The 72,089-nt window shown below is 43.6% G+C and overlaps 1 protein-coding gene across 3 annotated transcripts; it reads right to left on the reverse strand.

Moving 5' to 3' along the window:
* Positions 1-7,792: 7,792 nt before the first annotated feature.
* LOC147439506 (WUSCHEL-related homeobox 8-like) lies at positions 7,793-41,847 on the reverse strand. Of its 3 annotated transcripts, XM_086485334.1 has the most exons (5): positions 41,324-41,847; positions 13,521-14,015; positions 13,371-13,388; positions 13,245-13,261; positions 7,793-8,224 (listed from the first exon to the last, which is right to left on the reverse strand). In XM_086485334.1, exons 1-5 carry the CDS (start codon positions 41,586-41,588, stop codon positions 8,165-8,167), a joined length of 855 nt encoding a protein of 284 aa, XP_086341460.1. In that variant the 5' UTR covers positions 41,589-41,847; the 3' UTR covers positions 7,793-8,164. The 3 variants fall into 3 exon arrangements, with proteins under 3 accessions (XP_086341460.1, XP_086341459.1, XP_086341458.1); XM_086485333.1 differs by having other exon boundaries at positions 13,245-13,382; positions 41,324-41,844; XM_086485332.1 differs by having other exon boundaries at positions 13,245-13,388; positions 41,324-41,844.
* Between the last annotated feature and the right edge of the window lie 30,242 nt (positions 41,848-72,089).

Here is a 72,089-nt window from a genome sequence, read left to right on the forward strand (position 1 = left end):
TCTGTTATCAATCATCAAAAAGCAGGTGTAAAATCTTCTAATGGCAGCCTTCCCATATCAGTGATTAATGCAGGATGCAAGGAGATACCAGATGGTCAGGTTTTCAGATTATTGGGCATACCAATGGGGTTTAAAGTGTCCATGACTCAGAGATGCGATTGGGTAGTAGATAAGTTCAGAAAGAAAGTCTACATGTGGTTATCATATCAATCCAATCTGGCTTCTAGAACTTTTGTTCTTAATCACTATTTGCTGCCTTCTTTAATTTATTTTCTATCCTGTTGGAAACCTTCAAAATCTCAATTGATGCAGGTCATTTCTATTGCCAAAAGATTCCTTTGGGGTGGAAATTCAGAGAATGGGAAAAAGATCCCAAAGGTTGCTTGGAATGTATGTTGTATGCCTAAAGCAAGAGGGGGGCTAGGCATTCTAGATTTGTGTAAACTGTCAGTCAAAATGGCTGGTAAATGGATTGCAAGATCCATAGACTGTGAAGACTATTGGGCTTGTCTGCTCAAAAGGTTTATCCCAAGCTTCAAGGTTCAAAGCTACAAAGCTTGGAGCAATCTGTCAGAGTGGGATATTGTTACCTCTACCTGAAAAATTCAGCCAACAGGCTCAACTGTCACTGTCAGAATGTGGCAGGCCTGGAATACCATAAAGGAACACTACTATGAGCTTCCAGCCAAGCTAATGAATTTTGATTTTATGATGCAGGAATCTATGTGGATTGGAAGCATAGCCAAGAAACAAAAGTGGATTCTAGGCATCAAAGCACACAAATGTCATAAAGCTGAAATCAGAAAATGGGAAGATCTGCATCAAGGAGGAGTTTGGCTAAATGCTGAACAAATTACTAACTTCTATGATATTACTATTGGTTCAGTGGTTGAAGTTATGAGCAGGGTGGAGAAACTGAAGGAACTTCGGCTAAACTACAAAGTAAAGGCCAGAAGGACTATCTCATTGTCAGATATAGCTTGGGACATGTATAAAAAATACTCAAGCACTCCAAGTTTTGATGAAACCCTGAGGAAAAAGCTGAATCTCAAGTGGGGTCTGAAGTGGAGCGCAAAGCAGTGGATCTATAGGTTCGAGTGTGTTTGGGGGTTTGCCTTCTCAATCAAGCACAGTTTTCTAGCCTGGCTAATACTCCATCAAGGAGTCTGGACAGCAAAAAGGGCTCTCAGGGCTGCTATTGGAGATGGTAAATGCAGAAGATGTTCAGCCCAAGAAGATATCAAACATTTGTTTGTTGAGTGTCCAGCAAATTCCAAACTTCTACAAATTCTTGGGAATTGTTGCAAAGAAGTGCATCCTCAGCAATTCAATGCCCAAGAGCTGATCATAGGAGACTGCATAAGAATGGACATTCCACTTTGGAATTTTTGGAGATTAGAGTATCTGTGGACCTGCTGGATAAAGAGAAATGAGGCAATCTTTCAAGAGAAAATCACAGATTTCAGCATGGTCTTTGTTCTACAGCTGAAGAAGCTCACCATGAGAGCTCTAAAGACAATGAAGGAAGTATCTGACGACCCCCTGTACAACATTCAAAGAACTTCCAAGTGGCAAAGGTGGAGTGAAGATATGCTGAAATTCTACTCCAAGGAAAGGCTCCTTATGGCTAACACCCTATTTGTATCATATGAGTGACTCTTTCTTTTTCCTGCATAGGGATACCACACCCCCTTCTTGTGTGGTGACTTTGTACTTTCTTCTTTTTTAATCAATTCCTGTTTTCTCCAAAAAAAACATCACAAGCTTCTGCGAGGGAGGCACCGCATACCTAGCTAGGTACGATTGGGGGCCCGGCGGTCCCCTGCCCCCAATCGTACCTAGCTAGGTATGCGGTGCCTCTTGAGTAGAAGCTCATGATATTATTCACTGTATGAAAAACACTCGGAAAGACTCCGTTTTTCTACATGAGAAAATTTCTAAATCTTCTTGTGTGTACACAAGGCAAGGCAGACCTTCAACTCAGCTCTATTGTGCTCACACTAAGGCTGCGGATAGGGCTGCAAAGGGAAAGACGAGCAGCGATGAGGACAGCGATGGTGAACGAGCAGAATGAACTCTGTTTTGGGTTTGCATGCTACTTTTCTCTAGTCCTCGGTGCTGAGCTTTCGCTGCAATTAATGGCTGAGCTATTATTATCTTAATTTATGACAAGAACTATACCTAATGAAAATGGATTGTCAGATTGAGTCTCATGGAGATGCAATTAGGATAGTTACCAAGACATTTTAATGAGACCTCGAGGCTTTTTTATTTTTACAAGCTTAACAACAAAATTCCAAATCGTGGATGTGTAGCTCTTTTAACTACGATAGTGTTGAGCTTCAACAATAACAAGGCGTCCATGGGACGACGGCACTGCCGAGGGAGAGCAGTCGAATAGGATCAACAGCAATCTTTCTATAGCTGGCCCGACACATAAGGCCACACTTTCAAAAATCGAATCGTTGCATTAGCAACTGCCTCCGGCAGTGCCAACAAAGAAACATTTTCACCAGGATGACTTTTGTGCCACAAAAAATTTCCATGCACTGACATGGTCTTCCATGATTGGAGGCTGGGCCCTGGGGCGGCTTATTCCGATTGTTGACATGGAGGACTACGATCGGTCTACTGACACGGTGTCCAGACTAAAATTATTTCCTTGCTCTTCCATAGCAGTGCTCCAAAAAAACATTTTTCCAAAAACTTGGCAAACCTACATATGTGAAACTACAAAAGTAAAATGACAAAATTTGAAGGGTTTTACACCGAATGACACTAATTTTTTAAAAATTTTGTAGGTTTTCTCACCTTCAAATTTAAAATTTAGAGGTAAATTTCAAAATTTGTAGGTGGGATTATACTAAACCTAGGTGTTTTTCGAGCATTGTTCCATAGCAAGCGGGATGATATTTTGTCCCCTCCCATGGACTCTTGACAGTCGAGAAATGACCTCTAGTGTCCTTTCCTAGTGTCCTTTCCCCGTAATAACTGCTCCATCATGGGCCTCTAGTGTCATGTCCTTACACCATGAGAGCGAGGGTTGGCCACCGAGTAGAGTGGACCCGGTGCCGCAGGGCTAGAAAAATACGTATTTCCTAACCAAAGAAATAAGTGCAAACTTGAAATTCCTCCGGTTTTCAGGTCAAAATTTGAAGCTTCTGCCGGTATTCACACTAAAACTTGTGAAAATTTCCCGGTTTTCTTCAAGGCAAGGTCAAAATCTAACCAGGCTTTTAGGATTTTAGCTGGTTAAAATACACTAGACCCCGGTTTTCTTCTACCACTTCCGACCGCCCTTCAACCTGTGAATAGACCAATAACAAAAGCAAGTCGGAACTTGAAGTTTTGTACCTCCACAGACACTTCCTTCATAATGCATAAGTGCCTTTATAATGCATGAGGGTAAAATCTGTGCATTGGAATTGAGTTTGTATAAAAGAATATATGTAACGTCTTGCCTAATTCTCACCTTGCTTCAAAGCTAGCTTATGTTTGGCACTTGTACAAAATGCTCTATCTAGACATCAAGAAATTCTTTGCACATGATGGATAGTGACGAGTGTTAGAAAAAAACCGGGGTCTAGTGTATTTTAACCCGTTGAAATTGTAAAATCCCGGTTAGATGTTAAGCTTGCCTTTAAGAAAACCGGCAAATTTACACAAGTTTTAGTGTAATTACCAACAAAAGCTTCAAATTTTGACCTAAAAACTGGGAGAAATTCAAGTTTCCCCTTATTTTGACCAGTTTGGGAAAATGTATTTTTCTAGCCCTGATAGTGACATATAATATGTGACCAAATCATTGCCACGTCGAACATTTTGTTTTTAACAGCCCCTAGCTAGAGTGATTTATTAGTCGTATTTGTGTTGAATTGAAATGAATTAGTGAAGAGTACGCCTAAATTTTCCTCTATCGTATGCATTCGTCATTCGTATTAGAATGTGCTTAGTAATTTGTGTTGTGCCATTTCAACCTTCAACATAAATATATGTCCCTAAATAAGAAGCTTGTGGGGAGAGAGAGAGAGAGAGAGAGAGAGAGAGAGAGAGAGAGAGAGAGCTCTTGTGCTTTGTTTTCATCAAAGTTGCTGGTAATGTCAGGAGGGAGGGGGATCCCCTCCAAAGATAGATAGAGAGACCGCAAAGAGAGCATCTTTATTTTGGTGATATTCTCAACATTAATGAGGGGAAGAGAGAGGGAGTGCGTGGGAAAGAGAGTGCAATGGCTTAAGAGCAACAAAGGGTTGTTTCACCGTATTGTTAGTACTGAGTAAAGAAATCAAATCAAACAAGTATGTGTTTCCCTAATTATGATATCAATGAGGGAATATTGTGGCAATCAATGGCTTGTTTCTTAGAATGTTGACAAAGCAAAACCTTCTTTGAATCATGGGAATATTTTGTGGACCTACTGCAAATTTTGGGAATACCCTTGTAGGGACAACTCAAGTTCAAGTTATGGTAGCTTCAAGTAGATTTGCCGCCTTTGGGGATGCTCAGTAGCTTCAACAACAAAATCATTGAGGCTTTCACTTGGGAAAATCAGGTAGCTATGTGCTCTCTGCCTTTCAAGCACCATGCTTGATTCTCATGCTGTCAATATTTTGTGCCACCTCCTGCATGCCAGCAACAGCTACATAACCATTAACACATATGTTGTAGCCTTACATTTCTCTAATTCTATCCCACATTAAAAAAGGCCAATCAACTAAGCTCCCCATTTTACCACCTAGAAGAACCACCCAAACTAGGGGATAATCAAAATGATAGCATTGATTATTTCTTTAGCTTTGTAAAAATGCCTTGCCCACTCAAAGAGGTCAATCGTGAAAGTGTACTGCTGTTTGTTTGGTATAATGCCATGATTTTCCCTCATGCTATCAAAAAGCGTTTGGCCTTCATCCAACACATCTGACTTGTGTTGCATTCAACAAAAGCAGTTCGGAGCTTCAACGACCAACCCTGGCTAGGCATATCCTCCTATAAGAGTACTCCAAGTGACTTCATCTAGCAAGAGCAAGAAACCCTCACTTTGAATATGGTTAAAACAACCAAGAGCTTCCTTGCCACAACTATGTTGGGCATATCTTGCAATCAACGTGCTCCAAGAGAGAGCATCTCAAAGAAGATGCCCATCCCAAAAAAATTCTTGCTTCCTTGAGGGCACCATATTTGGCATAGATATTGATCAAAGCAATGCCAAGCACACCATCTTTTTCCAACAACCCTTGACTAGTGACCTCATTAAGAATTCCCTCACCTTCTCAAGGTCTTGTGTAAGGCCACACGCCTACAAGGTACAAACATTTAGAGAAAGGCCTTCCCTTCATATCCGTTTAGAAAAGCCCCGAGCATCCTTGCCACAAGAGATGACATTCCGAAGAGGATGCCCATCAAGAACTTTTCTCGCACACCTGCATTTGGTGTGCATTTGGAGAAAGGCCCTCCCTTCCCTTCGAGAAAAACAGCCCATAGCTTCCTTACCACAACCAATATATCCTGCAATGGACGCGTTCCAAGAGATGACATTACAGAGAGGATGTTCATCAAGACCTTCTCATGCTTTTGTGATGGCCCCACATTTGGCATACATACTGATTAAAGCATCGGCAAGCACAACACATTTTTCCAACTACCCCTGACTAGTAATCTCATCGCGAATTTTCTACCCATGTCATCGTCTTTTGTAAGACGAGAGGCCTTCAAGGTGCAAGCATAGGTGATTGCATCTTGAGAGGAGCCTTCCCTTCAAGTCCTTTTAAAACAACTCAAAGCTTCCTTCCATCAACCATGTTGGCCATATCCTACAATCAATGCGTTCCAAGTAAGAACATCTCGGGCTGGATGCTCATCAAGACCTTCTCATTCAACATGAGGGTACAACATTAGGCATACACACTCACCAATGTGCTCCCTAGCTAAATATGCACATCCCTGAAATAGCCCACTATTCTAAGGCTCATTGTGTATCCTAATGACTTGGTACATATCCTTCATCTAAGCATAGGCTTTCAGTCCGGTCAGAAACTTAAACTCGTTGCTTTTTACTCACTATCATGTTGATGAGCATATCCTACTATCAGCCCACTCTAAGAGACATCGAGGTAGTCTTCCTTGCCACAGCCATATTGGGCACGTCTTGCAATCAACGCACTCCAAGGGACGGTGTTCCAAAGAGGATACATACTTATCAAAGCATTGTGAAGCATGACATCTTTGCTTCATTGGCGCTTGACAAGCAACCTCCTCATGAAAATTCACACCCATGTGAAAGTCTTAAGGCCACTAGCCTTCCAGGTGCAAGAATAGTTGAATGCATTTGAGGCCACTAGCCTTCCCTTTGCATTTGGTGAAAACAGCCCAACCTTCCTTGCCACAACTATGTTAGGCATATTGTGCAATCAACATGCGCCAAGAGAAGACATTCCGAAGAGCATGGCCATCAAGAACTTTGTGCTTTCGTAAGGGCACCACATTTGACATACACGACAACCGAAGCATTGCACATCTGGGGAAAACAACCCAGCTTTCATAGCCATAGGCATGTTGGCCATGTCTCGCTCCAAGAGGCAACATTCCGGAGAGGATTCTAATCAAGAACCATCTGTGTTTTCATGAGGACACCACCTTTCGCATACAAATCGATTAAAGCATGGCAAAGCACATCTTTCTCCAATTACCTCTGAGTAGCAAACTCATCGTGAATTCTCTAGTCCACGTGAAGGTATTGCGTTAGGCCACAAGCCTTCAAGGTGCAAGCACATGTGATGGTATTAAAAAAATGCAAATGCCATCCCTTCACACCAAGTTAAAACAACCAAACCGTCCTTGCCGTAGCCATGTTGGGCATGTCTTGCAATCAAGTCGACATTCCAGAGATACCAACATTCCAGCTGTGACCAATGGCTGTAACACTTAAAGAAAGAGAGAACTTGAGCTATTCAGTGATGTGACTGACACTGGATTGCTGTGATGATTTATACACTTAAGTTTTCCATGAAAAAAGCAAAGTAAAAATTCCCCTCCTATCAGCAAGACATATTAATATATGCATTCAAATTGTCAGATACATTGTTGCCTAGTCACATAAGAATGAGATGCACATCAGAGATTTTTGGACCTTCAGGTTACAAGAGTTGGGTGAACGATGTACTAGGCACCTTCTCACATCGTGTCCTTCAGTGTCAAACCCAATATTGTGATAAAAAATGTGGTGGTGAATTCCCATATTCTCATGCACAACAAACCGCATCTCTATCAAAACACTCACGATGTAGTGTGACTGAGCTTGTCAAAAAAGATCCTTACTTGTTTGCACGCACACACATACACACACAGCAAAGGATTCAAGGCATACTCTCTCGAAAACCAGAGTGCAGATGAGAGAGAGAGAGAGAGAGAGAGAGAGAGAGAGAGGTTTTTAATGTCATAGGAAGAATCCCAAAGACCTCAAAGTTATATCCAACGGGTCTTGAATTCAAGACCTGTAATTCTATAGGGAAATGGAATAACTAATCTACCACACTTGAGAGAGAGAGAGAGAGAGAGAGAGAGAGAGAGAGGATTTTAGGACCAAAGTAGAAGACTTTCACGTGCACACGTGGTTTCCTTAACACTAGAAAGCAAAGCTGTAAAGGCCCCTGGAAATGGCATGGAGAGTCATAATGCTAGACTGGAATTTGCCAGAAAACAGAAGCCCACTGGTGCATTTAGGCTTTGTTTGATTTCTTACTTCATCACAATCTGGTAAGAGTAAAATATGGCACATAACAATTTTGATCCAGCAATATAAGAAGGCAGCAAGCCATTTGTTGCTGCAAGATATACTATTGTGTGCGACATGATATGTATCTCGCTACACCGTCTTGAAACTTCCCAGTAAATGTATAGTCTACCCTAAAACTTGAGACTAGCAGAAAACTCTGTAGGTTAGGCATATACATGACATACACACCCAGAACATAAACCATCAAACTGCAGCAGAATTTGCACATACTTAAATATAATTGTACCTAACAAGAGAGTCATCACTTTAAAACCCCCTCAGTTTCTCTTCCTCTAAAAAAGCTACAAAACTTTTCTGTGCATAACCATATCTGCACAAAAGCTACTATGCTTGGCCTCATATCCTATTGCGAAGGAAGATACGTGTGCACTGGCTCTAGCCTAATCTCACCTTTCTGCAATTAAGACCAGGTTTTGCAATTCGCTTGACTCGTACCTGTATCCACAAACACGGACTGGTCAATGCAAGCATGTAGTAAATTCAAAACAATAGTGAACTTGAATCACATTCATACATTGAAGGTATCCTTCTAGAGAAACTATGGCAGTAAGAACTGGTAGGGAGTCAAGAATGACCCCCCCTGTCTTCATTTCATTTCATATCTCTCTCTCTCTCTCTCTCTCTCTCTCTCGGCAAGGAGGCTGATTCTATTACTTGAAAATCTCCCAGAACACCCAAATGATGCCTATTCTGAGAGCAAGTACATCTCTGTTTACATAGCAGGCCCGTAGGCTTCAATCTGAAAACTGTAAAACTAGATACAATTACGCACATGGCCAAACGGAGAAAATGGAAGGCCAGGGTAAAAAACCTCTCCTAAAGAGAGTAAAAAGTTCCCTAGCATGGCAAGCTAAGTGGAGAGAGGATGTCAGGAGCCTCTGAAAGATAGGCACTTCGACCAAAAGCCCAGTTAGCATTTGTAAATCAAGAACCAGAGACACCACCAGAAGTCACCAGCGGTGAAGATGACTATGACCAGCTACTAGAAGCTCGGTGTTGTGAGCAGATGCCCACCAAGTGGTAAAATCTGACAGCAAGAGGTACTGGAGGAATAGAAGGGAGAGAGCAGTTGGTGACGAAGATGAGGGTGAAGAGGCAACTGACATCACCAAGATACTTCAGGAGGATGGCACAAGGTGAGTAACAAAGCACTGCACCAGAGCTTTCATCCACAGGGGTGAGTAGTCCACTCTCTGAAGGTGGCTCAACAAAATAGGCAACAAAAAGAGAAAGAAGCAACAAAAGAGAACAAAAACCAAACCCGATACATGAAGAGCACTGACCAACCAGCAGGCTCAACATAGGGAGAAACGCTTGAACAGTTTCCATGAAGTCTGCAGCACAAAGAGGGGGGAGCTGGTGTGGGAGGCAAGGTCGCGGAGGCAGCCTTCTCTATGCAGAGACAGCTGTCTTCACAGGCTCCGTGTTGAAGAAGGTAGGGCGGCAATGTGAGAGTCGGGCAAGGAGGCGGAGAAGCTAAGGAGGTACCACGAACTGAATTGCTGCAGCGGCAGCAACGGCACGACCAGGACCCGCAGGGACAGGCTGCAAGTTGAGGATGGCACATGGCTGAAAACTGCAAAGAAATCTGGCTGGGTATAGGGGAGTGGGACCATTGGCAGAAGCTATGGTCGGCAAGGGCAGTAGGCCGCGGCAGGGGTGGGGATAGCAAGTCACGGCAGGGCCACATTGCGAGGGCAGGGCACATGGCAAGGAGGGAGGGATCCTCTCGCCTTTACCTTCTCTCTCTGCAACACCTTTACAGCATAGTCACATGGAGACCGGGGACGGGGACGTGGCAAAACAGGGGATGGGGGACAGGCCAGGGGACGCGCATTAAAAAAAACTTGTTCATTCCACCATGCCCATGTGAAAGGTGGGGGAGGAAGGGGGTTGAGAAGCCATGGTGGGGCAGAAGGGAGGAGACGGAGAAGGGCTTAGAGAAGCTCCGGATCCATCTTGAGATGCCATAGATATTAGAGAAAAATTAAAATGGAAGCTCAAAGATTCGGAGAGAAGGAGAGAGGGGTAGGCTTCAAGGCGCCAAAGTCTCGACTTCAAGAGGAAGAGAGATGGGAAAGAGGGGGGAAGGAGAGACTCCAGAGGGGAGGGCAAGGCTCAAGGCTCAAGAGTCAAGCTTGAAGCCCTTGGTATGTAGTATGTAGTACGAGGTCTTAGCAAGTTAGCTTGAAAATGTGTCCTCCTTGGGCCTATTATATAGAAAGACCCCCCTAGTGAAACGGCTGCAAAACGACTCTGTTTTTTACTTTGAAATTTGAAAAAGCGCCCCCTGCCCGCGTCCCATCCGCACCCATCACCGTCCCGCCTGCACACCCATGTGAGGGACGTCTGAGCATCTCATTCCCACGTCTCATCCCCCATTCCCGGGTCCCACGTCGCGTCCCCGCTGTAAAGGCCCCCGTCCCCGGGTCCCCTGTTTCTATGCTTTACAGCCACATCCTTCTTTACACCCTTGATTCTAGCCCGATGGACCTGAGCCGCAGATGCTGATCCAATCGGGTTAGACTGGAACTCCTCGAACAAGTCCTCCATGGTGGAACCAAGCTCGTGCTCATGATTATTTACAGAGGCGGACATTGATGAAGCTCTTCAGCGACCGATGCAATACTTTCTCGGACAACGCCCGATGGCGGACATCCTCGGGCATGGATGATGATGATGATGATGATGATTTTCAGGCTGACAATTTGAGTCTTTTAGTTTTAGTCTTTCACTTTACTTCATTTTATTTTTGTACCCAGACATTGGATTAGATCCACAAGGATTGTATCAGTTTGGTCTCATAGGTCATTTTGGCCTTTTGAAGACGTTTAATATAACATTTCATTTCTCTTCTTCTTCTTCTTCTTCTTCTCCATGTGTGTGGCAAGAAACAGGGCTGTATTCTGTGTACATAAGAGACCTTTGGAGATGCTCAATGGCCTGTCACCCAGAGGAAGTACAGAAGGGGGGTAACAATGTGTAGGCTATGTAAACATCAAGGTGGTCTGAACGATGAGTGTAAAATGAACCACTGTGGGGTGATGTGGGCCTGATCTCGATTAAAAAGAATTGACGATCTCGCCCATGTGTGAAGAAAGACACATCGACGTTGCTCCGCTGCCCTAGAGGAGCCGGTTAAAGAATCCCACTGACTACAAAGAGTATGCAACAGCTCACTCCAAATGGTTGTCAAAATGGTGGATGTAGGGGAGGATTGTGATCCCAGAATGTTGGTCCAAAGCGTGATGCTGTATACTGGGGTGAAAACTGTATCCCGTAGACAGAAATCCAAGTTGTGACTTGCAAATGGGATCATCTGAAGAGTGCTTGGTCTATATCCTAAGGGAGCAAGTATGACTAGATATGTCCGCAGGCCCTGAAAAATGGTGTGACCTCGGAAACTGCAAAAGCCATGCAACTTTCCCCCACAACACGAACCCATCATGAATGCCGCGACTCTAATCAACAAACAACAAACTACCATCCACACTGGCTGCGCATATGGACAAACCCAAAAAAAAGTGCCTCAAGGACTCAGACTCTAAAGAACATCTCTAACAAGTCAAATCATGACCAGTGATTGCAACCCAAGTGCTAACAAGCAACCCTGCCTGTGCTACCATATCCTATGGCTGATCCGGAGGGCCCAAGGGATATGGTACTCAAAAAGGATAGAGGGGCTCCACCATCGCTCAACGAAGGCCACTACCACTCACTAGGATCCCTGTCCCTAACCGAACAAGGGGCTTTCCTTGCCAAACCACAATCTCCAATGTGGGGCCTCCTCTCAATAGTGAAAACAGGGTCAACACATGATCTAAGAAAAGAGCCTCCACTCTAACAAGCTGCCAATGGGCAACTTCTGATCAGGCAAAACCTCACCCTGAAACTCCAATCTAATGTGATGCCAATAATGGCTAGTCTCAGCAATGCTAAAGACTAGAGTCACCTGCTGAGCAACAATCGGAACTCCTGCGGAAGGATCGAAGTACACCCACCAACCTTGATAAAAACGTAAAAGAGTTTGTCCCCCGATGAAGTCATGCTAGTCAGATGGAATAGCCTCATCAATCTCTCTCATACGGGCACCAACCCCTCTGCGGAGCCCATAGGTAGCTTCAATAACCAACACAACAACCAAGGAACCATTTGATCAATGGTACAAAGAGCCTCCTGTCCATCATCCCATCTAGCCTAGACAATGTGAGTCCTCTCGCCTAGCTGAACCCCTTCTATATCTATCACACATGCATTCCATACAAGTGGCTGCCTCGATACCTCCTCGACACAAGGTGTCAAATCAAAGCAAGACGTAATTTCTTCCAAATCCACAACAAGAAGCGCATAAATGGTGACAAATGGGATATATCTAAGGGTGCATCTGTGGAGATGAATTTGATGGTCAGGCGCCAAACACCGGCAGTATCCATAGATCCAAAACGAGGAGAGTATGTGACAAAGCATGATGCAAAAACAATTTCCAAGGCTCGGTCCTTAGAAACAATCCGCTGTCGAGAAGTTTGCAATCTTGCCAAGAAAGCACCGGGCTTTCGGCTGTGAGAGTCTGTGAGAGAACTCCAAAAACTATATGAAGGAGTTATACCATAGATGCCATGAAGTCTAGGGTTTGGAAGGAAGTGCAATCAAAGAAGCCCCACTCTTTCTCTCTTTCACTCACACACACACGAAGAAAGAACACAAAAGAGCATATCAAAACAACACAAAGATGAAAACATCAAGGCTATGGTCGTATCGTATCATGGGTAATATGAAAGGGTTAATAGATGAGTTAATGGCATTCAATCTTTGCCGACCAAACAGGCTACGAATTGTTCTTTGGAATTGTAATTTTGTGCTTACCATAATATATATGTTTTGTTTAGTGATTGGGATTAATTGTGTGTACAAATCTACATTTATGTCAAAAGAAAAGTTTACGGTTAGACTTCTAGCTCTAGGGATCGTTATCCGAGGCTACTTAAGCACTTGTGTGGCATGAAACATTGATGTGGAGTGATGAGAGTAAAGAGAACTGGATAGGCAAAATGAAAAGAGAGTGCACTTAAACATTATGAACAATTGGTCACTATGACATTGACCACTTTAATAAAAGAAAGATTTTTACTCAATTGAGAAAGCAGCAGATATCACACATGCAAGCTTTGTCTGACTTGACTTGAACAGTAAAGATAAGGAGTTTCGCTAATTGTGACAATAGAAACATTAAAAAGTGTGATTCTAAATCACACATTTGACGTACTTTTCAAGAGTAGCATAGTTATTTTCTGCAAACAATAAGCAGCACCCTTTCCCTGATGAGAGCCAGCAAAAATCAATAGCTTACCTCAAATGTCCCACTTGGCACGTGAATAGATGCACAACTACAAACAAAACAAGCCTACCCTAGCATACTAACTTTTCTGATTTAAAGTCGACACTTTGAAAAACTTACCCTGTAGAGCTGTGATCCTTTAAACTGGAAGTCTCATAACCTCAATATTTCCAACGGAGCCTTCTACATTTGCCTGTCCTTGTGAGACAGACGTGCCCATTGGATCAGACTTTATGTCAAACATACTCGTTGATGCACCTGTGCCTTACCAATCATGTGTTTATGTAAGCCATCAGAAAAAAACAGAAAAATACACAGCAGCAAAGACTTCAAATTGCAATTCAAATGGAGAAGCGATTAGCTCAAACACGTGTGTGACAGAGAAATAGGTACTACCATCAGCTTTGCTATAAGAAGCTGCAAGATTCTCAACTGTTGCTTGCCTCTGAAAGCATTGCGGTCCACTTTCAGCAATATTAGGTTGGTGCAGTTCCACTTGCTCCCATTTTTGAAGACTTGATTTGTGCTGATTGTTATCAATAGGCAACTCCCTTTCAGTACGGGCCTTCTTTTCCTCATGAGAATCAATATCCATTTCTAACTCCAAGTCCGCATTGTTTGAAGCTCCCAGTTGTTGTTTTCGTTTTGTTCTGGCTCTGCGGTTCTGAAACCAGTTGTACACATTTGTTTCTGAGATAGGGCCATATTGACTCAATTCCACGCTGATCTCTTTGATCCTCTGTTTGGATGGAGTCCCGTTCCCTTGCTGGAAAAGGTTTTCCAGTATCTGAAGCTGTGTCTGGCTTGGTGTCCACCTCTGCCTGGAACCAAACCTCTGCCCGAGTGAGTGCAAGCCAGAATCGCATGAGCTTGATTGACCAAATCTGGATCCTGAATAAAAAAAGCATAATTACCATCATACTGGACTAATCATATATATATTCAGAATGTAAAACATTTGATGGAAAAACTAGAGAATTCATCATGAGCTCAGGACAAGCCCCATACACTAAACACAATAAAATATCAGAGCCCCCGCACTTATAAAAACTTGCCATTGTAGGGCGGAATCCTTCTGACCTGAAAAGATAAAATGCCTGAGCCCTCACACTTCTGAAAACTTGCCATTGCAGGACAGCATCCTTCTGACGTGAAAAGATTCTGCTATTAGCTACTGTCAAGACTTAAAGTCGCTGTGGAAGATGCATTCGGATGGCACAAAACAGTGGCAGCATGAGAATGACTCTCTCGCTCTCCAAGCCCCCCCGTATATATAGGAGATTGGGGGCTACCCAGACCCTCTCAAGAAGGCTGCCCCACAACATCAAAAGCGTAAATACGAACCAAAAAGGGCATGAGAACAAATAGCCCATCACGTGCCCATGGGCTCGATGTGCCACATGGACATGCTACTACAACCTTAAGCCAACCCATGGACCATAGACTAGGTACACCTAGTGTCACAAACTGTTGACGTGTCGAGCCAATTGAAGACCCGGCGGGTTGGGTTTCCCAGACCCAACCCTAGATAACTTGCAGATCCCGGCCAAGGGGCCTAAACCCTAAGAAGCAACAGCAGAAGAGGAAGAAGCAGCAAAAGAGGAAGAAATTTTACCAACTTGCAAAGTCTTCCCAAGTGGCCTATTTTTATAGAAGAGTTCCCACCAACTTAAGGAACCTTGTTCGATGGGACCCAAGTGACTAGGGCTAAAATAAAGCAGGACCCACACACACAAAAACATTGGGTGGAAAAACACGACGTGGCAGTAGTACGGAAATTACGTTGGCTGATGACGTAGCACACTGTACGGACGCCCATAATTTGCACTATTGGTTGCTGACGTGGCAGCCTGTACGGAATTTCCGTATTTTGCACTAGCTGTTCTAGCGCTAGCTTTTGAACCAGATACCTTTAGGATTTGTAGCCTAGGGCCTTTAAATATGTGGAAAGGGCTCACTATCAAGCACTCTTCCGGGTCAAGGTGCAGATACGTGACGCCGCCACTCACTGAGCTCAAGAAAAATAAAGAAATTGTCACAAAGTGATGACGTGGCTGCCAGAGAAACCCTAATTTCTGTCAGAAACCCTAATCTGCAGAAACCCTAATTCCAAAAACCCTAACTGCTGAAAAACCCTAAATGCTGCCAAAAACCCTAACCCTAATTTTGGGCATGACACGTGGCAGCAATACGGACGCCCGCAAATTGCGGCGGAAACTACGGAGGCTGATTTCTACGGCAGATTTGCTTTTTTGACAGTTTTTGGATACTGCTTTTTCCTACGCAAAGGATGGGAGAGAGAGAGAGAGAGAGAGAGAGAGAGAGAGAGAGAGAGAGAGAGAGAGAGAGAGAGAGAAGCTTTTGCTTTATTTTTTATTGGCTCAAGAGAGCTTGTGAGAGAAAGAGCCTTTGCTTTATTTTTAGGCTTTTGATTTTCAGCTTTTGGGGCTCTGCTTTTGGCATCCCTTGTAAACAAATAAATAAGTGGTTTGGGCTCCCACTTTGCAGAGCATCTGGACGCAGAGTCTGAGAGTGAGACCCAACCACTCTTGTACTTTGAACTCAGATTAATACAAAAAGAAATACCGAAAGGGGCACCAGTCTTTGGGGCCAATATCTCTAGGCACGGAACTCCGTCGGGCCAGTGTAAATCAGTTGTGAACTGTGAACTGTTTTGAAGTGGTTATTTGGTGCTCTCGCGGTCGATTCTTGACTTGGAGTGTCCAAGTTCGTTACAGTGGTATCAGAGCACTGCCGATTTCTCTTCTACGGGAAATCCGATCCCAATTATTTTTTTCCGTGGCACCTATGGCTTCGCGCAAGGATCAGTCGACTCCCTTTGCATCCGGAGATGCGGGAAGGGATCACAACGAAGATTCCGGCAAGGAGTATGGCCCGCCTCGGCCTACTCAGGCGGAGCGACGAGAGATGGAGCGTCGTCAATTGATCAACGATGCAATAAAGATGATGCTCAATTTTGCGAAGAACCCAAAATTTGCAAAATATATGAGCGAGATTTCTTTTCGAAAAGTGCACGAGCAGTGGCAGAAAACCACAACACGACCCCCGAAACCCGCTCTCAAGAAACCTTCTGCTCACAAGAAATACTCAGAGAGTCAGCTTTTTGACGCGTAGAACAAAACTAAAAAGAACGGCAAAAAACAGAAGAAAGGCATTGACTTCCTGGGTTATTTGGGTCGGCAGTCGACATTTGATAAGGCAAAGAAACAGAAGAAGCGTGTTCGATTTGAAGAAGTACCCAGTTCTTCTTCTTCTTCTTCTTCTGACAGTTCTACTAGCTCATCTGACTCGAGCGAAGAAGACCACAAAGGCAAAAAGTGAAGCAAGAAACAACGCTTCGGGAAGGGCAAGAAAAAGGCAAAGTGGTCTAAATCTCACCCAGTGAGTGACACTTCTGTTGGAATTAGGGTTGCAAAGAAACACACACAGCTTGGAGAAGACGAAGGAAGCTCAAGGCACACAATAGAGAGTGTGTTACTTAGTGTGCAATGGAAAGATAGATAGCCCTAGAGTGATGGGTGTATATACAATGCACGGGGGGCAAAACCTCCTAAAGAGGGAAAAAAATGCCCCGGCGGTCCTAGTGTGTTCACACACATCACTACCACATGTATATGGTAGCAAATCCCCCCTGGAGTGATGCGGTGAACGAGAGCTGGCACATGAGTAAAGGGAAGTGCCATGCCCTGAGGACATGATCAGTCCACAAAGGGGAGTAAGCCCAAAGCTTTGCGGAAAGCTTCGAGCTTCTCACGAGACGATGCCTTTGTGAAAAGATCTACAAGGTTGTCCTGTGTTGGCACGTAAGCCAAGCTAATCTCTCCTGTTGAGACCCTCTCCTTGACATAGTGGTAATGCACCTCAATGTGCTTTGTGCGAGCATGAAAAACTGGGTTCCTCGCAACTGCCAATGCGTTCTCACTGTCAGTGTAGATAGTGTTGGCAGTGTCATGTCCAACACCCAAATCAGCCATAAGGCGTCTGAGCCATACACACTCAACCGTAATTGTGAAGACTACCTTGTACTCAGCCTCACAACTCGAAGTGGCCACAGTAAGTTGCTTCTTGCTCAACCATGATATACATGAACTGCCAAGCATGAAACAAAAACCACTTGTGGACACTCGCGTGTCAAAGCAACCAGCCCAATGTGAGTCCGAAAAACCATGTAAATCTGGCGGCAATGATCCCCCCTTGGGATAAAACGAGCCAAGATGTAAAGTGCCACTAAGGTAGCGGAAAATCCTCTTGACAGCCTACCAATGCTTAGACCCTGGGCTATGCATAAATCTGCTGACCTGTGAGACTGCAAACTGAATATCCGGCCTCGTGTTGCATACATAAATGAGGCAACCAACAGCAGTTTGGTAAAGAGTGACATCAGCAGGATCACCAGCATCATGTAGACTCAACTTCGAACTTGTTTCCATGGGAGTGGCAATAGGTTTGCAATCCTCAAGTCCAAACTTACATAGCAATGTCTCTATGTAACTTTTCTGACACAAGGTAATTCCACCATCACACTTCTTAAACTGTATGCCCAAATAATGATGCAACAACCCCAAATCTTTCATCTTGAAAGTAGCATTCAAATCAGCCTTAAATTCAGCAATATGTCTCTCATTTGGTCCAGTGATCAACAAGTCATCTACATAAAGAACCACAATGAGAAGTACATCACCCTCACGCTTTACATACAATGTGCTTTCTGTTGGACTGTTACGAAAGCCTTGTTTGACCAAATGAGTGTCAGCTTTCTCATACCAAGCACGAGGAGATTGCTTCAACCCATACAAAGCCTTCTTACATCTGAACACTTTGTCCTCTTGTCCTTTTATGACAAAACCGCAAGGCTGCGTTACATAGACTTCCTCAAATATGTCACCATTTAAGAAAGCGGTAACAATGTCTGATTGATGAACATCCCAACCAAATGAGCTGCCAATGCACATAGAAACGCATAGTAGTCATACGACAAGTGGGAGCAAAGGTCTCTTCATAATCTATGCCTTTCTGCTATGCATAACCCTTTGCAACAAGTCAAGCCTTATGGCGATCGATCTCACCATCAGGCTTGCATTTCAACTTGTAAACCCACTTCGTACCAATGGCCTTTTTGCCAGGAGGCAAATCACATAAAGTCCATGTGTCATTTTCTATAAGTGCATCATATTTTGATTGCATGGCAGCCATCCAATTTTCTGAATTTTGTGCTTCATCAAAAGATGGAGGCTCCTCAACATCATGTAAGCTAGACTCAGCCAAAGCATAACAATCTGATGCATAAGATGCATGGCGAGAGCCTGAACGAGTACGACTAGACAAAGGTGCATCCAATTTACTGTCACGCTAAGTGTGCACCAGCCATTTTGGCATACCTCTAGCTTGCTCATTTTCAGCCCTTTCCTCATCAAGTACATCATGTACATCTGCATCAGTAATAGGCTGATCTATAACATTTTCAGAAACCCCAACACGCTGTACATTTGCCTCATTGGAACTTACATTCGTACTTCCACCACTAAAAGAGGCAACAAAGTGTCATAAATGTCCTGTGAGCTTACATTACTGTCTCTAGTACATGACAGCAAGGGCTGAACAGAATCTTCCACAAACACTACATCCCATGAAACCAGAATACGTTTTGTTTGCGGATGATACAACCTGTAACCTTTGCTTTCAGCACTATAACCAACAAAAATACATTTGACAGCCTTATCATCCAATTTTCTGTGCTATGTTTGTGGCACCAAAGCATATGCCAAACAGCCAAGAACACGCATGTGCTCAATAGAAGGTTTTCTATCATGCCATGCTTCATATGGAGTAATAGACTGCAAAGCTTTCGTAGGACACATGTTTAGTATGTAAGTGGCACACATGATGGCCTCAAGCCAAAAAGAATGCGGCAAAGCTTTAATTTTGACCATACATCGTGCCATTTCCATAAGTGACCTGTTTTTCCTCTCAGCAACACCATTTTGTTGAGGTGTATAAGGCACTGTACATTGGTGTTTTATCCCACGACTAGCCAAAAATGCATTGAATTCATGAGACATATACTCCCCCCCTCGATCAGAACGGAGGGTGCCCATAGTACATTTCGAGACATTTTCAGCCATAGCCAAAAATTGTTTGAAGCACATAAAAACTTCGGACTTCGCTTTAAGCGGAAATACCCATGCATGCCTTGAGTAATCATCAATGAAAGTCATGAAGTAAAGGTAATTGCCCAAGGATGGAGTTTGCATGGGCCCACAAACATCACTATGCACAAGCTGCAACTTGCATGTGGCCCGAACTGAACCATCCTTTGGAAACTTAGAACGCTGCATCTTACCCAAAATATAGCCTTCACAAACATGTTTGACAGGTGCTTCAAGAGGCGACAAAGAAGCAACCATATCAGATTTCTGCAAACGCAACAAACTGGCAAAATTCAAATGACCAAAACATGCATGCCAAAGTTTTGCATCTGAAATAGCCCTTGAATCTGCAACAGCATTTGCAAACTTTTGTCCATACTTGTCATATAAAGTGAGCTTATACAGCCCACAGCACAAAAGACCAGATGCAACAATTTCATCACCAAAACTGAGATCATGAACTGTACATCTGTCATCCACAAATTTGACTACAAGTCCAAGTCTAGCAAGTGCGGATATAAACAAGAGATTCTTCTTGATCCCAGGTACATAAAGTGCATCAACAAGTGTGAAGGAACTGCCATTTGCAGCAGTAAAGCACAATCTTTCCAAATCCCTGAACTGGATAAGAGGCATTGTTGGCACAAGTGACTGAATTTTCATGAGGGACAGACTCGAGAGAGGTGAACAATTCACGATGTGAGGTAATGTGCTTTGTAGCACCACTGTTGAAATACCACACATGTGAATCTGCAGCAACTGACAAGCATGCATCATGGACAACAGGATTGTAAGTGCACTCTGCACTAAAAGCCCGTTCTGCATCAACATCAGCATTACAGTCTCCTTTTACAGACGACTCAACAATGGTTGCATTTGTAGTGAAACCAGTATTTGCAGTGGAACCACCCTCTTTCTTCTTAGCCTCTTTGGCCTTTAACTTAAGACACTGCTTGATCAAGTGATCCTTAGCTTTACAATAATGGCAACGCATCTTCTTTTTGCCCTTATCACTAGAATTGTCAGACGATGTGCTGCCAGCAAAAGCATTGGGAACAGAAGTTTTGCCACTCGCAGTAGAACCATAAGAAGTGGCTGCATTGCTATTACCACCCTTTCTTTGAGAAGCAATAAAAGCTTGTTCAACTGCACGCTGTCTAGTCCTGTTTTTTCTGGAAAGTGACTCTTGCAACAGCAATGTGCATAATGCATCAAACTTGACAACTTCTAGATTTCCTTGGGTCACAAGTCTCCAAGTACTAGCAAAAATCTGGTAGGAATCTAGTAAGGCATCAAGAACAGTCTGCACAAGGGAACTGTCTGAAATGACTTCACCTGCAAAAATAAGTTGCTCATTGATATCCTTGACACTAGCAAAGAAAGTGTCCATATCATCTTCCTCATGTATAATCTTCAACTCCAGCTCTTTACGCAGCAAAGCAATTTTAGCCTCATTGCGGCTTGCATAAAGACTTGCTAGAATATCCCAAGCCTGTTTTGCAAATTTTGCTGAACGGATGTGAGGAACAATGGTGCGCTTCACAGACAACGCAATCAATGCATGAGCCTGCGCATCCTTTACATCCCAACGAGCTTGTTCTGCCGTAGGCAAGACAACTCTAATAGCAGCAATCTTTGCAACAAGACCTGCAACATCCTCAACATCGCCTACATCCTCAGAACCAGGACGTACATCAATGCCCTGCACAATATTCCAAACGCCCTTTGACACAAGAACGTGTTGCATCATATAAGCCCACATAGGGTAATTGTCCCCATCCAACCTGTCCTCAGCAGCAAACATCTTGAAGACATCTGTGTTGTTGTCAACCATGGTAAATGTTGCACCTAATGTGAAAACTGCCCGAAAATAGGAGAAACGGAGCGGGAACAACACGTGCTATATAGCACAAACTGTAGAAGACTGTAAGGCACCTATTATGCAAAAAATGGCACTAACAAAAATTCTGCACAAAATGACGAAATTGCATGTGCAGACCTGCCTGTAGTGGAAACGGAGGCCGAAATGAGCCCAAATCAGAAATCTGAGCAGACCTGATTGTCGACCTGTCAAACCTCATTGTAATCGGAGAAAGTGAGCAGACGTGTGCTGGAGCAGCTGGCGACTAAGCCCGGGAGGACGTAACCTGCTCTGATACCAATTGTTGGAATTAGGGTTGCAAAGAAACACACACAGCTTGGAGAAGACGAAGGAAGCTCAAGGCACACAATAGAGTATGTTACTTAGTGTGCAATGGAAAGATAGATAGCCCTAGAGTGATGGGCGTATATACAATGCATGGGGAAAAAAACGTCCTAGAGAGGGAAAAAATGCCCCGGCGGTCCTAGTGTGTTCACACACATCACTACCACATGTATATGGTAAAAGTTCTACAGAGGACTCGTCGTTCAGACTCTGACGACGGCAACTTTTATGCAAATGAGAAGAATTTTTATAAAGCCAATCAATATGACTTTCTGGAAGATAATATGCAAGAAGGTCCGAGACTTTAAGGAAGGTGGACAAATTTGACACGTTTTCGGGATATAGAGATGCTTCGAAGGCTTTGTCTTTTGTACAGCAGTTTGACATCGCTTTCGCGGGAGGACGCTACTCAGAGCACTCTAAGATTCGGAGAGCTGCCTCTTACTTTAAGGGGAATGCTCGATCTTGGTGGTCCACGCTTCTTTTAAACAAGACTACGCCAGTTAAATGGCTGAAATTTAGGAAGCTTTTTATTTCTTCTTGGCTGACTCAAGAGTATGAACGCGACATACGAGCTACTTGGAACCATCTTCAGATGACCAAGAAAGATATAGTGGACGCTTATTGTGAGAGATTCTGGAGCTCTTTTCTACTCGCCTCTTCATTCAAGAAGATTTCGTTCAGAGAACAGATTGAGCAGTTTACCTTGGGTCTACCTACAGAGATTCGAGATCACTGCTTGGAACAGAAGTCAGCTTCTATTCAGGAGTTGATGAGTTATGCGAAACGGGGTTTTGCCATTCACTCTGGCAGTCTGACCTACCCCACCGATGAGGTCATGACACAACGAGCCGAATAGACTTCAACGAATGAAAGTAGAAAGAGAAAGAGCAACCCAGAAAAGAAAGATGCACGATCCAAGCTTACTCCTCAGGAGAGAGCTCGCTTCATCAGGGAGGGGAAGAGCTTTGGATGCGGGGAGCATGGACATATCTCCGCGAAGTGCCCTAAAAAGGCACAGAATGACAAGGATGACGAAAGGCCTGAGAGTTCGAGAGCAGCTGAGGAACATGGAAGAAAAGGCAAGATGAAAACAGGACTGGTTCCAGATTGTGTGGGTATCAATCCCAACACCATGGACGAGAGTACAGAACTTTGCCGAGCTTGGGGCAAAGTGAAAGACCGAGAGGCCTTGATCTTCTTTGATGGAGGAGCCAAGGCCAACTTCATTTCATCGGGATTGGCGGCGTGGCTCGAGATCACTTCCGATCGGATGGGACCACTTGCGGAGACAGTTCTAGTGGGGCACCCGACAAGGCAAAGCCATTACACCTGTCATTGGCAAACTTCGGTTGCATTGTCAGGGGTATTTGGGGCATGAGGACTTTTACATAATGCCTTTGGAAGGTTGTGATGTTTTCTTGGGAATTCCCTGGTACCACAAGAACAACGCCGTGGTCGATTATCGGGCGAGGAAAGCGACATTGACTACAGAGAAGGGCAGAACCATTGTACTTGACATTAAACTGAGAAGGGCGAGTCTGTCCCTATTGTATCGGCTTCGGCCATTTCTAAATTAATGAAATCCAGTCTATTTGTTTACTCGATCTTTATGAAAGAGTTGAGTGATGAGGATAGGACAAATATGTCTAAACTTGATAAAGAACGCCAAGATTTTCTCCACTCTCACACCGATTGCTTCTCAGAGGGCCTACAAGGCGAGTTACCACCTGCTCGTCCTGAAGATCATACCATTGATCTGATACCAGGAAGCACACCACCGAACCGGCCACCTTACCGTGCGAGCCGAGCATAGAATGAAGAGATTATGAACCAAGTGAAAGACCTCTTGGAAAAGGGTCTTGTCCAGCCTAGTATTTCACCGTATTGCTCTCCAATGTTATTGGTGTTGAAGAAAGACGGATCTTGAAGAATGTGCATCGATTATAGAGCTCTCAATAAAATCACCATCAAGAACAGATTTTCGATTCCTAGGATCGATGATATACTCGACAGGTTACAGAGATCCTCGTGCTTTAGCAGGATTGATTTGAAGAATGGATGACGACTTTTGGGTTATTTGAGTTTTTGGTGATGCCTTTTGGCTTAACCAATGCTCCTGCGACATTTAACCGGATGATGGACAGGATTTTTCGAGAGTACAGGCTATTTGTTGGCACTTTCTTTAACGATATCATTGTTTTCTCCAAAAATGAGGCAGAACATAGAGATCATCTGCTTCAGGTCTTTCAGGCATTACGAGATCACAAGTTAGTGATTAATGCAAAGAAAAGTGAATTTTTCCTACCAGAGATACACGTTTTTGGGACACGTGTCAGCAGTAGGAGTGCAAATGGATCCGGCCAAGATAGAGACTATCCGTGATTGGCACGATTTGAAGAATGTCCATGAAGTTAGAAGCTTCTTGGGACTGTGTTCGTACTACAGGCAGTTCATTCAAAAGTTTGTAGAGGTTGCTTCCCCTTTGCATATCTTGACACAGAAAGGAGTCCTTTTCTCGTGGGGACCCACAGAGGTGACTGCCTTTCAAACATTGAAAGAGAAATTGACTACGGGACCAGTTTTGACTTTGCCGGACTTGCAGAAGTCATTTGAAGTATATTGTGATGCTTGTGGTCGTAGTCTAGGTGCGGTCTTAATGCAAGAAGGGCCGGCCATGTCATTGCTTACGAGAGCCAATTGTTCTTAAGGCCGGAAATGACAGCACAGATTTATGAGAAAAGAGCTTTTGGCGGTTATCCATGCTCTTACTCAGTGGCGGCACTACCTACTCGGAGCGGATTTTACTATCTTTACAGACCATCAAAGTTAGCGCTACTTCTTGTCACAGAAGCAGCTATCAGAAAAGCAGATGCAGTGGACGAACATCTTGTCACAGTTTCACTTCCAGATTGTCCATGTTCAAGGACAGAAGAATGTGGTGGCAGATGCTTTGTCTCGAAAGCCGTTGGTTCTGGCTATTCCGCGATACATCATAGGAGCTTCGAGGATATGGTCGACCAGTATGCCACAGATACAGATTTTGCAGACGTTTTCACACGGATACGGGATGGGGAGACAGTAGCGGGATATTCCATTCGGGATGGCTACTTGATGAGAAAAACCATGTTGTACGTTACACAACCGTTGAGGGAAAAGGTTATGACTGAATGCCACTGTCCACCTTTTACGGGTCACCGCGGCATTGCTACCACCATGAAAGGGGTAGAAAGATACTTCTTTTGGCCGAGACTCAAGAAGGATGTGAAAGAGTTTGTGCGCAGTTGCTTGGTATGCCAAAAGGTCAAGTTTGACAGGCATAAAGCACAGGGATTGTTACAGCCTTTGCCCATACCCACCCGCCCCTGGGAAAGTATTTCATTTTTTATCTCCCGAGAACACAGAGTGCTGGCGATGGTATCTGGACTGTGTCACGTGACACTTCAAACCCTATGTGTCGGTGGACAAGCTACAGCATGATCAGGGTTCAGTCAATCCAGTCAGTCTAGATTAGAAGTGATCTGGCACTTATATGAGTCTATTCGTAGACCGTGCATGCCCAGTCACTTAGTATAGATACATATCCTCTGGTTGCACACAGCATGATCATAAGCATTCCCATCAAAATCCATCCGAATCAGTCAGGGAAATTTTCCAATACATTTAGCCTATTTTACCTATTTTTGGCATTTTTCACTTACTAGTTTAAGTGACTTTCCAACAAAAGTAGGTAGGGCAATTGGGTAGAAAATATATAAGCAAACCAAAGTTAGCACTAAATGGCAGAAGAGGCAACAAGAGCTAAGCTCAGCAAGCAACTTCTCAACAAGAACTTGGTGGTCTCCCACCCAAGCAAAGGACTCAGCACCTTGGCGTTTCCATCAAAGTGGTCACCGCCATACCTCCCATCCCCTAGCGTTTTGCATCAGCCTTGCCATCGCCAGAAGACCCTAGTGCATATCGTTTTTGCATCAGCATTCATCGCCAAAAGAAACAAACACAGCTAGCGTTTTTGGTCCAACTTCAGCCTCTAGCGTTTTTGGTCCCAGATTCAGCCTTCGCAGATTCAGCAAGGCAGCGTTTTTCATCATCGAAGAGTAGCAGATTCAACCCATAAAGAAGTAGCAGATTCAGCCTGGTAAGAACCTCAGTTTTCAGCCTTGAAGAACCTCAGTTTTCAATCCTAAACCTACAGATTTTCAGCGTCAAAGACCCACAGAAACAGTCCCAGAATCAGCGTTCTTGGACTAGTCGCAGATTTCAGCCCATAGCATTTTTGGACAGCAATAGAAGGATTGCAGATTTCGGCCCTAATGTCTGCCTCGTCATCCCCGTCGTCGTCGTCAACATAGCCTAAACTTGCATCAATCTCATGCATACCATTTGTATCAGATTGTGCAATCAATAGTAGACCACTCTCGCCGACGAGAGTGGGGCCTTCAGAGGAGGGTTTTACAACGTCTCTGGTGTCGTATCTCTCTTCTCTCTCTATCTCTCAGTCTCATACACTTGCACGCACAGTGTCCATTCACTTTGTTTGTGATCATAGCATTCTCTCATTAAGAACGGAAGGCTCTACCTTCCATAAGAATAAACGGAACCTTGAGCACAGTTCGGAGCACTCATCTTGAGCCAAGCGCAAACATTCATTCCACTGCACCTTACATTGGTATCAGTGTTTTGTATCACTCAAGGAAAGAATTACAAGAATTTTTTTTGCTTGTTGCGGTCGCACGAACCCAAGTTCACTTGGGCGTGTCGATTCCTAATCGTGTTTTTGAAGAGTGACAGGAATCCCAGGAAAGAAGGGCTTGTCCAGCCTCCCCTTGTGCCTCTTTTCACTCATTGAGAGCGGACAGTGCACTTAGCGGCCGGCCAATCGATGTGAGGTGGGAAAAAGCAACCTTGGTGTGAGCGCAAGGCCACCAAGGGGTATGCCCGCGGAAACACTTGCACGCACAGTGTCCATTTACTTTGTTTGTGATCATAGCATTCTCTCATTAAGAACGGAAGGCTCTCCCTTCCATAAGAACAAAACGAACCTTAAGCACAGTTCGGAGCACTCATCTTGAGCAAAGCGCAAACATTCATTCCGCTGCACCTAACATTGGTATCAAAGCCAAAGATCATAGTGCATGGTCGTCACCCAAAGTGGAATGGATACTTCGCATACAGGTGATGAGCATGAGAGAGACGACGAAGAGTTTTCCCCACCAAGAGATTTTTCCGACCCTCCCCCTTCGCCATCTACGCCACAAAGTGTACCAAACCCTATGGAGGCAATGGTCAAGCAGATGATGGACATGATGGCCAAACAAGAAGAGACTCGCATGAACATGATGGCCCAACAACAAGAAGCGAATCGAATTGCGTTGGCACAACAAGAAGCAAATCACATTGCTTTAGCGCGAGCGCGATGAACGAAAAGAAAGAAAAGCACAAAGAAAGGAGGAGCGTGACGCTCAAAGAGCGGCCTTGGAGGCCGAGCGTGAAGCTCAAAGAGTGGCCTTGGAGGTCGAGCGTGAGGCTCAAAGAGAACTACGCACTCAAGAATTGGTTCGACAAGTACTTGCCTCGAAGTCCGAACCAGCCAAAGATCGTGGGAGTTCCTCAAGTGACGCAAGCCAACCATCCAGTCACAGAGAAGTTGATTTTCAGTAAGTATGATGGTAAGATGGATGCTACAGTTATTCATTCTTGGTTGCATCAATTTAATTCTTATTTTGCAACAACTAAGAAGACAGGAAATAGCAAAGTTTTGACGGCAGCCATGTACCTTGCCGGTGATGCCATCAATTGGTACCACGCATGGCAAGAGGCACAGTTAGCCGCGCACCTAGAGGAAGCCGACGAATTCATGCCCCTTTCCTTCAATTGGGCTGATTTCCAATACAAGCTCAAGGCGCGGTTTATGCCACCTCAGTACCTCGCACGATTGAAGGACGATTGGCGCGCTCTCGAGCAAAATGGTATGCCGGTTATCTCTTTTTCTAATCGTGTTTTGTAGCTAGGTACCCAATTACGCAAGTCGGATGATGAGCGCAAAGAGGCATTCCTTTATGGATTGGACGAGTATATCAAGTACGATGTCAAGGTGCTCAATCCAATCGATCTCAACAAGGTGGTAGCGATTTGTCACGTGACACATCCCAACCCTATGTGTCCGTGGACAAGCTACACCACAGCAGGGTTCAGTCAATCCGATCAAGTTAGATTAGCAGTGATCTGGCACTTTTGTGAGTCTATTCGTAGACCGTGCATGCCCAGTCACTTAGCATAGATGCATATCCTCCGGTTGCACACAGCATGATCATCAGAATTCCCATCAGAATCCATTAGCATCAGTTAGGGAAATTTTCCAGTGCATTTAGCCTATTTTCCTATTTATTGGGATTTTCACTTATTATTTTTAAGTGACTTTCCAACAAAAGTAGGTAGGGCAATTTTGCTAAGTTAATATATAAGCAAACCAAAGTTCACACTTTCTGGCAGAAGAGGCAACAGGAGCTTCCCGCTCAACAGGAAACTTCTCAACAGTACCCCCCCTCATGACCCCTCATCGCCGTACTTCCCATCTCCCCCTTGGCGTTTTCCGCACAGCATCAGCCTCGCCGTCGATTGCCATTGCTAGCGACTTCCTACAGGCATTCAGCCCTGCGTTTTCATCGCCAAGAAACCTCATGATCAGCCAGCGTTTTTGAAGCAAAAACGCCAGCAAACTACAGCTTTTCCCAGCGTTTTTCAGCCATCAAAAACGCCAGCAGATCTGCACTCAGCATAGGAGAAAAACGCAGATTTCAGCCATTGCAGAAACGCAGACTTCAGCCCTTACAAACGCAGATTCTTAGCCAAAGAACATTAGCAGATCAGCCCCCAAGAAGGTTGCAGATGGTGCCCCATTTTCAGCCATAAAAACGCAGCCAAAACAGTCATTTTCAGCCACCAAAACAGTCCCCGAATTCAGCGATTAGAAGATCCCAGATTTCAGCCATCAAGTCGCCGTCGTCATCGTCGTCGTCGTCATCGGCATAGTCCCATTGCATCAATCCATTGCATATCGCATTGTACACCTTTGTGCAATCAAAGTAGACCACTCTCGCCGACGAGAGTGGGGCCTTCGGAGGAGGGTTTTACAACCTCTCGGTGTCGTATCTCTTCTCTCTCCTTCTCTCAGTCTCATTCACTTGCACGCACAATCCACTCACTTTGTTCGTGACCACAGCACTCTACAAGACGGAAAGCTCTCTCTTTCCCTAAAGAACTAAAAGGAACCTTGAGCAATAAAGATCACTAATCTTGAGAAAAAACAACATTCATTCCGCTACACCTTACACGATTCCTCTCGCACAAGAGATGAAGCACAACAAGGGAAAGCCTAAGGAGAACAAGACTTCCACAAGTACCTCGCAGACTTCTCAGAACCCTCAAAACGGTAAGAATGGTAACTCTTCTAACCAATCTTCCAACAGTCTCTCAGAAAAGAATTCTTCCAATGAATCTAAGGGGAAAGCTAACACAATTGCTAAACCTAAGCTTACTCCATATGAAAAGGTAGCACAAGGAATTGTAGGAGGATACATCACGTCGGAAGAGCAAAGCACTTATTCTAGGGAAGGTCGTTGTTTTCATTGTCACATTAAGGGTCACATAAAAAGAACATGTCCTAAGCTTGAACGAATGAATCTAAAGAATCCACAAAAACCACTTCCTCTGTCAATGCAATTAATGATAAGACGAGTGTGCCCCAAGTTTCTCTTGACCCTCCCATTGATGATTCTCTCATTAAATGTTATGGTTAGGTGTCGGAACAGCGTTTTGTCATATTGTTTGACCCAGGTAGTATGCATGATGTGATCAGTCCCTCTCTTGTTGAGAGAGCCCGCCTAGAAGTTAGTCAGAAATCTCCTCTTGAGGTCTCTGGCTTTGTTCCCGGTATGGACTCTCTCATCACGCAGGAGTGTCTTGGTGTGTTGTTTACAATTCAACAACAAGCTACCTTCACTAGAAGACTTTTTGTCTCTCCTCTCTCAGGATGTGATATGATTTTGGGCATTCGATAGTTTCGTGATCTTAACCCTCTCATTGATTGGGAGGCTAACACTTTCACTCTCTATGCCAAAAGTGATTCTCCCATTGTCATTCGTGGAGAGGACATTGTTCATTCTCCCTCTCTCATTGCTAATATGCAGGACAAGATTGAAAGGATTCATGAGAAGGAGACTCTCTCAGTCTCTTCTTCTCCAAAGCATGACGCACAGGGTTTTCATGATTACGAGAAGCATGATGATGATTTGATTGACAATGATTTGCATGATGATTTGGATGATAATGATGAGCATAATGATTTGCATGATCAAGATGTGATTTGTCACAAGTATGATGAGTTGCATGAAGATGATGTGATTGTTCACAAGGATGATGTGTTAGTTGATACTTTCTCTAGTGAAGCTAACCTCATTGCAGATTCGATCAGTCCAGAAGAACCGATCTTGGCTCTCGAGCCTAGATCAAAAGAACCCTCACAGGAAGTATTATGTCTTCGCACGATTGATACGTACGCATTATTCGAGTGATTCATTCATGATCGTTTCCTCTATTTTAGTCAGCGTCTTTATGTGATCCCTTTTACTAGGCATGACATTGTACGTTGAGCACATTTCACTCATGGATGAGCACGAATGTATGCGGATTGTTCATGAAAAGCTGAAAAGTATACATTCAAGGAAGTCACATTTCATGTCTCTTCCTTGGCACGCCACAGTTGTAGACAGAGCAGATGGAAGTATGAGCACCAGGCATGGGCATTTCCGTTGTGAATTGCCAAAGTTGATAGCTTTAAATCATAAGAGAAAGATTCGATCTCATTGTTTGCGTGTGTGTGGTGAACGGTTTGGCACTCCGTCTCTTTGTTCATCTACATTGCATGCACAGTCTTTTAGGGAGACGAGATTTTTTCCACACACTTTACATGGAATAGGTATGTTCATGGTTTTCTGTTGGAAATGGTTTCAGGAATTTTCAGCCATGGAGATTCTTGAAGAAGAAGGAAGCATGACTCTCGACGACGTTGAAGCATTGAAGGAGCCACAGAAGACTTTGTCGCTTTCGGCGCAGCCCAAAGAAGCAAGCGTTGCAGACCTTTATGAAGTTCAAGTACCGCACGACCCACACATCAAAGTGGGCCAACGAAGAGTCCCTTCCAGGATTCCGGATGTATTAACGATCTCCCTCGACGCCATACAGTTCGGTACCAGTACCTCACTTTGAAAAGGAGGGGATGTCACGTGATACATCCAACCCTATGTGTCCGTGAACAAGCTACAGCATGATCAGGGTTCAGTTAGTCCAGTCAGTCTAGATTAGAAGTGATATGGCACTTTTGTGAGTCTATTCGTAGACCGTGCATGCCCAGTCACTTAGTATAGATGCATATCCTCTGGTTGCACACAACATGTTCATAAGCATTCCCATCAAAATCCATCAGACTCAGTTAGGGGAATTTTCCAATGCATTTAGCCTATTTTACCTATTTTTGGCATTTTTCATTTACTAGTTTAAGTGACTTTCCAACAAAAGTAGGTAGGGCAATTGGGTAGAAAACATATAAGCAAACCAAAGTTAGCACTAAATGGCAGAAGAGGCAACAAGAGCTAAGCTCAGCAAGCAACTTCTCAACAAGAACTTGGTGGTCTCCCACCCAAGCAAAGGACTCAGCACCTTGGCGTTTCCATCAAAGTGGTCACCGCCATACCTCCCATCCCCTAGCGTTTTGCATCAGCCTTGCCATCGCCAGAAGACCCTAGTGCATAGCGTTTTTGCATCAGCATTCATCGCCAGAAGAAACAAACACAGCTAGCGTTTTTGGTCCAACTTCAGCCTCTAGCGTTTTTGGTCCCAGATTCAGCCTTCGCAGATTCAGCAAGGCAGCGTTTTTCATCATCGAAGAGTAGCAGATTCAGCCCATAAAGAAGTAGCAAATTCAGCCTGGTAAGAACCTCAGTTTTCAGCCTTGAAGAACCTCAGTTTTTAGCCCTAAACCTGCAGATTTTCAGCGTCAAAGACCCACAAAAACAGTCCCAGAATCAGCGTTTTTGGACTAGTCGCAGATTTCAGCCCATAGCGTTTTTGGACAGCAGTAGAAGGATTGCAGATTTCAGCCCTAGTGTTGGCCTCGTCATCCCCGTCGTCGTCGTCAACATAGCCTAGACTTGCATCAATCTCATGCATACCATTTGTACCAGATTGTGCAATCAATAGTAGACCACTCTCGCCGACGAGAGTGGGGCCTTCGGAGGAGGGTTTTACAACGTCTCTGGTGTCGTATCTCTCTTCTCTCTCTATCTCTCAGTCTCATACACTTGCACGCACAGTGTCCATTCACTTTGTGATCATAGCATTCTCTCATTAAGAACGGAAGGCTCTACCTTCCATAAGAACAAAAGGAACCTTGAGCACAGTTCGGAACACTCATCTTGAGCAAAGCGCAAACATTCATTCCGCTGCACCTAACAGACTATTATTGACAGATTTAGCAAGCAGGCTCATTTCATTCCAGAGAAGAAAACAGTCAAGCCGGATTACTTAGCGAGATTGTTTGTGGCCCAGATCTTTAGATTACATGGCATGCCTGAGACGATTGTCTCCAACAGAGACCCCAGATTTACGAGTTTGTTTTGGAAGGCAATTTGGGAGAACATTGGCACGCGGTTGCAGTTCTCGTCATCGTTCCACCCCCAGACTGACGGGCAATCTGAGATTGCCAATTCAGTGGTTTTAGATTTATTGAAGTCTTATATCTCGGATCAGAAGACTCAATGGCAAAAGTACTTACCTTTGGTGGAATTTGCCTACAATAACACGATACACTCTTCGATGAGGAAGGCGCCATTTGAGATTGTTGAAGGCGCTGCGAAGGTTCTACCCTTCCTAAGCACGAAAGATAAGATTTTTGAAGCGGATGAGTATACGCGCGACTTAGATACGGCTTTTGCCAAGGTCCGCGAGGCTTTGCAAAAATCTCAAGAACGACAGAAGAAGGCAGCGGATCGCCATCGTCGCAATTTGAAATTGGAGGAGGATGATTGGGTGCTCTTAGAAGGCGCGCCTGAGAAAGAAGAAGGGAAAGGAGAGGTTTTTTTCCAAATCTTAGTATGCGATACTACGGACCTTTCCAGATCTCTGAAAAGATTAATTACGTCTCCTTCCGACTGAAACTGTCTGACACTTGGAGAATTCACAATGCATTCCATGTGAGTCTCTTGAAACCTTTTAAAGGTGATGTGCATGATGATGGGGAGCCTGATGAGCAACCCGAAGTGGAAGAAAACGAGGAGATCCTTGTTCCTGAACAGATTTTGGCACATAAGGATACGAAGAATAAAGGTAAAGTCCGAAGGCAATTCTTAGTTAAGTTCAAGAACTATCCTGCATTGGATGCGAAGTCGATGGCGGAGGAGGACCTAGCAGATACTCAGATTGTGAAACTTTACCTCGAAGCTTTTGGTTTACCATAGTCTATTCCAATGGAACCCATAATTCAGCTTGGCCGGAGATCTGGTGCAGTGGGATGCACAAGAAGGGAGTTACTCTGCTCCTTTGTCAACAGATGCCTCGATTTTGATACTAGAGTCACTGATGTCTCTTTGAGCTTCAGGGATACTGAGAACTGACAGTATTCTGCTGTATGACTTTATGAAATGGAATTCTTGAAAATGAAACTGATTTGTTCTTGACTTGTTTTTAAGAGCACGAACTGATAGACGAAATGACTACCGCATTTTGGTCTACTTGATCTCGAATAGACATGGTTGCAATAGGAGTTAGTCAATCGGACATGATGAGGTCCCGACTGTATCTAGATCCGATTGCTAGCTACATTGCCGATAAATCATGGTCTAAGATCCAAATGAATGTTGAATGTCCATTATCATGTGATGTCCTGTGATGTCATGTGATGTGACTGTCGATTGGTACATGTGCTAGATGTGTGTTCCTAGTACGTAGGTACTAACAGTCAGTGTCTGCTAAGACAGTTTATGGCCTCTGTCTGTTTTGCAAGCGTAATCGAGGGCGATTACAATGCTTTCAAGAGGGGGGTATGTCACAAAGTGATGACGTGGCTGCCAGAGAAACCCTAATTTCTACCAAAAACCCTAATCTACAGAAACCCTAATTCCGGAAACCCCAACTGTTAGAAACCCTAAATGCTGCCAAAAACCCTAACCCTAATTTTGGACATGACACGTGACAGCAATACGGACGCCCGAAAATTGCGACGGAAATTGTGGAGACTGATTTCTGTGGCAGATTTGCTTTTTTGACAGTTTTTGGATACTGCTTTTTCCTACGCAAAGGATGGGAGGGAGAGAGAGAGAGAGAGAGAGAGAGAGAGAGAGAGAGAGAGAGAGAGAGAAGCTTTTGCTTTATTTTTTATTGGCTCAAGAGAGCGTGTGAGAGAAAGAGCCTTTGCTTTATTTTTAGGATTTTGATTTTCAGCTTTTGGGGCTCTACTTTTGGCATCCCTTGTAAACAAATAAATAAGTGGTTTGGGCTCCCACTCTGCAGAGCATCTGGACGCAGATTCTGAGAGTGAGACCCAACCACTCTTGTACTTTGAACTCAAATTAATACAAAAAGAAATACTAAAAGGGGCGCCAGTCTTTGGGGCCAATATCTCTAGGCACGGAACTCTGCCGGGCTAGTGTAAATCAAGTGTGGACTGTGAACTGTTTTGAAGTGGTTATTTGGTGCTTTCGCGGTTGATTTTGGACTTGGAGTGTCCAAGTTCGTTACAAAAATGCCAAAAGGGGCACCAAGGTTTGGGCTAGTACTCTCCTGGGGTAGAATTCTGCCACTCCCTGTCTCCTGTGTCGTGTCCTCTCTCTCAATTCAGTTGTTTTGAAGTGTTTAAAGTTGTTTGTCTGTTCTTTTCCGTTGGCACGTGGTCCCCTCCTGTTACACCTAAGGGAGTGTGTACCAACACCTGTGTGAGCCTGTTGCCAGCAGCAAGACATTTCCATTAGTTTAGTTAGAACCCCTACAAAGCCCTCTTTGCATAAATAATTTGTCTGAGGCATAGTGCATTTCCCAAGCGGTTGTGCACGCTCCAACAGGTTGACAAGTAGCCTAGAAATAGTAGAATATGTAGTTGTTGCAATCACTATATATATACCTTCATAAGTTCAGAATAGTCTGAACTCACGAATTATAAGAGGGAATAAAGCACTCGTAAAACTATAAAAGCAAGGGACACAAGAAAAGAAAAGAAAAACAAAACAAACAAACAAACTAACTAAATCACTTAGTTTGCTACGAAACAAAACTATATAAAACAAAACATTATTAACTTAAAAATGTTTTTAGAAAAGGCATGTGTAAAATAAGTTGACGCAATTTACTTGGCTTAAAACAAGTACTCAACTTTAAGCAAAAAAAAGATAAGACATCTAAAAAACTTAATCCTAAAAATCAAACTTCACACAACAACTTCTAAAGGAACACACTCTTAAGTCCTCAGGTAAGCTAAATACGAAATCGAAAAATGAATACTACTACAAACCTACGAAGAGCAAAGAACGAAACTTGACAATATGTGATCTCAACTTCGTTGCTTGTCCAAACAGGAAGAATAAGATTATCACCTTTATCATGCATAGCTTGGACAACAGCTATGACATCCCTACTCACGTCGTCAGTGCCCAAGAGTAGGTGCAGGTTTATATAGAGGTCATTCATGCTTTGAACGTACTCCACAAAACCAACGAGCTGAGTTTCTATCACTCTCCGCAGGTGATGGGCATACTCAGCCATGATAAAGGCTAGCATTTGTCAAGCTATAGTAAAAATACTAGAAGTGCTAAAGATCAAAACAACAACATAAGGTGTTATTAAATCAAACAATAAGTGGGCTTTTTAGCTGCCCACTTCTATTGAATTTACTACTGATTATCTTGAACATTCCAAAGGAAGAAATATCAAAAATATACTTACTACGATGCAAAAATGAACGAACCTTTTTCATGATTCTTTTGAATGAGGATCCTTTTTCAACTAGTAAAGAAATAAGATGGCAAGATTGAACAACAAAAGCAGATTTACTAGAACAAAGACGAGAAAATCTAAATAGTTGAGAGCAAATGACACCGTACTTAGCTAAAAGAGAAATGTTCGAAGAAATGTGAGGCATACGGATGATATTTAGATTGGTATATTCTCGTTCAAGACGCTTATCATAGATATCTACTTCTAATCCGAAGGGAGTCTGAAAAATCTTAAAAAGACACAACAACCACTATTTGTGGTACAGTTAAGTTCACAAAACTCCTTGGGATAAATCACTTACTAACAGATTCACGGAGCATGACGTGTGCGAGCAGGTGCATGCATAAAACCTTTTGTGTTTTTGAAGGTACTTTTAGAGGAGGTCAAACTAATGATGGCTTCGCAGTTTTCTTGTTTTTTAATGGTCTCTTAACCTTTAAGTGAAGTTTACAAACCTAAAGGTGAAGATCCGGGATGATTCGAACATGCGCTCGCTACAGCTGAGCCTCTCGCCAGTGCTGTAGCACCCCCCCCCCCCCCTCCCTCTCTCTGCGCAGCTCCCGCCCCCCCCGCCTCCCGACCGTAGCATTTCATCTGCTTTTGCTCCTTGAGGGCAGGATACACCCCTCCGTCACCTTAGCTTTGCCTCTGCTTCACCTTCGGTCACTTTCTCAGCAAAAGACACAGATGGAGGATTTTTCTCTATCACAGACAGACTCGACGGAAGCCCCCTCGCCCGACCCGCCGAACCCACCATCCAACTTGCTCTTTCGCCGACAGAGCAAGCGAGCTTAGAGACAAAGGTGGTGCGTCTTCAGGCCACCTCTATTATCTGCAAGATTATCGGCATAGACCTAGCAGAGGGTAGGTGCTGCTTTTCTTGCTTCGCGTTCTAACTTCCTGTCCATCATCATCTTGTCGAAAGCCTCCATAGGAGTTAGTGCAATCCTTGGCGTAGATGGAGAAGGGGGAGGGTCGGAAAAACCTCCTGGTGAGGAAAACTCTTCTTCGCCACTCCCATGCAAAGTATCCATTCCGCTTTGGGTGATGACCATCCACTGAAGTCTTGGGTTCTTAAGTTCACGAGGAACTTGGGTTCTTGTGGTTCTTGGGTTCTTGAGGTTCTTGAGTTCTTGAGGTTCTTGAGGGTCTTGAGGTTCTTCTTTCGCTTGCAATCTGTGTTAGAGAAGGATCTTCTCTTCACCCGAGCTCTTCCCTTTTCCTACGGGCGCACCCCTTGGCGGCTTTGCGCTCACACCAAAGTTGCTTTTTCCCACCTCATGTCGATTGGCCGGCCGCTAAGTGTATTGTCCGCTCTCAATGAGTGAAAAGAGAAACAAGGGGAGACTTGACAAGCCCTTCTTTCTTGGGTTTCCTGTCACTCTTCAAAAACATGATTAGGAATCGACACGCCCAAGAGGTCTTGGGTTACGTGCGACCGCAACAAGCAAAAAAATTCTTGTGGTTCTTTCCTTGAGTCATACAGAACACTGCCAAAGCTTTGATACCAATGTAAGGTGTAGCGGAAGTGAATGTTGAACTTTGCTCAAGATGAGTGCTCTGAACTGTGCTCAAGGGTTTCTTTTACTTACGAAAGGGAGAGCCTTCCGTTCCTTTGTGAGAGAGTGCAGTAATGAATACTGTGAATGAAGGTGCTCAAACTGAGAGATAGAGAGAGAAGAATACGACACTAAAATGTTGTCAAACCCTCCTCCAAAGCCCCCACTCTCTATGGTGAGAGCGATCTACTTATGATTGCACAAATCTCTACAATGCTTGGACTTGCCGACGACAAGACAGTCTGAAATCTGAAAATGCTAAGGGCTGAAATCTGCAAATCCTTATCTGCTGAATTCTAACTCTATGTCGATGCCGACGGCGATGACGACGATGCAACGACGACACGCTGAAAACGCAGATGCTGAAATCTGCGTTTTCCGGGCTGAAACTGCAAACTTCGCTGGATCTAACCGTACGGCGAGGATCTGCTGCAGGAAGGTGAGATCTACGAGGTTCGGGACTTTTACTGCGATGTCTGATTGCTAAAAACTGAAAACACATATGCTTCTTGAGTCCTTGTCGCGATGGAACTGCAAAACACTAGGGCTGATCTGCAAACCAAAAACGCTAGGACTGACTTGGAGTCTGTTGTCGTTGGTTGTCCTGCAAATGCAAAACGCTAAGGTGATCTGCTGCTCTACTGTCGCCGGGAATCTACAAGTGCATAAACGCTGGCTGATCTTGGTGCAAAAACGCTAGCTTGTTGTAGATGGTGCAAAAACGCTAGGCCTGTTGCCTCTTCTGCTAGAGAGTACTAGCGCTAGGTTTCTTATATACATGCTTAGTGAATTTGCCCTATCTAGTTCCCAACAAAAGTCACTTAAAAATAATAAGTGAAAAATGTCAAAAATAGAGAAAATAGATCTATGCATTGTAAAAATGCTCGTGATGGGTTCTGATGGAAATCTGATGATCATGCTGTGTGCAACCAGAGGATGTGCATCTACTCTAAGTGTCTGGACATGCACGGTCTACAAACAGACTCACAAAGGTGCCAGATCACTTACTATTCTAGACCCATGTCATGAAGTAGCTTGTCCATGTACACATAGGGTTAGATGTGCACGTGACATTGCTTATACACTGGGAGTTGTTAGTCAATACATGTTGAATCCTGGCAAAGCGCATTGGGAAGCTGTCAAATGTATTTTGAGATATTTGGAAGGTACACAATCAAAGTGTATTTGTCATGGAAAAAGTGACTTGAAGTTGCATGGATATTGTGATGCAGACATGGCAGGTGACATGGATACCAGGAAATCTACTAGTGGATATGTATTTGCCATTGTTGGTGGTGAAGTCTCTTGGTGTTCTAGGTTGCAAAAGATTGTGGCATTGAGTACTACTGAGGCTGAATATATTTCAGCCACAGAGGCTTCAAAGGAGGCCATTTGGTTGGGCAGACTTGCAAAAGAACTTGGCATGCCTGCTCATACACCCGTGTTGGCTTGTGATAGCCAGAGTGTTGTCTATTTAGCCAAAAATGCCATGTTTCATGCGCATACCAAACACATAGATGTGCGGTACCACTTTATACATCAGGTATTGGAGGATGGTCTAGTTACTTTGACTAAGATCCATACACACGATAACCTTGCAAATGTTCTCACCAAGAGTCTTGCTAAGGCTCAACATGAGCATTGCATACAGCTGGCGCCTTTAAGTGGGAGGTTATTGGGTTAAAGGCCTAAATAACCCCTTTTTGTACATTTTTATACTTTGTCCGAGTTTACATTGAATCTAGACACTTTTTTTTTAAAGTCACTTATAATAACAGTGGGAAAACCCAAAACTCACTTATTGAGTTTTACCCAAAAACGTGAGCTCTCTCTCTCTCTCTCTCTCTCTCTCTCTCTCTCTCTCTCTCTATACTTTCAATTGCTAGCGCTTCTTCTCTGTTGCACTCCGCCTCTTGCTTCTTGCCCCAATCCTGCACTACATCGCGACGCGCACCTACTGGTACCTTCTGAGCTTCGCGCCTTCCCTGCTACAGCAATGGAGTATTGTCCTTCGGCGGACATGGCAGCAAACATCTTCATCATTTGCCTCACCTCTTCGGCTTCATACAGTTTGTTCAGCATCAGGTGCTGAGAGGGGGTGTTAGACTTACACCCCTCTACTGCTTCACAAGTCAAGGGCATACTTGTACAGCTAGTATGTCCCCGGGCTGGCCACCCATAATCTTGGTTGTATCTAGTCCGCACGCCCGAGTTTGGTGCCGGCCGTCCACCTTTGTCTGGGCGCCCTCATATATTTCATATATCATTTTTTTGTCAGGTCGTGGGGGATTTTGCCAAGCATTGCCCTACCTCCCCTTGGGCACCTATTTATGGGGCCACGGGGATACCCACTTCCAAACATCTGGTTATTGTGAATTGGGTCTTCTGCTCATGGTAGTCATGGGGGACTGATCGCCCCTTCTTCCTACATCCAGCATTGGTGGTCTACTCTCTCTCTCTCTCTCTCTCTCTCTCTCTCTCTCTCTCTCTCTCTCTCTCTCTCTCTCTCTCTCTCTTCAAAATGCTAACGAGCCATGCCAATTGCCCTGTCGGCGTTCCAAAAACACTACCGCAAAGTCCTTCCCATCACTACCGGCGATTAAAACGCAACGGTTTCCAAGCACTAGCTACAATCGGCGTATTGAAACGCTGCCCACATGCAAGCTTTGCGCTGTTGAAATCCACGCATACGCTCCCAACGTCTCAAAACGCTACTGAAGGGCCATGCCTAGTGCCAGGGAAGGCTGCAAATGCTACTAGCGTTTTGAAACACCACTAGCAAAGCTTCTTCTTCACAACCTGTTCAAAAACGCCCCAAGACAACTAAACGCCAATGCTCTTGTCTCCTCAACATGCGCTAGTTCCTCCCAAGCTCATCAAGCATATAGCTCTGATACCATGCCAAAGTCAACGATGCGGAAGCGTAGAGCAATAGGGAGAATACACAAGAGAGAGAAAGAGAAAGAGAGAGATAATGCTAAACCAACCAACTAGGCAATGAATTAGTGATTTTACAACGGGAGCAAGGTGGTACTTATATACTCACCCTACCAAATTGCCCTACCCAAACTTTGACAAATAAGTAAAATAATTACCTAAGATCGAAATAAATATTGGGATCACATTGGGCTATTCACTTGAGATGCCATAACTTTAACAAAGGGCTCAAGTTGAAGCCCTTTGCAAAGAGCATGTGGGAGATTCAACCAAGTTGTGGCTCAATCAAATGCGCTCTTCGAGAGCTTCTTCCATTCCACACATAATACATGAGAGTGCTAGCTCTGTGGATTAAGAGCAATGGAGAGGACACTTGTGCGGGGAAAATCTACAAAAATGCAGCCTGTAATGAGGTGAATTATGGTCGAATTGATTGGGAGAAAGAGAGAAATTTTCCGACTAATCTAGCATAGAGGAATTGCCTCTCATTAATGGCAAAATGAATACCTAAAATTCTCCCTAATTAAGCCTATCTAAGCATGGAGGATAATGGCCTCTTGGGTCTACCAAGGACATGTCGACACATAGCTAGATTAGGGCTTAATTGATGAGAGATGCAACTAGCTAGGAAAAATATGGACCTTAACGATGATTAAGAAATATTAATCACCCTAATGGCTCCGATACCATATGTTAGGTTTAGAGAGAATAGATTAGAGAACCATTCATGGTAATGGCATGCTAATTGACACTTAAGCACACAACCATTGCACAAAGTGTAGTTACAAAATGATTACTAGATTGATTAAAAAATTTACAAGAGTGGCTCTTTATATGGAGCTAGGTTAATCTTCTTCTCGGGCATCATGGATAACATCATACAAGACTCCCAAATCAGCCAAACCAACCCAATCAACTTGCAAACTCGTGTGCATCTTTCTAGGCTTTTTTATGAACCTTTTTACTAAGTCTAGGTGAGTCCACACCCTCAGAAATGCCCCACACGGGTACCTACACACTTGAGGTGTCTTTTCCACATGATCCGACCACATGATTCCTGCCACAAAGGCGTCGCACTTCCTTCAAACACAAACTCTGAGTATCAAGAAAGCATTCATTCAAGCTTTGGCTCAAGCAACACAACTCATTGTACCGAATCAAAAGTGTCTCGGAGCATTTAGGCAAAATAATAGAAATTGGGAATGGTGGAGGTAGTCACTCATCTATCAGACAAGCTATGAGAACAAAATTCAAAACACTGCACGCTGCAGGAAGAGTGCTGGAGCTGACCTGAGATAGCACTCTGTTGGGCCATGGTGGCTTTGTGCATCTCCACAAGCTGTTGGCATATGGTAGCATAGACAGAAATTTGACGGCGAAGAGTCTCCAGCTGCTCATCCGTCATGACCTGAGCCAATGGAGGACCAAAAAGGGCATACACATTCGAAGACGAGGGGGGCTCAGCAGGAACGCCTAGAAACTGCGAGGAAGCAGGTGTAGTTCCTACATTGCCTGCTGAGGCCAGTGGAGGTGCGGACAGAGAGTCCAAATCCATCAATATCAATATTCTTTGAATGTTACTCCGTCTGCAACTGTTGGGGCAAAGCAACCCTAGAACTCCACTCTGCGCGGATGTTCTTCATCTTTGCTAGTTGTGCATACAAGAGCCTAGTTGGTCGGCTCGTCGCGGCTGCTTTCAATGGTGTCAATGCTTCAGCTGCAGAGTGTCAATGCTTCAGCTGCAGAGAGGCGTGCATGCGTTTCGCTGATGAGTTGCGCATTACTGTTGTGTGACATAGTACGCCGAAAAGGGTTTTTTTCTAGCTAAAAAAACTATTTGCTTTAAATCAATAAAACTAGTAGTACTGATTAGCTTATGTCTACACGATATCGTGAAAAAAGTGAGAAGAAAACCTACTCCAGAGTGCACCTTTTGCTTGATAGGATTCTTTCTGAAGCATTGTGACTCTAGTCTTGCTTGGTGGGCCTCGCTATGTAACATCCATAGAATATAACGGGACATATGGAAATTTCAATTTAGCACTAAAGGGAGCAAGAGCATGAGTAATTTTGCAATAGCGACACTGAGTGAAGGGGTCAATACATTTTAAATGTGCTATTTAATTCATGGGAGGAGGCAAAGTTAAGTGCTTCAATCAAGAGAGATTGCAAGGATGATTTTTGAGAGAGTTAGTTGAGTTTCGAAGAGAACCAAACAAAGTAACGTGCAAAATTTTATAACAAGCAAATGGACAAAGCGTTAATGACCTGCAACATGAAATGAAGTGGTATACTAACTTGCAATGTTGTTCTGGCGCTTTTCAATTGTCCACTCCACAAACCGATATTTGAGTCAGGCTACAAGAAAGAAATGCGAATAGTTAAATATTATATCATGCAATGAAATGTCACAAATTCAAATTGCAAAGTATATAGTGCATGTCATGCAGAAGTGCCATACAAATGTATGGTGGAGAGTTGGCACTATGGTCTCTCCAAAAATTATAAGAAATGGAAGTCGTGCCCTGCCTCGTAGCGTTTATGTGTTGTGCCAAGCAAACGCATAGTCATGGGGAGCTGGATGCAGATAACGAACCTTGCAGTGTTGTCGAGCTAGAGTCGCGCTTGTGCAATCAAACGTCCAGTATTGTGAATATACATTCTGCCTGCCAGACACAAAACACACATCAAGATAAATACGAAAAATGTAGCATATTGATTAAGCTTAAAGAGAAGCAAATTGTACATGATCTCATAGATTTTAGAGCGCAGTTGGTTACTTGGTTAGTTGGTTGTGATTATGTTGCCTCGCGTTTTGTTGTAGAACACGAGTAGATGAGTAGAACCAAATAAAAGACACCAATAATAGCTCAACATGGGACGACGCGCATTGGGAAGAAGCAAGTAATGTCCCATAGTGCTCCCTATGCAACAAAGGGCTATTAAAGAGGGTAATCGAATTGAGCAAAAGAAATTCATCTTAACCTAGTCCTTAACTTAAAATGATGGGATAAAAGGGTTGTCTTCGTGCTACAGAATGGTTATGCAAAGAAGGACGTTGGACTGCAATATATAAGATGCATTTCCAAACCAAACAAGGACATCCAGAGATTCACATCAACCACCTAGAAATAAAGTAAACATGTACATAGTGCATTGAGTATTTCAATACATAAGTTGAATTATTGAATTGTGAGAAAAGGGGTGTGTGTCTATTTGATATACAAAGATGATGATCGAGATTGAGCATGCGGGAGAACATGTGACGAAACTAAACTTAAGGAAGCTTTGACAAACTCAAAAAATACGGAAAGCATTAACAGACCATAAAAATTGAACTGGACTACCAAACTGATAATCATATACAGGTGTCGTCCAATTGTGCAAGCCGCATGACAATGTTTGAACCAAGCTACATAAAAGCAATGTAAATAGTTAAACATTTCCTCTTGCAGTCAAGCACAAAGTAAAAATGCTAATTATACAGTGTACCTCATGCAGAAGTGCCATACAAAAGTATGGTGGAGAGTTGGCATTGTGGTCTCTCCAAAAATTATAAGAAACGGAAGTCGTGCCCTGCCCCGTAGCATTTGTGTGTTGCGCCAAGCAAACGCATAGTCATGGGGAATTGGATGCAGATAACGAACCTTGCAGGGTTGTCGATCTAGAGTTGTGGTTGTGGAGTCGAATCGTCCACTATTGTGAATATATGTCCTTTTTGTCACACAAAAAACAGTAACTAACACAAATATCACTGGCGGAGTACTAGTGCCGACAGGTTGGGGACTATTGTTTTCCTCAAATCCGCACCAGTGTCATCGACGTCTAGGATCCACACCAACAGTTAGCCAAGAAAGCACATGTCGTTTCACAACGAGTAGAAGGGCGCCGCACTTCAATCGGAGTACGCAAGCTTGACAGTCGTTGTACGGCGGCAGCCGCTTCCAGTAGGCTGTCACTGCACACTGATGCACGAGAACATAAGAGTGATAAAGGACCACTACAAGAGGCTATTCATATTAGCGACGCTCACACAGCGACGCTCAAAAAAAAAATTCCCGGCGTCGCTAGGAGCGTCGCAAATTTCTTTGTAAATTTGCGACGCTCATAGCGACGCCGGCTGAGCTAAAAAAATAACAGAGCGCGCCCAAAAACTCAGATCTCAGATCTGAGTTTTTCGGCGCCCTCAAGCAAGGAGCAGGTAACGCTCTCCCTCTCTCTCTCTCTCTCTCTCTCTCTCTCTCTCTCTCTCTCTTTTTCTTCTCCACACACACACACACGAGGAGAGGAAGGAGAGCCAGGTATGCTCCTTCCCTCTCTTCATTCTTATGTTCCCTTCCCCTCTTTCTCTCTCCCTCTCTCTCTCTCTCACACACACACACATACACACACACACACATAGTGTTTTTGAGAGAGAGAGAGAGAGAGAGAGAGAGAGTACAAACATAAACAAAAACGCACACACACATACATAAACAAAGAATGCATACACACATTGAGAGAGGAAAAGAGAGAGAGAACATGCATAAACAAAAAACGCACACATTGAGAGAGGAAAAGAGAGAGAAAACATGCATACGATCCGAAAAAAAGCACACACATTGAGAGAGAAAGAGAGAGAAACTAATTTAACGTCGTAGGAAACTAATTAAAATTAAAAGACCTAAAGATCTAGCCGACGAGGAGTTGAACTCAAGACCTATTATTCAAGAGGGAAATGGCATAATCAATCTATCATACTTGGCATGGGTGATAGAAAGGTTATACCATTTATCTCTTTTTATTGGCACACACATCCACACACGTGCACACACACAAGAAGAAGAGAGTTATAACGTCGTCGGAAACTATCCTAAAAGACGTTAAAGATTAGGTTAGATGTAGACTTACGTTAAATTAGATTTAGGTTTATTTAAGTTAAATTAGATTAGATTTAGGTTTATTTTTAATTAGATTTACGTTTATTTACGCTAGATTTAGATTTACGTTATATTAGATTAGATTTAGGTCTCCATAGACTGCGATGCCTGCATGAAGCGGGTGAAGAAAGCCCTCAATGGAATATAGGGTATTGCTGCCTTCACTCATGGTGGGCTCCGTCGATCCAAAAGTACTGGTGAAATGTCTTCAGAAGATAGGGAAGAAGGTGGATCTTCAGGGCGGCAAGAGTCACTACATCCCCGACACAATGACCATCTAGACAACCTCTAGTCATTCAACAGCAACTTCAAAGTTAGTAACAAGAGCAAGAACGGTCTAAAGGGCCAATTGCTGTCGTCAGATGTGGATGGAGATGAGGCAGCGTCACCGCCGGAAGTTAACTCTCACATCTTTAGTGATGAGAATGCCAACTCTTGCCGAGTTATGTGAAAAATTATGTGTTAAATCAGTTTTAAGGTTCTTATAATCCCTGTTAGTTTAGTTCTTTGTTTTTAATATAACATAATTTATGTTAGATTTAGATTTATGTTATATTAGATTAGACTTAGGTTTATTTAGGTTTACCCACACACACACACACACACAAGAAGAAGAGAGTTTTAACGTCGTAGGAAACTATCCCAAAAGACGTTAAAGATTAGGTTAGATGTAGACTTACGTTAAATTAGATTTAGGTTTATTTTTAGTTAGATTTACGTTTATTTAGATTTACGCTTATTTACGTTAGATCGAGTCCACGCAAGAATTACTTACGGTTTAGGGTTTAGAGTTAGACGAACAGTGAAAAGATCTACTGTGAAAAGATGTTAAGATGCTGTGAAGTGCTACAGCTAGAGAAGAGGCAAAGGGGTTTTGTCCACTACATGCAGTATCATGTAGACGTGGGTCTGTAGATTTCTTGTACCCACAAATATAGGTATTGACCAATAAAGACGAGATTATAACCCGGTGGTTCTGATCTCTGTGCACCTCTAGACCGAGGTGTGCGGGGATTGGACATGACTAGAGAATGTGAGGTAAAGAGAGAGAGAGAGAGAGAGACAGAGAGAGAGAGAGAGAGATAAGACGAAGAATGCCAATAGAATATTAAATTTGTTATCCAGGTTATAAGATTTTTATCCTCATTATGAGTAGTGACGAGGATGTGGGACCGTCCAACCGAAACACCTATCTCTCAACGAGGGTCTTATGTCCTTGTAATCAATGCAAGCATGCTGTGCGACGGACAAGACGTGTTTCTTTGCAGCACGTTCGCGAATTTGGCGAGTTCGATCCATCTATTATAGATCGAGTTGTTGCCAATTATAACTCGTCGGACTCTGACGCTGGCCAACAAGCAGCAATCTTGCAACCCAATAGACGTGTTCGCAGGCGCTTTGGTCAAGCAGCATATGTGAGGCCACAAGATGTAGCCTCTGACAGCTCGGGGGATGATCATGCAGAGCACATTCCCAACGAGGCAATGTTTGAGCCCGAGATTGATGAAATGATCGAGACGATCATGGATTCAGAAAGGCTTATCTATGATGATATGAAAAGTGAAGCCGATACGCCATTGTATAATGGAGCACGTATGTCTAGATTGAAAGCACTCCTGGTTCTTCTCAACATGCAGGCAAAGTTTGGATGGAGTGACACTAGCGTCACAGCGCTTTTCAGGTGATCTATTACAATTAGTTTACTTTAATAAAACTCTAAATGTATAATGATCTGATAGATTTTTACACGATTGTATCGTATTTTTATGTTGTGTAGATTGCTTAAAGAGCACATACTACCAGCTGACAATGTGATGCCAGATTCCCGAGATGAAGCAAGAAAGATTTTGCGAAACTTGGGGATGGATTACAATTCTATCCACGCTTGTCCTAATGACTGCATTCTTTTCAGAGGGGAATACATAGACATGGAGAAGTGTCCGAAATGTGATTCCGAAAGATATCGAGTAGATCTCCACGGGACAAAAATTCAACAAAAGGTTTTGCGACATTTTCCTCTGCTTCCTCGCATCAAGCATTTCTTCGAATGTAAGTCCATGGCTGCCCTAGCATCATGGCATGAGGAGAATAAATCTTCGGATGGTGTGCTACGAATTCCTGCAGATTGCGCAGCCTGGAAACATATAGATGGAACATGGTCGGATTTTGCCAGGGAAGCTCAAAATTTGCGCTTAGGCCTCGCTATGGATGGCGTAAATCCATTTGGTCAAAGATCAACATCTTACAGTGTATGGCCCGTTGTCATCGTCAACTACAACATTCCCCCGTGGTTGACTACGAAGAAGGGGCACCTATGGCTAAGCTTGATTGTGCCAGGGCGATATAAAGTGGGGAATATGGATGTGTATCTTCGTCCACTATTGGAAGAGCTACAACAATTGTGGATTGGCATAGAGGTGGTGGATATGAGCCGACACACAGGACGACGGAATGCTTTGATCAGAGGCATTCTAATGTGGACCATGCATGACTATCCCGGGCTAACAGAATGCTCAGGTGATCTATTGACACTCCTCACTCAGACACTGTAAAACTTGTTTTTTCCCATAGTTGATCTATTATCATGTGTATACATGCAGGGCTTCAAACAAGCGGATACAGAGCATGTGTCACATGTGGACCATGGATTTGCGTCTGATGGATCGATAAAACTCCCTAAAGCACCATGGATTTTCACAGGAGCCCAAGAACGCAAAGTAAAAGAGACCATTCGATCTTTGCGGACCCCCACTGGCGTAATGCACTCGCCCGAACGTGTTTTACTAAAGAAGGAAAGCTTACCGGTTTGAAGTCACACGATTGGCATAAAATGTGTCAGGTACGTTCATAGTGGACTTTAATATCATTGCATAAAATGTGCACGGCTGACTGTTCCTAGCAGCTACACACCTCTACCTACTCCGCCAGGAGCCACCCCACTCGACACTCCTCGCTTCGGGGCCCAGACGCCGGTGGAGACACCTGACGTCCGTACCCCCATCGACACGCCGCTAGAGACCCCTGCCGGGACACCCAGGTTCACGCGTCACCGGCTAGAGGGTTTGTCTTACTCCGTCGACTTCAGCGGCGGCATCATCATGGATGATGACGGCAAGAAGGTGATCTCGCGCATGCGTGGTCTTTGCTCTCAGCTGTTTAGACACTACATACTAAACAAATGGAGTGAAGTACCAAGTGATTTAAAAAACAGAGTCATCAGCATACTTCATGATGAGTTTCCCGTTCCAACACGGGATCAACGCTTCAATGAAGACCTGATGAAGATTCGAATGTGTGAATACTGCAAACACAAGCGTTCCGAAGTGCAAAAAGCAATCAAGAATGGGTGGAACAGGCCAGATTGGCTGGCCAAAGAAGATTGGAAGAATGTGAAGAAAGCAGCGCGCGAGAATCCCGACAAGTGGAAGCAACAAAAGGATGCAGCCAGAGCGCGAGTAGAGGCAGGGAGCTCGCGCCACTTGGGGAGCGGTGGATGGGCATCATTTGAGGCCGATTTTGTAAGTGTTTTCGCATTGCTCTTTATGTTCGATAGTTTAGGGTTTATGAGTTTTTTAATTCTAACATAATGAAATCTTTGTATGTTTTGACAGTGGTCAATGACAGGACGTGATCCCACACCGTACGAGCGTGAGTACGCAGGCAGGAAGGGCTTAAACGCCCTGATGGACATTCTCAGTTCTCGCGGCGGCATGGTTAGTATTAGGGTTTACTCTTTTCTATTTTTTGTATTGTTTTATAAATGTCGTTATATGTTTATACTTATTGAAAGCTGTCTTATTGTCTTTTTTTGCAGAATCCGACAGATACGCCGCTTGGACGCGATGAGACGTCTGACTAGACGACGTCAGTTTAGCCGTAGCTAGATAGCATTAGTTTAGGGTTTCTCATAGCTTATGTATCATGAGACGGATTTTATACGTCTTTTTGAACCATGTATATTATTACATTTGTCACCGCAGTTCCTTTTGCCAATCAATTCTTTATGCCTATGATGTTGTACAATTGTCATTATTACATTTGCCAATCAATTCATTTTGCCTATGATGTGTACAATTGTCAATTTTGCAAACAATGCGTCTTGTGGGTGACTATTTTGGGTCTATTATCTACCCTTGCATTTTTTTTAAAAAGTGAATCAAGTACAATATGGTTGATGGGTAGCAGGGCATTCAATGCCCTGTCACCAAAAAAAAATTCTCTCGGGCGTCGCTATAAACGTCGCTATTTATGGCTCTGTAGCATCGCTATGAGCGTCACTATAGTCTTCTGTGTAAACGTCGCTATAACCGTCGCTATGACCGTCGCTATGAGCATCGCTATATAGAGACGCTCATAGCGACGCTTATAGCGACGCATATAGCGACGCTCTCGTAGCGACGGTTTTAGCGACGCCGGGGGTTATAAAAACCCAGTGTATTTTCGTCGCTAACAGCGTCACAAGAGCACACAACCTCTTGTAGTGGACCTCGAGGCGTTTATAGTTGTAGCAGTTGTTTGTTAACGCATGACGTGAGGTGCTTTTTAGTGCTAATTATTGAAGCCGTAGAATTCGAATCAGGGGCAATGGCATGGATCATGCCAAGCGAGGCTTGTACAATTGAGAAACAAAACCAAGACATTAGTCTCACCAAGTAATCAATCGGAAGCAGGAAAATGGAGCAGAAGAAAGTGGTTGTTCTGTTTAAAAATCTGTAGGTTCGTCTTTGCCCAAGAACTTTTTTATTCCCTTATGGCTCGATATCCTCTTGCTCATGGCCCCAACCTACAGAGTCTTGTCTTATGCCCTTATGACAACTCTGCATGTAGCACCCAAATCTTGGTCTTCAAGACTCAAGCTTATGCCCCACGGCACGTCCTACAACCCTCTTCAGTAGTAGCACTAGTACCCCGGCAGTGTTCTCCTCTCTGCGCTCCTCCTTGGCTTTTCTCTATGGTGTTCCTAGGCAACACACCCTCCTCCATGAATCCAACGTTCTTTTTCTTTCCCTGCACTTTTCACACGATTCAGTACACTGGTCACATCCTCTCTTGCAGCCTCCAACTTCCCCTCCCTTACGGGCTACGGTAGCAACTCTCCTTCACTTTTTCATGCCGTCCCACGCCATGCATATAGCGTCGGCCACAGGTAGTGCTCTTTTTCTTTGCTCATGGCCAGCCCTCTGCGGTCCCGCCTTCTCTCCCTGAGAGCAACGCTCATATGCAGCTCACTCCTCTCTTGGCCATGCAAGCCCTTTGGTCACAGGTAAGAGAAGAAGCAACGCAATAGTCATGTTGTGCAGGCCAGCCCTCTCTTGCAGTGTCCAACTTCCCCTCCCTTACGGGCTACGGTAGCAACTCTCCCTCACTTTTTCATGCCGTCCCACGCCATGCATATAGCATTGGCCACAAGTAGTGCTCTTTTTCTTTGCTCATGGCCAGCCCTCTGCGGTCCCACCTTCTCTCCCTGAGAGCAGCGCTCATATGCAGCTCACTCCTCTCTTGGCCATGCAAGCCCTTTGGTCACAGGTAAGAGAAGAAGCAACGCAATAGTCATGTTTTGCAGGCCAGCCCTCTCCATGAATCCAACGTTCTTTTTCTTTCCCTGCACTTTTCACAAGATTCAGTACACTGGTCACATCCTCTCGCAACATCCAACTTCCCCTCCCTTACGGGCTACGATAGCAACTCTCCCTCACTTTTTCATGCCCTCCCACGCCATGCATATAGCGTCGGCCACAGGTAGCGCTCTTTTTCTTTGCTCATGGCCAGCCCTTTGCGGTCCCACCTTCTCTCCCTGAGAGCAGCGCGCTCATATGCAGCTCGCTCCTCTCTTGGCCATGCAAGCCCTTTGGTCACAAGTAAGAGAAGAAGCAACGCAATAGTCATGTTGTGCAGGTTGGGCACAATTGGCAAACTTCATATTATGTACAGAGTCATGGTTTGCATCGTCCTGAGTATGCGAGGTGTGATAAGAGATGCTTTGAAAGTCACTAGAATTATGTTGGTTTGATGATTTTGCAAAGGTGCTTCGGCTAGAATTAACCCTCCACTGGGAGGGTTGAGTTTTATCGACCTGCTGCAATGATGGAGGTCCCCCTTGTGTTGCAAGGTTACGTGCAGAAGCAAGGCTAGAGCCACAATAGCTACAGCTTTGTGAGTACAGAGGGCCGACCCAAAACACTGAATTTTGTTCGTTTGAGAGGGGATAAGAGCCTCCTTATGCTGTTGCTTGAGCTTAATTGTGCGCCTGGCAAGATCCATATGAGCTCTCTGCTCAGGAGCACCTCAAAACAACGTCCTCATCTGTCGCTCATGATGGCCTCTGTCCATCTGCGGCCCCCTTCCAAGCCAGTGCTCTTGGCTTTGCTGGACTAGCGTGCGGTGCGCTTTTTGCGCCATAAGATAGCACTCCACCTTTTATTTGAATGGCGGCCCTTCCTCTCCGTGGCCACCTTTCGCGCTCCAGTAGCTCTGTCTTTCGACATGCAAAGAAGCTTTTCATGGCGTTGCTATTTTATTGCGCACGGCGATTTTTTCAGTGTTATTCAAATCGCACCACGTGGTGGCCTCTACGTGCAGATAGCACAAAAAGAGCCTTTGGCTCACCAAGTAGATAAAGATAAAGATTTTCGCGCTAAATTCATAATTTCTTAAGTAATGTTAATAACTCCCAAATATATTGTGACGTGCCTGTCTTGCTAATGATACTAAAGAGACTAGAGTTATAAATAAAAATATGTTAAGCCATTTCTTATTGATTACCTTGAATCGCGTTGAAACGGGAAATCATTCTTCGGTAACAACGGATAATATAAGACCCCCCCCCCCCCCCCCCCCCCCGCTTAGAGAGAAAAAGGATTGACATCTTTTTTAGAATTTCAATTGGAAGGAATCAACTCCGATTGGGAGTTGTGATCATACAATGACTTGAGCACGAATTTTGATTGAACAACTTGGGACTAATAACAGCTTGGTTTTGGGACTAGTAGGGGCTGAAAAGAACATGCCAAATAGGAGCGACATGTCATGGCACACATACATCTCGCTCATGCAAACATTAGGTTGCTATCCCAATGTAATGGACAAACTGAGGGTTGGTCGCAATATTTTTGCAACATTCATCCATCTTCATAAGGGGCTCTATAAGCTTGACTTGATGCTTCCTCGTCTTGTCCAATGTAATGGTTAAGAAGAGGAAGGACAAATTGAGGGGTGGGCATGATATTTTTGCCACATTCATCGCTCTTCATAAGGGGCTCTATGAGCTTGACTTGATGCTTATGCTCATATAGTTCCATACTTCTATTGTATGGAATCTTGGTAGATTCCTTCGTTCCACTCCTCGCAACATCCCAGCCAACAAGCCAAAAGGCACCATGGATCTGAATCAAACTCTGGTCATTGCAAAGACTATTGAATAGTTGGTGTACTACCAATGTATGCCCTCGGCTCTTACCTCCTCGTCAAGTCATCCCCTACCTCTCACCTCCTTGTCAATATGTGTGGCTCCTTATCAACGCCTCCTGTTGACAGTGACACACACCACCTGCTGCCTAGAGGCATGAGATGCATCCGCCATCTCCGTCCCCTACGTCTGCACCATCCCTCACACAGCACGTGTCCTTGTCCCCTTCATTTCCTTTACTTTTGTTTTCGACCCTCTCTTAGCACCTTCCATGATTCCCCTTTAAAAAATCCCCAATCCAGGAGACAGAAAACATCTCTAATCCAAGAGACACTCAACACCTCGCCTCAAATAGACGTATAAAACTGAGACCAAGCTAGTCCAAGCTATCTTCAAACAAATACAACTGAAGGGGAAAGGCAAAACAAAATCTAGAGAATGTTGTCGTAGACTCGAAGGGTAATACCGCCTTCTTCTTCATCTTCATCTTTGTCTTCTTCTACCAAATAGACTTTGGGCCTCATATTTTTGTTGGTGCTATCTCTGTCCTTTTTGAAACACTTGGAAGGAAGGAGACCCTTCTTTCCACAAATGCTGCAACTTGGAAGGAAGGAGACCCTTCTTTCCACAAATGCTGCAAGTCCTTGATGCTAGACAATCCTTTGCTATGTGCCCTTCTTTGCCACACTTGAAACAAGTTTTGTTACTCGAACTAACTACAAAAGCTCATCCCCTTGAAGTAACATTCCTCCCCTGCTTCTTCTCCTTGAACATTAAAGAGCCTTCTCCTCCATGATGGTCATTATCTGGTCAAAGCTAGGTGGTAAGACTGCTAGAAGAACTGCAATTTTGTCCTCCTCTGGTACTGCACTATTTACATAAGCTAGTTGTGTGGTCATGCTTTTGAGGCGATTGACCAAGCTTGCAATATCGTTGTTATGTTCCATTTTTCATTTTTATAGATCCTTCTTCAAGCTCACTTTGCTCTTCTTTTTCCTAGCCCCAAAGTTTTTTATAGTGCTTCCCATGCAGCTGATGAGGTTTCACAATCATCAGTAAAGTGTACATAATTGTCGTGTAGTGTAGTGATTATGATTCCTAATGTTTGCTCATCCTTGGCTTGATTTTGTGCGCTCATAGCTCGTGTCTGTATGTATGCTCTATCATTGGATGACGGATCAGTGATCATTGGCTTGACTACTCCCCACAATTGCTTTTTCATTAAGTAGTCTTTCAACTTGGTATGCCAAGTGTGCCCTCCCCATTAAATTTCCTAAGCCCTTTCTCATCCATTGCACTAATAGAGGGGTCTTAGCTTAGGAGACTCTCCTAGCCAGTGTCTACCTCTTTACACAAGCACAAATACCCCTTAGAAGATGATAGAAAACTTATTTTAAGTTATTGTGCTTGGCTGCAAGATTTTGACGTTTTAATGAGAGAGAGAAAGAGAAAGGGAGAGACTTCCTTTTGAGAAGCTCCTCTTCACCCTTAGTGAAGCCCCTCTTCACAAATGATGGAAAATTTTTTGGTCTAATACTTGAAACTCCTTTGGATTCCTTTTGAACACTTGATGAAACTCTCCTTTGAAAACTCTTGAAGCTTGAAGGTGCTTTGAAGATTTGCTTTGAAATGCTGTCGGGACTTTGATTTGATAGCTTTTTGCTTGTCTCCTCATAGTTGCCAAGTCCTTGGCCGAGTGTGACAGGCCACCAAAGAAGTGTTGGGTGAGGGCTTGCGAGATCACCCCTTGGTAGGGGGTTGAAGGCTTGGGAGCTTCACGACAGCAGGGTGCGGGAAGGGGGGACCTGTATGGGCGGACCCAAAAGCCTTTCAAAAGTAGTTGAGCACACATATTGGCATTTTCCACGGGGTCGCTGGAGCAAGAGCAACCAGTGGTTTGGTAACGGGCAACCGCGAGGGTGCTAAATCCATTGGACTACTTGAACTGGTGCTACCGGTCGGTACTGGCTGTCCATGGACCTGAAATTGGATTAAATATCACCTCATCACCTGGCTTCAGTTCCGCCTTTGTGCATGGGCGCTCAAGTGGCCAAGTGGCCTTTGAACCCTTCAAAAGGGGAGTCAACCCCTCCCAAAATAGGGGGTGCTCTACACGGTCTACTTTACTTGAAAATATCCTTGAGCACAAAAAAGGTGTTGAAGCACTTAATGTTCCCAAAAGCCACACACATCCAAAAAATAGATGGATGCTCTCAAGCTTTTGCTGCAAAAAATCAAAGCAAAAGATGAAACTTGCGAGATCAATAGATGGTGCTAAAATCCGCCAAATGCAAAGGTTGAGGGCTTGAATGAAAGCTCTTGTCGCAGCCTATCACCACGCACAAGTGGTGCTTGAAGTGTGGGTTTGATAAGGGAGTAATTGTGACTCCAAGGTAGCCCAAAATCACTTTATTAATGCTCCTAAATGCAAGTACAAACACATGAGCACTCATTAACGAACCCTAGTGCTAATTGAGCATCCAATTAGGCAGTGAATAGTGGCCCAAGAGTCTTTAACTCAAGAACATTCTTATGCTAATTAGGCATGAGATATGCAATGGGGAGAGAAGAAGAGAAATTAGGCATGAGATATGCAATGGGGAGAGAACATTCTTATGCTAATTAGGCATGAGATATGCAATGGGGAGAGAAGAAGAGAAACACCAAGGATCCTAATGATGATTAGGAGATGCTAAAAACACTGATAAACCCTAATGACACAACAATAATCTTAGCTAACATACCATAGCTTTGATACCACTTGATGGGAATGGGATCGTGCTTGCTAGGGTGGATGAAAGACAAACATTGTGCACACAAGTGAGTGTGTGTAGGCTAGATTATCACTCAAGCGAATTAGGTTCCAAGATCACTTAACTTGGACTCATAAACACGATGTTGAGTAGTTTGGTAACCCATCACAAGCTCACCATAAACAAGAGAGATATAATGCAAACATGGAATGGATTTGTTTATATATGAAATGAGCTTTAAGTAGCTCTACAACCTTGCACCAATACATGCGGGACAATTCCACCTTTTCTTTCCTTGACTCATACTCTAGTGACTCTAGTACACAGCTCACACCTTGCAAACACTACCTCAAACCATGTCAAACTTTGACTCGCTCAATACTCCTTGTACATATGCCTTTGAAATTCACTTACGAAAGCAACATTTTACCCTCTCAATTACCAATCGTTTTTCAGAGATTGTGGGTATCTCCTTAAGTACGCTCTGATTAACCTCCTATGCAAAATCATTGGCACATACCACATACTTGTGACTTTCCCTTGTTTTTGCCTTTTTAAAACAAGCCTTAGATAAGAAGAAAGTAGGCAAGGGTTTCTAAAGCGTTTTGGCTTTATCCCCACGGCCTGCGAGTTCATAGGAGCAAGGGGGCTCAAGGTGGGTTCTGCAGAGCACGGCGGGGCATGGTTCAGATTGTCTGAAGAGTGGTGTGCTTGCATTGGCAAACAACGGGTGAGGGGTCGAGCTGCCCGTGATGCTGCAAATGCTAATTATCCTTGTCGTTCCCTATTTTTTGGAGAGTTCGCCCCTCCTACCTCCTCATCGGGAGGGCAAAGGGCATCCAACATGGTGGTCCTCATCCGTAAGCTTTGATTGCATGCATGTATTTCCTGGGCGATGGTGGTAGCATGGCTTTGCTATGTGGCAACCTGCATCCTTGTCGGAGGGGTTGGGAGGTGCCTTGGACCTTCAGGTTTTTGCTTGGTTAGCCTTGATGGGGGGATTCTATTGACGTGTTGTCGATCGTGATGGATGGTTCTCTTTCGAGCTTGATTGGCTGTAGGGGAGATGTTGTAGACATCAGCATGGGTGGTGGCAGGCTCATGGTGATGGTGGCATCCAAGCCTTTCTCCTACTAACTTCGGGTACGGTGTCATTGGGTACTGGTTGATTTTGGTTATGTTTCAAGCTCTGTACAAGGTTAAGGCTCCTTATAGAATCCAGATTGTGGTTATGGTATGCATTTGAACAACTAGATGCTCATGGCAATGTTCTGCATGAGCTTGGGATGTAATCCTTTTGGGTGTTTCTAACATAAAATAGCTCACCTTCGTGAGCATTGCAAAAAAATCAAAGTTAGGCATACATTTGAAATCTTATTATTTCTTATAGTGATTAGACCTACCTTTAGCATTAAAATCTTGTTTTTTTATCATGATAAACATGCATTTGAGGAAAAATAGTGCATGTCTCTTCATTTCATAGCTGTTAACTTAGGAAGACACCCTTATTATTTGTCTTATAATGAGTCATGGACCAGGCTTGTCGGTCTTGTACCTGTGCATGGTCAAGGATGTGGCGATCACCGATGAGAGGCATACCATAGACTTATTTAGATAAGAAATTAGTGATGACGACTATAGCTGAATGTGGTCGAATATGGATGTCTGTGTGTGAAAGGGGCTAACCTATAGATAAGCCATTGTAACCTAAAACTCTCTCATTCTCATATGTGCAAAAGAGAGTGATCTTGCTCCATCTCATTCTTCGTTGCGTGCTTGTGGCCGTGAAAGTGTGTGTGTGTGTGTGTGTGTGAGAGAGAGAGAGAGAGAGAGAGAGAGAGAGAGAGAGAGAGAGAGAGAGAGAGAGAGAGAGAGAGAGAGAGAGAGAGAGAGAGCATCGCGTGATGTCAACACCAGCAGCACGAGGCATTTGTGCAGCAACGACGGGCTCCCTCTTCACTACAGCGTGAGACTCCCTCCTAGACGGCGACATAGTAAGGTGAGTGAAACACTTTTTGCATATGTTGAGCTTGCCTAAGGCAAGGTTGTGGGTTTGCAGCCTTTGTGGCTTGCACATGACACATAGCAAGGCCCCTGCTCTTGACATTTTTGGCGCCGCTATAGGGTGAACTACTGTGCACTAAGCTCCAATTGCACTCTGTGTTGCTGTTAGAGGTTACATTTTTTTAATTCAGTAGGAAAGGCTTGGAAGGGTACATTTGCTATCGATTTTGGTTACTATCTACACAGATATGGTCATTGGTAGTTCAGATATGTTGATTGTGTTTCTGTGTCTACTGGCATTTAGCTCATTTTGATTTGTGGCCATAGTAGTAAGTAGGGCACTCACACGCATAGTCATCCATAACTGCAAAAGTGATAAAATTCTGATATGAAAATTTTGATAATTTTTAAAAAAATATATATATATTTTAAAAACGCCAACACAAACCGAAAGGGAAGAGGAATCATTTTTGTTTTTGAAAAAAAATTGATGAAAAGAAAAATCCTCAACCGCTCTTGAGCACGAGTACGAACATGAGCACGGTTTTGGTCTTTTGCTAATAAATATGTTTGAAGCTTTATATATGTCCTATTTCTCCAAGGGCTGAATGAGGCATGTGGGATGAAGGCTCCACTTTTCCCTCCACAAGCCTCCTTTAAACTTTCACTTCCACCCACTTGCTTAGGGAGAAACTGCTTGTTTTGAGGGTTACAGACATCTCGCTTGGTCAAAAGCTATGTTATAAAGTGCACCAAGATCTCCCAAGCGAGACACTCGTTTTGAGCTATTTCATGCCCTAGTCTGAAGTGCAAGCATAAAAAAAGAGAGGAAAAAACAAGGAAACGACTAACAAAAAGAAGAAACATAACCCACAAGAAACTGAAGGAAAACGTCTTGGGGTGCTTATCAACTCTTGTAAGACACCAAAGTCGCATGTATTTATGCTCTGGATGAGTACTAGAGCTTGAGTAAATAAAGAATGTCTCAATTTACGCGGATATCCACTATCCACCAATGTTAGGTTTCAAGCCTTCGATCGGGACTGAAGGTAGTGCAATCCAAGACCCACACATTGCAGCTAGTGACTCTTCCACCGACTAAGACGTGATGGAGGGGTATCTTACACAAAACCCCAAGAATGCAAGTCAAAATGTGACTATCTCAGTCTTGTGCTCTATTTGAGCCCCATTTGAGCAAAAGTAATGCTTGCCCTTAATTTTGGCTAACAAAATAAATTCATCATGCTCAATTCCTTCTTGCATAATTGAGCTCATACTAAAGCGAATCATTCATATGAATGAATGCCATTTGGGCTTAGTGTGACAAATAAAACATTTGGCACCTTGTATCTAAGTCCACCGGTGCATTTACTCTCCACATGCATAGTAACTCCATAAAAACTGTTGTTGTTCTCATCAAGAAGAAGAGCCATGCGTGGAGTAAAAATTTCACATAACTTTATGTGTAAGAGGGATCCTAGAACACTTATATGGATGATACTCTATGCTTACTCATGATTTTTATATATGCTCTAAGTCATTCTTAACATTTGTGAAGCTAGGAAAGGAAATCTCGAGGTATGTGAGAGAGTATTCTCCCTCACAACACCAAATTTTCCTCCATAATCTCAAAAGACTTTAGCTATATGGCTTTATGATCCTTCATATTGGGGTAGCCAACAATGCGATCTTGCATCAAGCATGCATATGAGCAAAGCTAACTAAAATTGCACACTCTATACATATTATCATAATGTAGTGAGAATGGAATTTGGTATAAGCCTAAATCAGTAATTACCTCATAAGTTGCACTAGATCATGGAAAGGACATATAAAATATGGCTTTCAATAGAAATTATGATTCTAATAAGCTTGAAAATAGAAGCATCCATCATGCTATCCATATAGTGTACCTTGTGTGATTTGTAGAACCATTGGGAAAATTTGGAAAGGAAAACATGCTTGAGAATAACTTGGTGCCCCATACCACTAAAAGTGTAGGAAACAAGTAATATCGTTACAAAATTCCACTAGCATCCACAAAAGCCTCGTTTGACCAAATGAGTGTCATCCCTCTCATACCAAGCACGAGGAGGTTGCTTCAAACCATACAAACCTTTGTTACATTTGCACACCTTATCCTCTTGTCCTTTCTTGACAAAACCGTGAGGATGCATTACATAAACTTCCTCAAATATGTCACCATTCAAGAAAGTAGTAACAATGTCTGATTGATGTACATCCCAACCAAAATGAGCTGCCAAGGCACATAGAAAATGCACAATAGTCATACAACAAGTGGGAGAAAAAGTCTCTTTATAATCTATGCCTTTTTGTTGTGCATAACCCTTTGCAACAAGGCGAGCCTTATAGCGATCAATCTCACTATCCGGATTGCGTTTCAACTTGTAAACCCACTTCGTACCAATGGCCTTTTTGCTAGGAGGCAAATCACATAAAGTCCATGTGTCATTTTCTATAAGTGCATCATATTCTGATTGCATGGCAGCTATCCAATTTTCTAAAATCTGTGCTTCATCAAAAGACAGAGGTTCCTCAACATCATGTAAGCTAGACACAGCCAAAGCATAACAATCTAATGCATAAGATGCATGGTGAGAGCCTAAATGAATACGACTAGAAAAATGTGCATCCAATTTACTGTCACGCAATGTATGCACCAGCCATTTTGGCATACCTCTAGCGTGCTCATTTTCAACCCTTTCCTCATCAAGTACATCATGTACATCTGCATCAGTAATAGGTTGATCTGTAACATTTTCAAAATCCCCATAGGTTGTACATTTATCTCATTGGAATTCACATTCAAACTTCCACCACTAAAAAGAGGCAACAAAGTGTCATAAATTTCTTGTCAGCTTACATTATCGTCTCTAGTACATGACAGCAAGTGCTGAACAGAATCTTCCACAAACACAACATCTCGTGAAACCAGGATATACTTTGTTTGTGGATGATACAACCTGTAACCTTTGCTTTCATCACTATAACCAACAAAAATATATCTGATAGCCTTATCATCCAATTTTCTCCATTGTGTTTGTGGCACCAAAGCATATGCCAAACAGCCAAAAACACGCATGTGCTCAATAGAAGGCTTTATATCATGCCATGCTTCATACACAGTAATAGACTGCAAAGCTTTTGTAGGACACTTGTTTAGTACATAAGTGGCACCATCATGGCCTCAAGCCAAAAAGAATGCGGCAAAGCTTGACTTTTGACCATACATCGTGCCATTTTTGTAAGTGACCTATTTTTCCTCTCAGCAATACCATTTTGTTGAGGCATATAAGGCACTGTACATTGGTGTTTTATCCCACGACTAGACATATATACCCCCCCCCCTCGATCGGAATGAAGGGTGCCCATAGTACATTTTGAGCCATTTTCAGCCATAGCCAAAAATTGTTTGAGAAGTACATAAAAACTTTGGAATTTGCTTTAAGCGGAAATATCCATGCATACCTGGAGTAATCATCAATGAAAGTCACAAAGTAAAGGTATTTTCCCAAGGACGGGGTTTGCATGGGCCCACGAACATCACTATGCACACAAGTTGCAACCTATATGTGGCCCTAGCTGTGGCCCTAGCTGAACCTTTGGAAACTTAGAACACTGCATCTAACCCAAAATACAGCCTTCACAAACATGTTTCACAGGTGCTTCAAGAGGCGGTAAAGAAGCTACCATATCAGATTTCTGCAAACGCAGCAAACTAGAAAAATTTAGATGACCAAAACGTGCATGCAAAAGTTTTGCATCTGAAATAGCCTTTGAATCCAATATTGCAGTTGCAAAATTCTACCCACACTTGTCATACAAAGTGAGCTTATACAGCCCACGGCATAAAATGCCAGATACAACAATTTCATCATTGAAACTGAGATCATATACTGTACATATGTCATCCACAAATTTGACTACAAGACTAAGTCTAACAAGTACAAATACAGAAAAAAGATTCTTCTTGATCCTAGGTACATAAAGTGCATCAACAAGTGTGAAATAACTGCCATTTGCCAGATAAGAGGCACACGTAACTGAATTCCCATGAGGGATAGACTCAAGAGAGGTGAACAAATCACGATGTGAGGTAATGTGCTTTGTAGCACTAATGTCAAAATACCACACATGTGAATCTGTAGCAACAACTGACATGCATGCATCATGGACAATAGGATTATAGGTACACTCTACACTAAAAGCCCATTCTACATCAACATCAGCATCACAGTCTCCTTTCACAGAAGACTCAACAATAGCTGCATTTGTAGTGGAACCAGCATTTGCAGTGGAACAACCCTCTTTCTTCATAGCCTCTTTTGCCTTCAACTTAGGACACTGCTTGATCAAGTGATCATTAGATTTACAATAATGACAATGCATCTTCTTTTTGCCCTTATCACCAGAATAACCATACGAATTGCTGATAGCAGAAGCATTAGGAATATATGATTTTCCAATCGTAGAAGAATCATAAGAAGTGGCTGCATTGTTGTTACCACCCTTTCTTTGAGCAGCAATAAAAGCATGTTCAACTGCATGCTGTCTAGTCCTGTTTTTTATGGAAAGTGACTCTTGCAACAGCAATGTGCATAATGCATCAAACTTGAAAACTTCAGCATTTCCTTGGGTCATAAGTCTCCAAGTACTAGCAAAAGTCTGGTAAGAATCTGGTAAGAATCTGGTAAGGCATCAAGAAGAGCTTGCACAAGGGAACTGTCTAAAATGACTTCACCTACAGAAATAAGTTGCTCATTGATATCCTTAACACCAGCAAGGAAAGTGTCCATATCATCTTCCTCATGCATAATCTTCGACTCCAGCTCTTTACGCATTAATGCAATTTTTGCCTCATTATGGCTTGCATGAAGACCATCCAAAATATCCCAAGCCTGTTTTGTAGCTTTTGTTGAATGAATGTGAGGAGTAATGGTGCGGTTCATAGACAACGCAATCAGTACATGAGCCTGCACATCCTTTACATCCCAACGAGCTTGTTCTGTCGTAGGCAAAAAAACTCTAACAACAGCAATCCTTGCAGCAAGACCTACAACATCCTCAACATCGCCTATATCCTCAAAACCAGGACGTACAAGCTTAATCAATTTTTTTAAACATCTACTCTATTGTGTAATCATCTCTCTAATCAAGCGCTCTGCTAACCACATACTAATCAACCTAATGCCATGAATGGCACGCAATTAAGCGCCATTTTGCATCAATTTTCTTGTGGGGAAGGATAATAAGCGAACTTCCCCCCCTCCACCCTTGCTGCTCACTACCACCAACAACTGCCGCCCATTGTCACCACCAATACCATTGGTGGCAAGTACTTTTTTTGAACCACCACAACCCCTCTTGCTCCTCCATATTGTACCACCAACTTCCAACCCTCCTCTCTCTCTCTCTCTCTCTCTATCTATCTCTATCTCTCATGATTTATTTTTCCTCCCTCTCCTTTGTTCTCCCTTCTCTTTAATTATTCCTCTCTCTCTCTCTCTCTCTCTCTCTCTATATATATATATATATGTGTGTGTGTGTGTGTGTGTGTGTGTGTGTGTACCTATCATAGGTAGCACTATCTCTATCTATCCATCTCCATTTGTATATGTACCTATCATAGGTAGCACTATCTCTATCTATCCATCTCCATTTGTATATGTACCTATCATAGGTAGCACCATCTCTATCTATCCATCTATATCTCTCTCCCTAATTTTCTTAGTTGGTAGCCTCTCTCTCTCTTCCTCTTTCCTCCCTCTCCTTTCTCACCCCCTTTGTCTAACCCCCCCCCCAAAGGCACACACATACTCTCTCTATCCCTCTCCCCGAACTCTCTCTCTCTCTCTCTCTCTCTCTCTCTCTCTCTCTCTCTCTCTCTCTCTGTGTGTGTGTATGTAATGAGCACCATCTCCATTTATCTATATCCATGTCTCTTTATACTTTCTTATGTAACCTCTCTCCCCCCCACCCGTCTCACTCTCTCTCTCTCTCTCTCTCTCTCTCACACACACACACACACACACACACACACACACACACATACTCTCTCTCTCTCTCTCATGTGTACCCTCTCTCTCTAGCAACACAACCACTCAACCAACGACATCAGAAGCCATGATCATGGCATACTTGGTATCGTTGCAAGAGACCATAAACAAACAAGGTGAAGATGTACGAGCACTTGCAATGGACAATGGCACATTAAGGGTTCTTGTGGAGAATATTGAGAATCTCAAGAGGACACTTGAGATGCAAACAACACGTTTGATGCAACTTGAAGAGGAAGTCAAGGAATGTAAACACTCTCTTGTGGACTTGAACGCTTTGAAGGAGCGCATGAGCAAAGTAGAGCATGACCATGTATTGAAAGAGGAGAAATTTGACACCATGAGCCACGATGTATGCGACATAAAAAATGTATGCACAAACAAGTGTTGGGCTTATGTATGTGGTGATAACAATGCGGTTTTTAATTCCTCTCTCATGCAAGATATGGCTCAAACAACAAATTTTGAGAAGGTGAATGTAGAGGAGTTGAAGGAATGGGAGCGATGCTCCAAGAACATTGTTATTCATGGAATTCCCAAAGAGAAGTTAGAGACACCTCCTTCTGTTGCCATTTTTATTGAATATTTATTCAAAACCCACTTTGGTATGTAGGAGTTATGGTTTACGGTGCACATAGAGTGTATAAGCAAGCATCTCCTTGCTCGAGAGAACGGCCAATTATATGCACCATGCTGGATGAAACCAAACGAAAGATTATCCTTGATAATAGTTGGATCTATTTGAGGGATACAAAATGTTTTGTATGTGAATATCACACTCTTAAGCAACAAAATATACGTCGCAAGGCATATGAAGAGAGAAATAAGAAAAACAAGGAGATCTCTCATGAAGAAAATGTGTTCAAGGAGGAGACAAGTTCATCAAGCAATAGGAATGTGCAACCTATGAGGTCGAGTTACAATTGAAAGTATGCTTTTGGAATTGCAATGGATACCCATGGAATGCGGGAGTCAGCATAGATGAACTAACAAGAAAAGCTGGTGTTGTACTTGTCTTGGACTTTTGTGCCTTGGAAGCTTTGTCATCCTCTTGGATGTTGAACTTCTTTGTCATTTGACTGGTTGTAGCATGTCCCAAGTGCTTACTATCTTCTGCTATAGCTGCTTGTTGGTGTTCATTGCTAGTTTCTGACTGTGACGCCTTGATTCTTGATTTTAGAAGCTCTCTGTCACTATTTACTTCTTCTAGCACTTGAAGGTCATTCAATGCATTAGGAAAAATATGAACCCTCTAGGGGCCCTTTGGGATTAAGGTTAATTAGAGGCCAGCCAATGAGAAGAGGGTGGTGGACACACTCTATGCTCTCAAAAATGTAGGGGGACAAAGTAGTTTTACACTTTTTAAATGGGCTCTTACCTAGTGAGAAGGGGGGGGGGGGGGGGGGGGGGGGGCATATGGAACCTTCAACTTCCCTCCTTTTTGATCCGGTTTTGAAAAAATCCCAAAAATTTGAAATTTTTCAAAAATTTCAAAACTCAAATTTCATCTTCTGAAAACCCCCCTAAAACTATTTTATGGTCAAAAAAGCATTTTTTGATCTCAAAAAGTCAAAACGTGCATCCAAAAACCCTAAAATTCAAAATTTTTAAAAAACTTTTAAAAAATCTTTTTTTGCTATCCAGAGCTCCCCCAAAATTAGTTATTAGGCAAAAGGGATTTTCTCTCTCTAGAACCCCTTTTCCAACCCCTCCTTGGTTGCAACCATCACACTCATCCTCTACTCCAACACTCTCTCTCTTTACACCATCTCCATTGCTGCAGCAAGGAAGCTCCTCTCTCTTCCCCTACCACCTTCCATTGCCACACCAAGCAAGGCTTATCCACCTTCTCCTCCCAGTGCCACACCAAGCAAGGGTTGTCCACCTTCTCCTCCCATTGCCACAAGGGTTGACCATTTTCTCATATCACTTTATCACACCTACATTGTAGCAACAAGCAAAGTTCTTCTCCTCCTCCTAGTTTGCTTTGCTCAACCATGGCCAACTCTACTTCGCAAAGGCGACCAAAGGATGAGGTCACAGCACTTGCATGCCACAACACTAGAGGTGTAGATGATGAGTGGGTGCCACAAGAGTTCACCAAAGGTGCTTGGGTATACATGCAACCATCTGCTGTTGGCCCTCATCGTGTGCGGAATCGTGCAAACTTGGATCTTCATTGGAAAGGAAAGCTCCTTGGCTTCAAGAACCGCAAAGACAAGGGGACCATAGCCATTGTGCAACATGTTTTCTCAATGTCAACCATGCACTTGCAACAACCACCTCGATTTCCAACACATTGTAAGTACATGTTTTGAGAATACAAAGCTAGGTGTGAAATCACAGTGTAATGTTATTATGGATTCATACTTAACATTTGTCATGCATTTATAGTCATATTTCCATCCACGTTGGTGGAGGAGCAACCACTACATAGTCTCTCCGGCACATTCAATGCTATACATGCGGATATTGGAGCAATAATGTTCCCGCATCTTTGCCCAACCAAACTGGTTCAAAGAAGGATTTTCTTCTATTCTCACTCCTATATTGTCCCTACTTCTACACAAGCATTTGGAACGCTTGAACCCATCAAAGTAACTTCCTTATTAAGTATGGAGTGGCCGGTCCCAGATTTGTGGTCGGTAGCATCTTTCAAGCAAAAGATGATAATGGATGTCCAAAACTCTTTGAAATACTCTAAAGCTTCTAGGTCTGTGGGCTTGAGCTGGTGTTTGCCTATTCATTGTTTTGTGCACATTTTTAAAGAGTTTGGATTTGTGGAGACTACCACAATGCTTGTATGTAAAGATGCGCATTACGAGGAATTAGGAAGGCTTTTAGAAGAGGACTGGGGTTTTGTGGAGGGCATGCACAACGGGGACCGGTACCGTTGTAAGGTTGGAGCTTCAGGTATTGGAATGCGCTATTTGAAATCCCGCACCTCCTTGTACATACGATTTCACTATGATCGTTGGATGTGCAAGCTTGGAGTGTGGACTCCCTTACAGAGTGTAGACGGCGCAATTGCAAGCTTTGACATTGCAGTGAAGATGCCCAACGATGCTTTGGAGGCAGTCCAAGTGAACAAGCATTGGACTCTCAGTAATGTTCGAGAACATTTGGTTATTATGGGTTTTGAGGCCCTTCAACAAGCACAATTTCGTTTATAAGGTCACAAGGTGAGAATCCTTCCACCACATTTTCAATACATCATGGTTTGTTGATCATTAAATGCTTATTGTTATGAATGTCCGCAGATTGGGAAGAGAATGGAAGACAAATTGAAGGTCGAGGAGGACTGGGGGATAGATGGAACTATGCTATCGATCTTATAACTTTGTAACTCTTGCAATTTTCATATTGATCCCCGCTGTAATCAACATGCTTTGCTTCAGCAAATCATGCCTTTGAATATAATTTTTTGCATTGGGATGAGAAATCATTTTTTGGTGAAAGTGCTTTTTTTTTAAATGTCTTAAAAAAAGGGTACATTATAAAAGGGGGGCCACCTAACTCATTCACTATTTTCACTTTTGCAACTCCTGAGCTCCTCCACTCTCTATCCACACCCCAGGCTAAACATGGATGCTGCCATAGCCTCTGCATCTGTACCCACATCCACCCCTTTGTCACGCTTCATCCTCTTCCTCGAGGACACCAAATACAAAGGGAAGTTGGACCTCCACACCTTTTTTACTCGTCTCCCTGACCTTGACGCCACAGTTGCCCTTCACATGGATGCATTTGAGGAGATTTCTGCGTTCATGGAGGAGCACATCATAAAATATTCTGTATCTATCCCCCCACATGCAGGGATCTGGGTGCCTTGCGATCTTTTGCGCTATATACACAAAGGTGATCGTCCATTCGCCAAGCGGTTGCAACGATTCCAAGAAATTGCAACCAATGCAGGCCATTACTTGGACGAGCAAGCCCCTGGGGTGTCAGTACTCAAGAAGCGCAAGTTGGGGGTGGAGTACCTTTCTCGGCTTGCAACATTTATCTTCTTGGTGAGCGAGGAACCTGATTTGGAGGAGCTCCGCTTACCACACCTTCAAGTTGGGTCCTTTATCAAGGACACCAAGGAGCAGCAGGTTATCCCCATGAACCCTGCAGCGGAAGGAAAAGCACACCAGCTGGAGTACCCTAGGGGTCTTGAGGAAGTGGTCGAGAAATCCATAGTTGCGGCTGGCCCTAGTGACACTCCAGTTCCACTACCACTGACGGATGTGGCTATCCCAGAGGTAGAAATTAGCCGCTTCTCCTCAGTGTTAGTGGATAGGGAGGAGTTTGTGTTCCTGCATGATTTGGAAAAAGCATTTGGCCTGCGCATAGATGAATGCTTGAGCGTGCTATGCAACAGCAGCAAATGTCCCTTAGACAATACGCCAGATGCCCTAGAAAGCAAGCTCTTGCCAGATGGGGACTCTGTTGCTGACACTATTGCAGTTTTATGTACGGAGGTCCTGGCAGCAGAGCAGTTGCACATGGCTGATGAAGATTTCCAAGCCACGCAAGCCAAGGTTGAGGCTGCTAGGATGCCTATGCCATTATGCAACCTCCCATCTGATGATCCAAAGCTTGTATCTGTGGTGCATGGGACCATTGACTTGGATGCAAAGGGCAACAGGGAGGAGGATGACAAGGAGCAGGAGGTAAACTGTACCTAATTTTCATGTTACTATTTTATCCTTCGTTGTCTTTTTTCTCAACCTTCATCGGTTTATGACAGGATGTTGTGGAGGTTGATGATTTTTCTGCAAGGACGGCGGACGGGCTTTGGACCTCAAGCTTCCCTTGCGCATTACCTCGGACAACTCCCCCCTGGCGATGTGGCCATTATCCATAATGAATTTACTCCCCAAGCCCATTTTATGACTTGGTCGTTAAAAGCTTTGAGCAAGTTTTTGTGTTTGAGTACCATTGCTCAAACTGCGCATCAAGTGTTCCTAATGCGTAGATCCCTTGTATGCACAGCGTTTGGCACTGGCTTTCGTGGTAAAGTGCTTGCCCAGATAGGGATACATGCTTCCATTGGCTCAACTGACCCAAATGCCATTGCGCAGTCCCTCTTGACTGGGGAGTTGCGTTACGCGCAAAATAGGCGCCAGGAAATGGTCAAAAAAATTCTGAACTCCTCAGATACATGATGTAAAATCACCGTGCTAGAAGGAATAAAAAATATTTGAAATTGTCTCTCTATATTGCAAATTCTTTTCAATCTGATTTGTCAATCTTGAAAATTGTTTCAATTGGTGATATGAATTGTTTTTTGACTTTGTTATTTCAAGGTATGTAATTGCAGTCAAATTGAGTATAATTGTGATTTTTAAGTACCCTAGGGGGTTAGATTAGCCTATAAGCTGCAAAAAATGCCTGGCCACAAGGGCGCGCAAATGGCCCATCCATCAGTTTTGGATGGGCCATTTGCGCGCCCTTGTGGCCAGGCATTTTTTTGCCCCTTATAGGCCAATCTACCCCCTAGGGTACTTAAAAAGCACAAATTTATTGCAATGGATTGGTTTTGCAGCATTCATTTAAATGCAACCTTTTTATGGCAATTCCAGTATATGTTCACACTCAAGGACACTAGAAAAGCTCAAATCAAGTATGAAATGAAGTTTCTAGCAAACTATCACTTGCTTTAGTTCTACCTACTACACCCTTGCACCAAAAAGTCAAATTACATTGGACACTTGGTTTCCCAATATGTTATTTGTTTTGCTATCCTATAAGAAATTCAAAGCTTGAAATGACAAAAAAAAAGGTGTCTATAAGGATCCATATAAAATATTGATGCAAAACCAATCCATTGCAATAAATTTGTGCTTTTTAAGTACCCTAGGGGGTAGATTGGCCTATAAGGGGCAAAAAAAGGCCTGGCCACAAGGGCGCGCAAATGGCCCATCCATCAGTTTTGGATGGGCCATTTGTGCGCCCTTGTGGCCAGGCATTTTTTTGCCCCTTATAGGCCAATCTACCCCCTAGGGTACTTAAAAAGCACAAATTTATTGCAATGGATTGGTTTTGCATCATTCATTTAAATGCAACCTTTTTATGGCAATTCCAGTATATGTTCACACTCAAGGACACTTGAAAAGCTCAAATCAATTATGAAATGAAGTTTCCAGCAAACTATCACTTGCTCTACCTACTACACCCTTGCACCAAAAAGTCAAATTGCATTGGACACTTGGTTTCACAATATGTTATTAGTTTTGATATCCTATAAGGAATTCAAAGCTTGAAATGACCAAAAAAAGGTGTCCATAAGGATCCATATAAAATATTGATGCAAAACCAATAGGTTTTAGTAAATTTGGTTATTTTAAGTACCCTTGGGGGTAGATAAGGCTACAAGGGGCAAAAAAAGGCCTGGCCACAAGGGCGCGCAAATGGCCCATCCATCAGTTTTGGATGGGCCATTTGTGCGCCCTTGTGGCCAGGCCTTTTTCTGCCCCTTGTAGGCTTATCTACCCCTAAGGTTACTTAAAATGCACAAATTTACTGAAATTGACTACAATTACATACAGAACTTGAAATTACAAAGATAATAGACAGAGTAGACACAACTGTTGATCATATTGTCATTGGAAAGTCAAATCATTACAAAGATAAGGGTGTGCAATACAAAAAGAGGGGTAACTTTGGCTAATGCTCGAAGTCTCGTCGCAATCATCGTGCAAGCTGCATATCTTTTGGTTGTATTGTCACTCGCTTTGCATGAATGGCACATAGGTTGGTATCTTCCAACACTGAAATGATGTGGGCCTCTGCAGCTTCTTGAATAGCCTCTAGCGCTATTGCTTGCATTCTATACTGATTTCCATAGCTTTGAAGCACTTCCTTCACAGTGCGAGCAAAGGGGGCGCGTCGAATCAAGAGCTCTGTCGTCTTCTGGTAGTGGCGGATTTCTGCAAATGCCCTTGCTATTTTTTGGCGCCGCTGCGGTTGTCTTGGGGGCACTTGCACATTTGCTGGCGGGCGGCGTGAAGGCTTCTTGAAAAACTTAGACTTGCGTCTGTTTACATGCTTAGGGGCTGGTTCTGCAGCCTGTTCTGATTCTTCCTCTTCCCTTGGTTGCCGATCTTGTCGTGTGGGGAGAGCTCCCTTGCCTTGAGGCAATGTCTTCCCCCCAACGACCACCCGGTGTGTGCGCGGTATGTTTTCTCGCAGCCATGGTGGCTCACTCTCTGATTCGGTGTCTGTATTGACCACCCGAGTCTTGGATGGTCCTGCTTGTGATTGGGGGCGCGACGGCTGCTCCCTATCGGACTCTGATGTTTGCTGGCCCTTTGCTTCTCTCCAGCGCTGGGCACGTTGCTTCATTCTCTTTCTAGGTGTTATATCTTGAGGAGGTGGAGATTCAACAGTCCTTGATGACTCTCGTGCCCTACCACCATGCCCACTACCAAAAGAGTTCCTGGAACGGCCAGGTGTTCGTGGCCGTTTTCTTGTGCCTTTAAGCCATGACGGCTTCTCACATCCTTGGAGGGTGTTTTTGTTGGCAGGCGGATGCTCTTTCGCGGTTTGTTTGGTGCGCGCCATTTCGTTGGTAAGAGCTCACCTGTTCTTAAGAAATGAGTGATTTATGAGAGCATGCAATATTTATAAGGGCCCATTTAAAAAGGGTCCTGTTCACACTAATTTTTTTAAAAGAAGTATTATTTTTTAAATAAACATGTCGCTAAGAGTTGGACCCTACGTTCACGTTTAGTGACTCGCACAGTATCCACTTTGATCCTTGTCGCACTCTGCATCGCCGCCATGCAGCATGCTTGGTGGGACCTTGCGACATTTGCCACTTGTTGCTATGCTCTTGACGACTCCATTTGCGCACTTCAATAGCAATCTTGGATTGTCGCACACGCTCCATTGTGAGCTTACGAGAAAATGTTGTGCGAAAAAACCAGTTGAACATCTCCTCCAAATAATTGGATTGCACCATTCCACCACCATGTCGAGTATTTTTGAAGTACACTCCCCTTGCTCGATAATGGAACTTCTCCATGCCTTGAGTGCTAAAAATTTCAAGCGATCCATACTTGTGCATAAAAAATGCACCATGCGCAAACAAGATATGCTGTTCACATGAGCAAACGATCCACATTAGTAAATAAAAACAATCCCTTGTAATGAATACACCATGAATGACTTACCATGTAATGTGTAATGTTATTTTCACCCCAAGAAAGGGTGAAGACCTTGGTAAAATCCGCCAAAGCTTCTTGAAATGATTGCCGTTGTTCTTCTGTTGTGCTGTTAAGGCTCATAAGCTTGACCATTTTATCAAAATGGGCCCAAACTTGCTTGCGCTTGTTTGCAAGCTCTCCATTTGAATCATTGTCAGTAGTAGCTTTGCATAACTCCTTCCAAAGCTCCCAAAGGTTACCTGCCTGCTGGTTGGAGCTGCTTTGAGCATCATATCGACTTGGCTTTCCTTGGGAAACTTTCTTCAAAAAGTGTCTAGCTTTTTGTCCACTCGTTGACACTTGTTGAGCAATTTCATGGGCCTCCCCTGTGTTCTTTGCAGCAACTATAGACACATTTCCACCATGACAGCCAATGGAATTCAAGAGTACCTCCACTCTTTCGATCGCTTCCTGGGACTTTTCCAATGGTTTCATTGTGAAAGCATAGTCAATGTGGAGCTTCAATAGCCTATCAAAAATACGCATGAATGCGTGTAATGTACAAAAATGTACATTCGATAGAGGAAATCGAAAGATTGGATTCCAAGTGTGGTCCTTTTGATCACGGTCTGGGGCATTGAGCATGGGACATCTCAGAATAGACGCTTCCCATTCTCTACCTTCATCTCCGACATCATGACAATATAACCCTTGTTCTCCATGCCCTTGCCATGGAAGCATGTAACTGGCCTTTGCAGTGCTC

The sequence above is a fragment of the Adiantum capillus-veneris genome, chromosome 16 (genome assembly GCF_014529385.1).
Source record: "Adiantum capillus-veneris isolate H3 chromosome 16, ASM1452938v2, whole genome shotgun sequence".
In the NCBI taxonomy this organism is placed as follows: domain Eukaryota; kingdom Viridiplantae; phylum Streptophyta; class Polypodiopsida; order Polypodiales; family Pteridaceae; genus Adiantum; species Adiantum capillus-veneris.

What these genes read in the sequence shown, in the direction of transcription:
- LOC147439506 (XM_086485332.1), bottom strand. Translation starts at nt 41,588, where the DNA reads ATGGATTTGGACTCTCTGTCCGCACCTCCACTGGCCTCAGCAGGCAAT. An exon ending in CCAACAGAGTGCTATCTCAG is followed by an intron (nt 14,016 to 41,323) that starts GTCAGCTCCAGC and finishes TTTTTTATTCAG; the next exon opens with GATCCAGATTTGGTCAATCA. An exon ending in TTCTTATAGCAAAGCTGATG is followed by an intron (nt 13,389 to 13,520) that starts GTAGTACCTATT and finishes ATGATTGGTAAG; the next exon opens with GCACAGGTGCATCAACGAGT.